General features: G+C 36.5%; 2 protein-coding genes and 2 long non-coding RNA genes across 4 annotated transcripts; all 4 read left to right on the top strand.

Annotated features, from left to right (window-relative positions):
• Positions 1-4,614: 4,614 nt before the first annotated feature.
• jagn1b (jagunal homolog 1b) lies at positions 4,615-8,918 on the top strand. Its single transcript, XM_051910935.1, has 3 exons — positions 4,615-4,750; positions 7,027-7,138; positions 8,000-8,918. Exons 2-3 carry the CDS (start codon positions 7,050-7,052, stop codon positions 8,460-8,462), a joined length of 552 nt encoding a protein of 183 aa, XP_051766895.1. The 5' UTR covers positions 4,615-4,750; positions 7,027-7,049; the 3' UTR covers positions 8,463-8,918.
• An 11,427-nt stretch (positions 8,919-20,345) lies between these two features.
• On the top strand, positions 20,346-20,997 carry LOC127520171 (uncharacterized). The gene is made up of 3 exons (XR_007932062.1): positions 20,346-20,476; positions 20,596-20,736; positions 20,843-20,997. It is a non-coding gene; the product is annotated as an uncharacterized LOC127520171 (long non-coding RNA).
• Positions 20,998-22,036: 1,039 nt separating this feature from the next.
• Positions 22,037-27,492, top strand: LOC127521290 (uncharacterized). Its single transcript, XR_007932319.1, has 6 exons — positions 22,037-22,169; positions 22,500-22,612; positions 24,513-24,841; positions 25,296-26,680; positions 26,888-27,047; positions 27,218-27,492. It is a non-coding gene; the product is annotated as an uncharacterized LOC127521290 (long non-coding RNA).
• A 2,345-nt stretch (positions 27,493-29,837) lies between these two features.
• adgrg7.1 (adhesion G protein-coupled receptor G7, tandem duplicate 1) lies at positions 29,838-39,554 on the top strand. Its single transcript, XM_051908215.1, has 9 exons — positions 29,838-29,850; positions 30,964-31,368; positions 31,665-31,729; positions 31,885-32,028; positions 34,816-34,980; positions 35,241-35,353; positions 35,442-35,684; positions 39,078-39,237; positions 39,334-39,554. Exons 1-9 carry the CDS (start codon positions 29,838-29,840, stop codon positions 39,508-39,510), a joined length of 1,485 nt encoding a protein of 494 aa, XP_051764175.1. The 3' UTR covers positions 39,511-39,554.
• The last annotated feature ends 21,891 nt before the right edge of the window (positions 39,555-61,445 follow it).

Genomic DNA, 61,445 nt, shown 5'->3' with positions numbered 1-61,445 from the left:
ACAAGGTGGGCAAATCGTATAATCATATCGAGAAACTGTATGCCATAGAAAAAAACACAGCACAGTTTCAAAAAGTGATAAAACAGCAAATAAGAAATAATCTACATGAATTATTGAATTAATGTATGGTCAGACACTTGCACGTGTCACTATATTATTAACATTTTACCAAAATCAAGCTAAAATGGAGGTTTTTGACCAGCAAATTTCGGAGAATGTCAGAGTAATGCTTTGTTCATCATTAACAGCCACATGAGGCAGTAAGTGCGTTACGTTTTTATCAACTTACAGGTTATAAAGTTGACTGTAGCTTTGTGGGCACTCAGTCTTTTTCTGACATTTAACCAAACTCTCATGTTATTAAAAATGAAGCGCTACACACAGGCTATTTAACCCTCTAGGGTCTGAGAGTATTTTGGGGCCCTGGAGAAGTTTTGACATGCCCTGACATTTGTGCTTTTTTTTCAGTTGCTTATAAACATATTAAATCTCAAAAGTGTCATTATACTGCATTCAGCACGAACTAGGCTACCATAATATGTGAGCAACATGTACATGTTTGTATTAATGAGAGAATACTGTTTATGCATGGTTATTGAAAAAAAAAAAAGTGACTAAAATAAGGCCACAAATCACTAAGTGTCCACAAGACTTCTGGGTATTAAATGTTGAAGCCTAGAGTTTTTGCTTCAAAATTATGTGAAAATCATCCTGCCTACTCATTCACATAAAACAATATATTTATTTCAATTTTGTAAGACTTTTTGTTTAGAGAGACAGTATGCGTGGAGGCGTGAATAATCCTAAATAATGCTGTGATTCACACCTGCGAAGACAAAGACCCGCATAAAGAGCCTTTCGGTCAGGTATGTTTAGACAAAGTAGTTTATTTTGTAGTTTATTTAGAATATAGTTTTATTATTTAGAATATATTTAGTATAATATAGTTATATAAGTTATACCTAGAAATAAATCCTGTTCAAAGATATATGTGAACATCACTTACCTGGCATTCCAAGGTGTTTGGTGTGTTTTCTGCCCACCCGGGAGAATAATAGCTTTAAAATCTCTCCTTGTTATCTCCATCCCTTTCTCTTTCTTTTTTCCCCTCAGTCTCCTTATATTTGTCTCTTCCCCTCCTAAAGCTGAGCTTTGACCGGTGAAAGACCACTGACAGCTCAGATCAGCTTGGTGCTGTGCAATATCCTTGCAGCACTAGATTGAATACTATATTAGGCAATTATTTAACAACCTTTGTATGAAATGTCATATGACCTACGTAGGACTTGGGGTGGGGCAAGTGTGTTAAAAGCGTTACAATTTTAACGCGTCATTTTTTTCTGCAGTCTTGCATTTTTTTCAAGTGCCTTAAATGCGTTAAAATTTTAACGTGATATTTTTTTCCCCATAATTAATTGACAGCCCTAATTATATACACTACCGTTCAAAAGTTTGGGATCGGTAAGATTTTTAATGTTTTTAAAAGAAGTTTCATCTGCTTACCAAGGCTGCATTTATTTAATTAAAAATACAGTAAAAACAGTAATATTGTGAAATATTATTACAATTTAAAATAATTGTTTTCTATTTTGAGCATCATTAGTCCAGTCTTCAGTGTCACATGATCCTTCAGAAATCATTCTAATATGCCGATTTGCTGCTTAAGAAACATTTCTTATTATTATCAATGTTGAAAACAGTTATGTACTTTTCTTTTCAGGATTCCTTGATGAATAGAAAGTTCAAAAGAACAGCATTTATCTGAAATACAAAGTTTTTGTAATATTATACACTACCGTTCAAAAGTTTGTGGTCAGTAAGAATTTTTATTTTTTTTTATTTTTATTCACTTTTATTCAGCAAGGATGCTTTAAATCGATCAAAAGTGACAGTAAATACATTTATAATGTTACAAAAGATTATATTTCAAATAAACGCTGTTCTTTTGAACTTTCTATTCATCAAAGAATCCTGAAAAAAAATATTGTACACAAATATTTTGTATTATATATAATTGTACAAAATAAATGTTTCTTGAGCAGCAAATCAGCATATTAGAATGATTTCTGAAGGATCATGTGACACTGAAGACTGGAGTAATGATGCTGAAAATTCAGCTTTGCCAACACAAGAATAAATTACATTTTAAAATATTTTTAAATAGAAAACAGTTATTTTAAATTGTAATAATATTTCACAATATTATTGTTTTTACTGTATTTTTAATTAAATAAATGCAGCCTTGGTGAGCAGAAGAAACTTCTTTTAAAAACATAAAAAATCTTACCGATCCCAAACTTTTGAATGGTATACATACTACAAACATTTGTGAAAGAATGAGTCGCTCTCAGGAGCTCAATGAATTCAAGCGTGGTACCATGATAGGTTGCCACCTGTGCAATAAGTCCATTTGTGAAATTTCCTCACTACTAAATACTCCACGGTCAACTGTTAGTGGTATCAAAACAAAGTGGAAGCAATTGGGAACAACAGCAACTCAGCCACTAAGTGGTAGGCCACGTAAAATCACAGAGCAGGGTCAGCACATGCTGAGGCGCACAGTGCGCAGAAGTCGCCCTTCCTGTTCCAACATGACTGCGCACCAGTGCACAAAGCAAGGTCCATAAAGACATGGATGAGCGAGTTTGGTGTGGAGGAACTTGACTGGCCTGCACAGAGTCCTGACCTCAACCCGATAGAAAACCTATGGAATGAATGAGAGCGGAGACTGCAAGCCAGGCCTTCTCACCAACATCAGTGCCTGACCTCACAAATGCGCTTCTAGAAGAATGGTTAAAAATTCCCATAAACACACTCCTAAACCTTGTGGAAAGCCTTCCCAGAAGAGTTGAGGCTGTTATAGCTGCAAAGGGTGGGCCAACTCCATATTAAACCCTACAGATTAAGAATGGGATGTCATTAAAGTTCATGTGCATGTAAAGGCAGGCGTCCCATATATACATACAGGTGCTGGTCATATAATTAGAATATCATCAAAAAGTTTATTTATTTCACTAATTCAATTCAAAAAGTGAAACTTGTATATTATATTAATTCATTACACACAGACTGATATATTTCAAATGTTTATTTCTTTTAATTTTGATGATTATAACTGACAACTAAGGAAAATCCCAAATTCAGTATCTCAGAAAATTAGAATATTGTGAAAAGTTTCAATATTGAAGACACCTGGTGCCACACTCTAATCAGCTAATTAACTCAAAACACCTGCAAAGGCCTTTAAAGGGTCTCTCAGTCTAGTTCTGTAGGCTACACAATCATGGGGAAGACTGCTGACTTGACAGTTGTCCAAAAGACGACCATTGACACCTTGTACAAGGAGGGCAAGACACAAAAGGTCATTGCAAAAGAGGCTGGCTGTTCACAGAGCTCTGTGTCCAAGCACATTAATAGAGAGGCGAAGGGAAGGAAAAGATGTGGTAGAAAAAAGTGTACAAGCAATAGGGATAACCGCACCCTGGAGAGGATTGTGAAACAAAACCCATTCAAAAATGTGGGGGAGATTCACAAAGAGTGGACTGCAGCTGGAGTCAGTGCTTCAAGAACCACTACGCACAGACGTATGCAAGACATGGGTTTCAGCTGTCGCATTCCTTGTGTCAAGCCACTCTTGAACAACAGACAGCGTCAGAAGTGTCTCGCCTGGGCTAAAGACAAAAAGGACTGGACTGCTGCTGAGTGGTCCAAAGTTATGTTCTCTGATGAAAGTAAATTTTGCATTTCCTTTGGAAATCAGGGTCCCAGAGTCTGGAGGAAGAGAGGAGAGGCACACAATCCACATTGCTTGAGGTCCAGTGTAAAGTTTCCACAGTCAGTGATAGCTTTGGGATACCATGTCATCTACTGGTGTTGGTTCACTGTGTTTTCTGAGGTCCAAGGTCAACGCAGCCGTATACCAGGAAGTTTTAGAGCACTTCATGCTTCCTGCTGCTGACCAACTTTATGGAGATGCAGATTTCATTTTCCAACAGGACTTGGCACCTGCACACAGTGCCAAAGCTACCAGTACCTGGTTTAAGGACCATGGTATCCCTGTTCTTAATTGGCCAGCAAACTCGCCTGACCTTAACCCCATAGAAAATCTATGGGGTATTGTGAAGAGGAAGATGCGATATGCCAGACCCAACAATGCAGAAGAGCTGAAGGCCACTATCAGAGCAACCTGGGCTCTTATAACACCTGAGCAGTGCCACAGACTGATCGACTCCATGCCACGCCGCATTGCTGCAGTAATTCAGGCAAAAGGAGCCCCAACTAAGTATTGAGTGCTGTACATGCTCATACTTTTCATGTTCATACTTTTTAGTTGGCCAAGATTTCTAAAAATCCTTTCTTTGTATTGGTCTTAAGTAATATTCTAATTTTCTGAGATACTGAATTTGGGATTTTCCTTAGTTGTCAGTTATAATCATCAAAATTAAAAGAAATAAACATTTGAAATATATCAGTCTGTGTGTAATGAATGAATATAATATATAAGTTTCACTTTTTGAATAGAATTAGTGAAATAAATCAACTTTTTGATGATATTCTAATTATATGACCAGCACCTGTATGTGTATCCTTTGTATCAATCCTCTAAATGCAAATCTCGTTCCCACTCCGCACCAGTGAGGGCGATATTGAAGTATGTCCAAACGAACGCAAATGAAGAAGAAGAAGAAGAGCTGCATTGCTCACGTTTCTACTGTGTATGAAGTAGTTTGTTGGTTCATGTCAAAATAAGGTAGGTATATTATACTATGGGTCTTCATAAGTTTGATACATATTAATGTGCGTCTGCTTATTTGTAAAGCCTATTATGACTGTGAATTAATATGTATAGTGTCTCTTAGAAATCACTTGTACTGTATCTGTAGGAAGCGTCAGCAAAAGCTGTAGAAGTTGGCTTGAGTGACAGATAGTTGTGATCTAATAATTCATTGTTTTAGATTCAGAAATACCTTGACAATCAGTAAAATCCAATGATTAAATCATACTATGCGTGGATTAATCTAGTATCAACCAAGCTCTTTTACAGATCAGTACAAGGTCGTGAACTCATGAACAAACAAACTAAGTTTAAACTTTTAAAAAGCAGTTAGTACTTTATACTCAGTAAGCTATTTCGCTTTTGGAAATAGAAAGAGCCTTTATAGTTTTTGTTTAACAGGGCTAATTTGGTTAAAATTTAATGCACGAGACAAGTCGAGTATTTACGGAAGCTTATGTCTAACTTACATTATTTGTATGCATAGTGCCATTATTCGCTATTCATTTGTATTTCTTCGTGAAATAATTATTGGGTCAAAAGCAACAAAGTACACAGTATCGTGGTATAAGATTTGCAGTTTATTCCATGGTGATATTCTATTTTTTTTTTCATTTACGTGTCTTTATTAATTTCCTATAATCCTCTTTTATTTCTGTGGAACACAAAATATGTTAGGCAGAATGAGAGTCACGGTCACTATTTACTTTAACTGGAAAATATGGAAAAGTGAGTCTGTGAACCTCCAGCAATCTGCCTCTGTTAGTGTTCCTCGGAAGACTGTGAGGGAGTTTTAGGGTAACTTTACTGCGTGCTTTCCTGGTGTTTATAACCTACATGTTGGCAAATTTTGTATTTAGGCACACAGTAAAAATATTAGCCTAAATCTGTAGCATACTGATGTGTAACAAAGACTTTGAGTGTACTCACCATTAAAATAGTTGAAGGCGGCGGGTCTCCGAGTGATACTAGTCATTTATAAATATAGCCTAATTATGTTTCAAGTTCCGTAATTGTGCGTTAAATATGAATTTTCTGATCATAGGCGGATGGTGACCCAACTCCATGAAAAGTCTAAGGAGATGCGCTTCCCATTTAAAAACACATTTAAATAGATTTCCTTGAAATAGTTGGTAACACTTTACAATAAGGTTCATTAGTTAACATAAACTAATAATGAACTGCACTTATACAGAATTTATTAATCCTTGTTAATGGTAACTTCAACATTTACTAATACATTGTTAAAATCTTGTTAACATTAGTTAATGCACTGTGAACTAACATGAAAAAACAATGAACAACTGTATTTTCATTAACTAACGTTAACGAAGATTATTAAATACAGTAACAAATGTATTGCTCATGGTTAGTTCATGTTAGTTAATACATTAACTGTTTAACTAATGAACCTTATTGTAAAGTGTTACCAAATAGTTTCATGTTTCTTGCCACTGCACAACCTAAATATCCCAACATAAACACTGCTGATGAATTATTTGTTAATAAAGCATCTACGTTCACAAACCACTGTTAATTTGAACAGATTATGTAACGTTACTCGGGATTTGCATGACAGAAAGCGCGCAAAGGGCACTCCCATTATAATCACAAAAAATCTCACTCATTTTATTTAATCGCAATCTCAAGAAGTTCTGTAACAATAAATGAAACTGACTGCACAGTGAATCTCTTATTTACATAATTGTTTGTTATAACGAGGGGATATTTGCCAGCGTGCAGAACTCAGAATCCACTCGCCGCTTAAAACGCCAGAGTTTTTGTTCAGTGCTAACTTCTGATTGGTCATTGTGTTCAGGAAATCAAGATATGTTTGTGATTGGCTACATTGCTCAACACTGCAAAAACACCTTGTAAGCCTTGTTGTTCTTCAGAGCACAAACAGATACGCACTGGATCATTTGCCAAATATGTTTCGCTAATATTACGGTGTAAACTGATCCTAGAACAGTAGTTTATGTGCAGCTTTTCCCTTTAAAAGCAATCAAAATCAGTAGAGATTAGTGTTCCTGTGAGCTAAATGCTGCTGAAGACATTTGGTTATGGAATACGTGAATAGCCAAACCCACAGAAATACGGATTTTGCTCTCAATCTGTAAGTATGCTGAATGACCATATGATTAGGGGGCACTGCCCCCCAATCCCCCCCTTGGCGACGGGCCTGGTGTGCTGTTTTCTTCATGTAGACTTTTACACAGAAGTGAGGTAAATTTCGAATTTACTTTTGCCAGGTTGTCGACGGTGTTGGGTTGCCATGGCATCACGAGCAGGACCGCGAGCTACAGGAACAGACGGCAGCGACTTTCAGCACCGCGAGCGAGTGGCGTCACACTATCAGATGAGGTACGTATGTTGTGAATAGACCTTTTCTTAATCTTTGATTGTTTTTTTTTTTTTTTTTTTTTTTTTTTTTACGGGAAGGAAAGCAAGGCTGTGAGGGATAGAAATACGTCTTCAATGGGTTGTACTGTTATTTAATGTGTTTTTGAATTGTTCTGCTGATGAAACACTGCAAAAATGTTTTTCCAAGAAATGTCAGTAGACAAAAAAAAAAAAAAAAAACTTGAGCCGTGTGATTTAAAGTGATTTATCAGCTTTTATCACATTTTTTTTTTTTTTTTTTTTTTTTTTTTTACAGTGGAAGCCATTGAAAACATGGCAAGTCTATGCCTTACAGCCTCGCTTTCATACCTAGTCATGGCGCTGATCTGAATAAGGTCTATTGGTGTTAATGTAAACAATATGATTCGTAGTAATATTTTAATCTTGTATTTACAGTGTTGCGTGTGGTTATTCCTGATTTACTGTACTTTTTGAACTGTTGAAAACAAAAAGCGCCTAAGAAAATCCATTTGTAATATTTAATAATGTCTGTGTGTAGTACTGTATTTCAAAGTACATTGGCAGTTTTAGAAAGTGCTTATTAGTACCTTGGGATAATGCACTTGTAGTCCTAGCCCAAGTACTTAAATTATCTAAAATTCATCCCTATGTTCACATACTGTGATATTAATAAAATAAAAATAAAAAGGTAATAAACTTATGATTATTAACATGTTATCCAATATTTTAAGAAATGATGGGGACATATATGGGGAATGACCCCTTAAAACTATTTAAAATACTGATCTATTACTGGATTAATCTCTGAAGTTACAAAGTTCCTCTGATCCTGTTAACCTGACCCTTCTCAATCCCCCCCAGTGTGGCACTGAAGTCTGAGATCAAGAAGCTGAACATCGCTCATGCAGTGGTCTGGTTGCTTGTAGCAGCACAGGTGGTGGTCAGCCAGCTGAACCTGGTATCCCATAAAGTGGTGGCCTCTCCGTACCAATGGGAGTACCCATATCTTCTGAGCATCATACCTACTGTCTTCAGCTTCATGGCTTTGCCGAAAAACAACATCAGTTACCTGGTCATCTCAATGATCAGCGCCGGGCTTTTTTGTGTCGCTCCTATTCTTTATGGAGGGATGGAGATGTTTCCTGTGGCTCAGCAGCTTTATCGCCACGGCAAAGCTTATAGGTTCATCTTTGGCTTCTCTGCCGTGTCTATAATGTACTTACTCTTGATTATTTCAGTTCAAGTACATGGCTGGCAGATCTACTACAGCAAAAAGCTGCTGGATGCCTGGTTCACCAACACACAAGAGAAAAAGAAGAAATAAGAGACTGATGGAGAATAATAGTGTGTCAACTGCTTGTTTGTGTCTTTACTTCCTCTTTCTGAGAGCTCTTTGATCACATACGTTTTTATGCTTACCTGACTAACTAATTTGAGCCTAAGGAGAGATCAGATTTGTTAAACCAGGATGTTCAGCATCAATCTTCTCATCCACTGGATCTCAGCCCAGAGTCTGCTTAGGTTTGAACTGCTGCCATTGTAATCTGTTTCCACCACGTTTTCCACATGCCGTTTAACAGATACCTCAAGTCTTATCCACAGGGGAGTCAGTGGGATTCCAGACATCCCTGGGAAATATATCTTCAATTATGAGGAAGCACATGGTGTGTATGATGAAATTCCACCCACAGCATAGTAATCAATTTACTACAGTAATATATGTAAAATAGTCTGCTCTTTTTCCACCAATCATCTTACAATAAAATGATTAGAAAATGTACATTTGTTTTCACGGCTGTTTTAATTCTTGTATTATTTTTAGGCCCTCATTTTTCTCTTTATATAAATATGGAAAAAAACATGTCTAAGTATCAATTTTACAGTCCTCCCCTCCCTTCTTCTTTCCTCCCCTCCACTGATTGAAACAACCTAAGGTTACGGTTTTCTAGAAATGGTCAGCAGGTAATTAACTAAGGTTTGTGACTTAGAGTAAGAGTTGACATCGGGTTTATATATTTGCTTGAGATTTGTATCTTTATAAGGAGCCATAATTTGTGACTGCAATGATGTCAATACTGTAATCCTGTAAAAGTTCATTTGAATCAAAACTATAATAAATGAGTCAGTCCATCAGATTTCCACAACATCATCAACCTGAAGAAGGAAATAATGAAAATAACATGTAGATGACTTCAAGATATTTGAGCTGTATTGTATAGTTTCAAGTTGATGCATGAGACTGGCTTTTGCTGTACGTGACTGACTACTTCTTTAGGTCTCATCCTTTTATAACAATTTTGTAGCCAGGATGTGAGTGGATAACAGCTGAGTTGATGTGAAGGTTTCTAGGCAAGTGTATATATTCCCTCACTCTCATGGATGCATGGGTTCTAAGCTTTATTAGCTTACACAGATTAAAGTGTTTAACCTTTGCACCTCAGTCTTATTCCTTTCCTATGGAAGTTCTTAGAGAACACGTTTCTGTCATCATTCCAAATATACTGTCAGTAATAATCTAACAGTACGTTTTCAACATTAAACCATCAAATTAATGTACTATTTGGGTTCAATAATGTTTCCAAGCTGTAGGCCTACATTAATTTCGATAAAACTATAACGATTCACGATTAAAAAAAAATAAAAACAAGTTACAACCATTAATATAAATACCCTTGCACACTTTCATCTACAAATTTAGGCCTTTTTGTAAAGAGGAGTTGTTCGTTCCACTGACCTGTTGACAGGAAAATACGTCTCGCCTGAATGTTCTCGTAATCATCCAGGTGTCCAGCACGTGCATAGATGCATTTAGGATATTAATTATTTCTATACTATAAAGGCAGTAACGTTTCTATCATGATACGTTTCGTGCTTTTTGGGTTTTTGCTGGCGTTATCAGTATAGAGAGATGCTCCGTTAATTTGCCTGTTGTTCAGTGGCGTATCTGAAATGCGTGAACGATGACAATAATTTGCATGTAATACTAGGCTCGCTTTGAATAACAAAATGAAGTTAAGAAAAAAGTAGTTTATCTTTAAAGGTGTGACATACGTCAATCTTTTACACAATGCAGTGTTTATTTAGCCGTGAAATCAGTTTGTTTGTCAATGGCACAATGGTAGTGCGCACGCGCCGTATCGTGACTGATTTACATCGCGTGCTCATGCTTTGAATCTCTTCATGTTCTGCACAGATTTATATTTATATAAAGAAATATAATTACGTGTATACACATTTTAAGATATTAACATAATATTTTTCCCATCTAGGCACATTTGACATGTTGATTTAAAATCCTTAATGGGGATAATCATTTACTGACTCGATCTCATCCAGATTTATCTGACTTATTTTCTTCATATGAGGCTGGTCATCTGAAGAAAAATGTCATTTTTATCTGGGATGGCATGAGGGTGAGTAATGAGAGAATTTTTCATTTTGGTTAGTAATTACATGACTACACTGTTATCCAGAATAGTGACTAATGCCTATGTGTACTCATGTTCTCTAATTATTTTAGTTCAGCAGTACATTGCAGTCATGTCAAAGGTTATCACTGTCAGGTTTATTGGCATGTCAGCTTTTCTCATGATGATTTAAAGAATTATGTTATTCTGTATACTTACAGCCAAGTAATGATACAACCTGCCTTACTCATGTTTCTTGTCATCTTTGGTTTTGCAAAACATTGCCCATTACCATGTCCATAGGTTTTTTCCCCTTAGAAATGCAAATACATCATGTCAAACTCAACATCTGAGATCCTCCTACATAAGTCATAACCAGACATGCTCGAGAACCAGATCTGGATCATTAATGGGGAGATGATGGATCGCTCCATTCTGCTGCTCATGTTTCTTTCAGGTAAGTGATTATTGTAACATTACAGATTAACTTTCAGACAAATGTAGTGCAAGGATTTTTTGTTTTTTGTTTTTTTGTTTTACCTTTACAGATACAAGAATCCCTTTATTTGTATATCTCTCTGTCTGTGTGTATATATATATATATATATATATATATATATATATATATATATATAGATATATAGATATAGATAGATAGATACATTTTGCACACACACATCTTTAATTATAATACATGTTTTGTGTGATCTATATAAATATAATTATCATAACATATTTATTATGTTATAATATATATGATTCAAGATCATGGCAAATATTCCAGTGTTTAAAAAAATATTTGTATAACAGCAGAAGCCTGTTGATCTGACTAAATTACCTTGTTTGTTATTATTATTAGTAGTATTTTATATTTATATTCACATTTATTTGATTAAGCTTGAAGTGAGACTGTGCATATTTTTTTTTTTACGTTTTTTGAATGTCAATACTTTATTAGCCTAAAATAAGTTTATGAAATATCCAGTTGTACTTTGCAGTTTTTAATTTTATTGGCTTGCATTCTAAGTTGGATTCTCCAGGACAGGCTGATTTGCATGTGTCACGGTCATTTAAAGAATTGTGTGCAGGGATTTCACTTGCAAATGATCTCAAGGTGCAAAGCTGTCATGGGGTGGTCTATCTCTATAGTATACCATATTTATTAGGCCAGGGAAAAAGCGGCCCTACCCATAAAAATGTTGTCTTGGCCCTGTCTGGGTGTATTAAATAAACTGCAAATAAACTGTCAATAGGATAGAGCTTTCATTTTTTAAAAGGGTTTACAAAACAATATATGAAATCACATTGTACCAAAAATTAAGTGCTGATCTAAATCAAATTGTTTCTTCTTTTTGAACAGCATTTATAAACGAGGTGTCACTACAGCACGCCACACCAACTGGCAGTCCTTACTCAAATACTACACCATTCAATACCACTGCCATCACTTCTTCAAACACCACAACATCTGCCACTACAACCAACACAACTACATACATCACTACCATGTCCACCACCAGTCCCACCACATCTAATACTACTACCACTCCTGCCACGTTTACTACCATGCCAGCTACCACTCCTACCACATCTACTACCACTCCTGCCACGTTTACTACCACGCCAACTACCACTCCTACCATGTCTACTACCACATATACTACTACTACCACGCCAACTACCACCAGAGCTACTCCCACCATATCAACCACAACTGCCACTTCAACCACTTCGTCAACATCTAACCTGCTTTCAACCACTCGTCACCCGACAGGTACGCATTGCATAGGAGTTCTCCTCTTCTGGAGGGCCACTGTCCTGCAGAGTGTAGCACCAACCAGCTCCAAAATACCTGCCTAGAAGTTTCTAGTAATCCTGAAGTCCTTGATTAGCTGGTTCAGGTGTGTTAAGTTAGGGTTGGAGCTAAAATCTGCTAGACAGTGGCCCTCCAGGAACTGAGTTTGACTCCCCTGGACCAAACCAGTGAATGTGATTTCACCAAATACAACATGTTTCTAGAACAGCACCTTTGTTGATCTTGGAACAACATTCCAATCAACAATCAGATTTGAGGGACAAGCTTACAGTTTATGACAAGTCTAGGCTTACAATCAGGGTTAGGTGCTTCAACATCAGTGTTGTTTACCATTTCCCTCTGATTTTAGGGATATTTTATGGGTAGGTTTAGGTTTAGGGGTAAGAATAGGGTTAGGACTAAATTTTTGGACAGTAATGTTGTTCCAGATCAACAAAATGTTGATCCAGGAACATGTCTTACTTAGCAAAATCATGGTGACTGGCCTGTAAAACCATTTCAAGTTTTGGTCCAGGATGACGATGACTTGTTGACGTGACAGTACCCAAAATGACTTTGTTGCAGGTAATACCTGTCCAGAGGAAACACTCAAAGGTTTGACTTTTCCTCTCTCTGTGATCGGCCAGATTACTTATTCAACACAGCTATGCCCTCCAGGAACAGCCAATGGTGTGTAAAGTTATAAAAAGCATACATCTATTTTACACTACTGCTATTCTTATTGCATGGCTTGAGCTGTTGGTAGGGTTTCGAGGCACTGTTTTAAACTGGTTTAAGTCCTATTTAACTAAGAGAAGTTTTTCAGTTGCCTTTGGTGGATTTACATAATCTTCGGCTCCTCTTACATGTGGGATTCCCCAAGGATCCATTTTGGGTCCCATTTTGTTTTCATTATGTATGCTTCCAATTGGGTCTATTTTTTTTTTTAGTATCATTTCACTGTTACGCTGATGTTACCCAAATATATATGTTATATATATATATATATACACACACATATAGTTGTTAAAATTTGACAAACAGATCAATGCTGTTGTCAGATCAGGTTTTTTCAATTAAGAACACTGACAAAGGTCAAGCTATTTTTGTCGTTTTATGATTTTGAGAGAGTGATGCATGCTTTTGTGTCTTCTCGTCTGGACTATTGTAATTCCCTGTATGTAGGGATTAGTCAGTCCACTTTGTCTTGATTGCAAATTGTCCAGAATGTTGCTGCAAGATTGTTGACAGGCTCTTGGAAACAGGACCATATTACCCCTATTCTGTCTTCTCTACATTGGCTGCCAGTCCGTTAGAATTGATTTTAAGATTTTGTTGTTTATTTTTTAAATCTTTAAATGGCCTTGCACCACCCTATCTTTCAGATTTGTTACAACCATACTCACCGTCCAGATCACTTAGGCCCTCTGACCAGAAACTCTTGACTGTTCCTTAACAACATCAAGGTCAAAGCGTAAATTATGGGGCAATCATGCTTTTTCAGTGATGGCTCTGAGACTCTGGAACAGATTGCCTTTGAATATTAGAACAGCCTCCACACTGGGGTCTTTTAAATTTCTTTTAAAAACTCATATTTTTTCATTGGCTTTTTTGTAGGTCCTTATTTATTGATATTTTGCCATTTAATGTTGTGCGGTTAGATGTCTGTGTTGTAAATAAAATTGGTGTGTAATATATGTTTTTTTCTTTTTGTACATGTTTAAAAAGTGTACAGAACATTGGTCAACTAACTGTTGTTTTTAATTGTGCATTATAAATATATTGCCTTGCCTTGCCTTCAAAAGTGTGGGATCAGTGTTTTTTTTTTAAGAATTTTATTTAGCAAGGTTATTGTATGTATTAAATTGCAAAACTTAAAGGGTTAGTTCACCCAAAAATGAAAATAATGTCATTAATTACTCACCCTCATGCCGTTCCACACCCGTAAGACCTTCGTTCATCTTCGGAACATAAATTAAGATATTTTTGTTGAAATCTGATGGCTCAGTGAGGCCTGCATAGCCAGCTATTTCCTCTCTCAAGATCCATTAATGTACTAAAAACATATTTAAATCAGTTCATGTGAGTACAGTGGTTCAATATTAATATTATAAAGCAACGAGAATATTTTTGGTGCACCAAAAAAACAAAATATCAAGTTATATAGTGATGGCCGATTTCAAAACATCAAAGCATGAATCAGCGTGTCAAATCATGATTCGGATCGCGTGTCAAACCGCCAAACTGCTAAAATCACGTGACTTTGGCGCTTTGAACCGCTGATTCGACACAAAAGATTCATAACGCTCCGAAGCTTAATGAAGCAGTGTTTTGAAATCGGCTATCAATATATAAGTCGGTATTTTGTTTTTCTGGCGCACCAAAAATATTCTTGTCACTTTGTAATATTAATTATAAATGTCATGTTTTTAGTACATTAATGGATCTTGAGAGAGGAAATGTCATTGCTGGCAATGGAGGCCTCACTGAGCCATCGGATTTCAACAAAAATATCTTAATTTGCGTTCTGAAGATTAACGAAGGTATTATGGGTGTGGAACGGCATAAGGGTGAGTAATAAATTACATTATTTTCATTTTGGGGTGAACTAACCCTTTAAAAGTAGAAGTAAAGACATAATGTTACAAAAGATTTCTATTTAAAGTAAATGCTGTTCTTCTAACTTTCTATCTATCAAAGAATCCTGCAAAAAAGTATGATTTCCACAAAAGAATTCAACAGCACAGTTGTTTTTAACATTGATAAAAAATGTTTCTTGAGCAGCAAATCAGCATATTAGAATGATTTCTGAAGGATCATGTGACACTGAAGACTGGAGTAATGATGCTTTGCCATATATATTAAATAGAAAACACTTATTTTAAATGATAATGAAATTTCACAATATTACTGTATTTTTGATCAAATAAATGCAGCCTTTGTGAGCACAAGACTTCTTTCAAAAACACTAAAAATCTTACCCCAGACTTATAAATGGTTTTATATACATAGGCAAAGCAAAATTTACAAAGCTTTTTTAATATTTGTGTCCTATATCACCAATATAATTGTAATGTTGACAAACTGCACATTACATTAGAAATGTCCAAGACTCAAGCTGCATATACGTCTTTTTTTACAATAGAAATCTTATAACATCTATACAGTGATTTAATTTAATTTGTGTCAGAAGTACATATCAAAATATGCTAAACTGCAACTATTTTAGTTTAGGTATGTCATTTTTTGTTTGTTCTTAAGTTAACATGTTTAACCTGTCTCGTATGTATTTTATGTGTTCTTTAGCTGGTATTCCTATGGCCTCAGCACAGTGTTTGAACTTAACAATCTTCCACGCATTTGGTGCACTTAAACTTCTGGATTGTGACTTAAACCTGGAGCTGTTCGAGAGCAAAGTCAACGTCTGTATTTACATCTTTACTCGGGGACACTGGGGGACTGTTTAAACAAATTCACATTTTGAATGACAAAAGTTGATACTGCCATTTTTGTTTTATTTTAGATGTGGTGGTGATGTTGGGACAAATTGTTGCACTATGTTAATTATTATATTATATTATATTATATTATATTATATTATATTATATTATATTATATAAAAATACAATTATTATATAATTAATATATTAATATTTAATGGCAGTTTAATTAAGAGTTTCATTATTGCTGGCACACATACATTTCCTAGACCAAAATACATGTTGAGTATAATTGTTGTATAGTCTTTGAAGTGAAATATAAAAAAATATTCGGTTACACTTTATTTTAAGGTGTCCGTGTTACAGTGTAATTAGTATTAAGTAATAATAATTTTACATATACTTACTGTAGGATTAGGGGCAGGTTTAGGGATAGTTTTGTGCAATTATGCATAATTTATAGTTTTACTACAGTATTACTACAGTAACTACATGTAATGTGTAACAAGGACACTGTAAAATAAAGTGTTCACCAAATATTACAACTGTCTCTGGTTTACTGTAGTCATGACGTAGTCAATTGTTTGAACTCTGCCATTTTGAGAGCATTTTAAACTGCCTTTGATTAGACAACAGACTGACAGTGGTTTTGATTGTTTCATTTAGGGAACTCTGGAAACAAATATGTATGTTGCCTCCAGTGTCCAGATCCTTACATCCAAACCTGAGCAGCTGACGTCCCAGAACATCACCTCAGCTGCTACGATTGCCAATAGCCTGCTGTCCTCTGCAGTGTTAAATGAGGCAAGAATCCTAGATGAATTTTAGCACATGTACAGTAGAAACATTAATGGGGACCTATTATGCCCCTTATATTATAGATGTAAAATAAGTCTCTGGTGTCCCCAGTATGTGTCTGTGAAGTTCCAGCTGACAATAACCCACAGATCATTTTAGTATACCGTGTTGTAAATGCCCATTTTTGAGTTGAAGGAAAAATATGCTTGTGCCTTGGATACTCTGCCAAAAACTAACAAAACATCTGTTTGGTTTTGATTATCATCTCTATCGCAGCCACGCTCACATGACATTGCAGTTCTTCATAATCATGAAAGTTAATTATTTGCACGCGTTTTAAAGCCATAACAGTTTAAACTCCTTAATATATGGTTTTCTGAGCACACACATCCGAAGCACGAACACAGAAAGATTGCTATCAGATGGCGCATCCTGTGAGTATTAATCTGATTAATCTGATACAGTATCTCATAAAAGTGAGTACACCCCTCACATTTCAGCAACCATTTTAGTATATCTTCTCAAGGGACAATACTATAGAAATGAAACTTTGATATATTTCAGAGTAGTCGATGTGCTGCTTGTATAGCAGTACAGATTTACTGTCCTCTGAAAATAACTCAACATACAGCCATTATTGTCTAAATAAAAACAAAAGTGAGTACACCCTAAGTGATAACAGCTCTACATCTTTTAACCATGCAAAGCCACATGTCCTATTCATCATGTTCCTGTTTTTGTCTGCTTGACAGGACCATACAAATTTGTGTATCTTGTATTAGAGCAGTTTAAATTTGGTGCTTTAAGTACAGTTCTCTCATACTGATCACTGGATGTTCAACATGGCATCTCATGGCAAAGAACTCTCTGAGGATTTGAGAATTAGAATTGTTGCTCTCCACAAAGTTGGCCTAGGCTATAAGAAGATCAGTAACACCCTGAAACTGAGTTACAGTACAGTGTCCAGGGTCATACAGAGGTTTTCCAAGATGGGTTCCACTCGGAACAGGCCAAAGAAGTTGAATCAAAGAAGTTGAGACCTTGTGCTGTGCATCAGGTGTAGAAGCTGGCTTCAAAAAAGAGATGCATGAGTGCTGCCAGTATTGCTATAGAGGTTGCAGAAGCGGAAGGTCAGCTTGTCAGTGCTCAGACCATACGCCGCACACTGCAACAAGTCGGTTTGCACGGCCGTCGTCCGTCCACAAGGAAGCCCACAAACAGTTTGCTGAAGGCAATCTGTCCAAGAGCATGAATTACTGGAATCATGTCCTGTGGTCTGATGAGACTAAGATAAACTTGTTTGGCTCAGATGGTGTCCAGCATGTGTGGCGACACTCTGGTGAGAAGTACCAAGAAGATTGTGTCTTGCCTACAGTCAAGCATGATGGTGGTAGCATCATAGTCTGGGGCTGCATGAGTGCTGTTGGTTCTGGGGAGCTGCGCTTCATTGAGGGAAACATTCCAACATGTACTGTGACATTCTGAAGCAGAACATGATGCCCTCCCTTCAGAAACTGGGCCAAACAGCAGATTTCCAACATGATAACAACCCCAAACACACCACCAAGATGACAACTGCCTTCCTGAGGAAGCTGAAGGTAATGGAGTGTATGTCTCCAGACCTGAACCCTATTGAGCCCCTGTAGGGCATCCTCAAGTGGAAGGTGGAGAAGCGCCATGTGTCTAACATCCAGCAGCTCCGTGATGTCATTATGGAGAAGTGGAAGAGGATCCCAGGAACAACCTGTGCAGCTCTGGTGAATTCCATGCTCACACAAAATATTGACACTTTGGACATAGTTTTGACATATTCACTTAGGGTGTACTCACTTTTGTTTCCAGGTATTTAGACAATAATGGCTGTATGTTGAGTTATTTTTAGAGGACAGTAAATCTGTAATGCTATACAAGCAGCACATTGACTACTCTAAAGCATATCCAATTTTCATTTCTATAGTATTGTCCCTTGAGAACATATAATAAAATGGTTGCTGAAATGTGAGGGGTGTACTCACTTTTGTGAGATACTGTATGTCTTATTGCATTTAAACTGTCAAATACACACAAGGTTATGTCAAAAACACACAAAGTTCACAAACACAGTCTGTTATGTCTGTGAACATAAAGAGCAGGGAAAGAAGCCGCATGTGTATATTAGATCTGTGTATTAAAATGAAAGCAGTGTAATATACATTACCTACTGCTGTATATGCTGTTAATGTGAACCAAACAACAAAAGAAAAACAGAAAATCACTCCCTGCTCTTGATTCAATAACTTTAGTAGCTTTATTAAGAATACAAGTTTTACTTGAATGCTGCAGTTAAATGCTCTGGCTAGAAGATAAACATGGCGGACTGTGTACAGCTCACTCAGTGGAGGAGCTAAGCTAATAGGACAGTTTCCATTAATTCATGGGCGGGGCTTACCCCTCTTCTCTTACGTAAGAGTAGGGGGAAATCTGGAACCACTCGTTTGGAGAGACTTTTTTTATGATATATGGGGATTATAAAAAAAGGAGTGGGTAGATTTTACCATTATAGGCTGGTTGTTTACACGCATTGTGGACACACATCTATGTTCAAACACCTTCATTATGTAGAAATCATTATGTAGAAATGTAATATTATAAAATGTTTTTATTATTATTATTATTATTGTACAGACAGTTGCAGTGTCAGCAATGGCCACCATCAGTCAGCTCATGCAAACTGTTAAAAACCAATACTCTGAAGATACTTATGATGCCCTTGAGAGGTATTTACACTACTCTATATCCAATACATTTTGATATTACAAAAAATAAATAAATAAATGTTTTACCTGGTGAGTTTGTCGACTATGTTACAGAAAAACTGTATGCCACTACATACACAAAGTGCTACACTTTGTGTATGTGACTTAAATATTCAATGTTTCTTTGGTCTATTCTGCCATATGTACAGTGATTATTTTAAAAGACTTCTAATAGTTTTATTTTTTGACCATATTTGTGTAAAATTCTCAGTAAATTGACCAAAATATTGACCAAAATATTCTCACCGCACGGTCATATTATAATTATTAAATTATATAATTGTTAAATTATACGTTGGAGTTTTTCCCTCTTTTCCACCTCGCTTCTAAAATTTTGAATTGGCGTTAATTCGGGGCCAGCAATTGCTTGAGTGGTGAGTTCATTATTATTCTTAATGAAAAACACAACGACAAAACTACAATGGCTACAACCAGGATACAAATGCTCAGAAGTGCAGTACCAATATATGCAAGACTTAGCAATGAGTGACAGAATTGACCTGGCTTTTATAGGGTGAGCTAACAAGGTTAATGAGACACAGGTGGATGTAATCAGGGATGATGAGTCCGGGCAGTGAGTTATGGGAAATGTAGTCCGTGCTAGAATAACAATAGTCTGGGGTGGAGTGCCCTCTGGTAGCTATTAACTCCCTCGGGTCGGCGGTCACGCCGGCGATACCACCTCGGCACTCCAGCTGATGATCGTGACAGACAGTAACATAGTTGATGCAAGTAACATAGTTGACAGGTAACAGTTGACAATTTCACCATTTTGCCTCAATTTCAATGGCAGGCCTTGTCTGTCTATTTAGATTGTAGAAATAAATTTAATAAAGATAATCTTGAGACCCACTCAATTCAAAAAGCAGACTTGGAAAAAAACTGTAATTTTATTTATTTATTATTTATTTATTTTTTGTTAGAATGGATGTGTGTTTAACTTTTTCATGTGTATTATATCTGTAGTCTCACAAAAACTTTGGAGGATTTTGCTTTGAACATTAGTAGCATGAACTCTAGCGCACTGGTGCAGCCAAACCTAGTGGTGCAATGCGTCAAGTTGTCAAACTGGACCCCACAAGTGCAATTCTTCGCTCAAACAGGTCAGTGCTGAAACCTCCCAGAGAAGACCATATAAAGCTCCATGTGTAATTATTATATCTTTGTTGATATCAGAAAGACATTTCTACTTCTTTAACTAAACTAAGCTGCATTTCACTAGGACTGTCAGGGAAATTTACCCCTGAAGGAATAAGTATGGGTACAGACGGTGCAGACGCTGCTAACATGACATCCTCTTCAAGACGTCCCGTTGATCTCCTGTTAGCTCTCAAACTGCAAAATGATTCCCAGAAAGATTGGGGTACCGTTTATGTCTCTGCTGTCTCTGTTGTTGTTGCTCTTGGTTTGCGGAACATAATGAAAAGTCAATGTTTTGAACAAATTTCTCTCCTTCTCCTTCCCTGTAGGGAACAGAAATCTAAGCATTGGAGTGGTGCTTTATGAAAATGACCTTTTTTTCAACTCAAAACACTTTAATAGCCAACTAGATACTGAAAGAAGAGTGGTCTCGGCCAGCCTCACAGACAAACGCTTGCTTGATAAAGTGGAGTTTACCATCAGGCCTGAGGTAAGTGATGGTAAACTCATAATGATTACATAACATATAGCAAGTTCTGAATCACTCATGTTATTAGTCAATAAAACACCTACACAGAGAATAACTGACAGTTAGCCGGTCGTTATCACAAAATAAACCCTGTCGGGATGATGAGGATCAGGAACGACTGGTTTGTACAATATCCTGCTCATTATGCAGAGACTTATGCCCAAACATTAATGAATTGGCATGAATTATTGATTATTACAATGGAAAAAGTAAGTAAAAATATTAATACACTACCAGTCATTGTTTTGGAAAGAAGTCTCTTTTATTCACCAAGGCTGAATTTATTTTATGAAAACAATTCTGAAAAAAAAAAAACATTGTAATTTTTAATAAAAAAAAATGAAATGTTTTCTATTGTAATATATTGGGAAATGTAATATATTATTATTATTATTATCACTGTTGAAAACAGTTGTGCTGCTTCATATATTTGTGGAAACTGTGATACACTGCCATTCAAAAGTTTGGGGTAAGAAAGATTTTTAAAAAAGAAGAAATAAATTTGTAACACTACAAACTACGCATATATTACATGCACATACTTATTATAGTAATAACAGTAAATTATGCATAATTACATTATCACAACTAACCTTAACCCTATAGTATGTTGTTAATTAATATTGCTCAGTAATAATTTGTTTAATTACACTATAACAAGGACACCTTAAAATAAAGTGTAACCAAGAAATTATTACCTTTATTCAACAAGGATAGATTTAAGTGATAAATTACATTTTAAAATATATTCAAATAGAAAACATTTAAAGGGATAGAAACTATATATATATATATATATATATATATATATATATATATAAAATATATATATAAAATTGTAATATTTCACAATATTACCGTATTTTTCATCAATTAAAGAGAAGAGACTTTTTTTCGAAAACATGAAAAACTCTTAGTTATTCCAAACTTTTGATGGTAGTACATACAGGCAACGTTTGTTTTGTTTATGTTTTCAGAATAAATCAGGATCGACACCTTACGACTTTGCATGTGTGTTTTGGGACTACGCTCAAAGAGATTGGAGAACAGAGGGCTGCATCAAGATACAAGATCCCTATGGTTTTCAGTGTAAATGCAACCACACCACCAACTTTGCAGTTCTGATGGTTAGTTTAACATACATGTGTTAAAGAGATTGTTGAAACTTTGCTCTAAAGACATATAGTGAGCTGCCTAGATAGGTAGCATAACTAAAATGCAACATCACTCTCTCTAGAAACTTTATACCTAGTAAATAATGATCCTCACGCAAAGGATGCAGATGACACAACTCATATTTGATGTCAAGAGAATCTGCCGTTAGCATGATGCTAAGCTAACATCATTTGTTATGTTAACTTGCCTAATGTGGTAGCAAAACTACATGGTACACTTGAATATTTGGTGAATCTAGGTGAACTATATTTACTATCAAGATTTCTCTCTCCTTTTTGTAGAGCTTTAGAGCAGACTATAATTATTCTGAGGCTTTAAACTGGATCAGTATTGTGGGATGCAGTCTGTCTATTGTTGGTTTGCTCCTCACCACAGTTTATCAAATTAAGACCAGGTATGTACTAAAGCACTGGATAGATTTAAAGAATATTAGTAATAGAGTAATATAGTAATATTGTACTTTGATACCAAGCTACTGTATAATCACCATATTCGTATACTGTAATATTCACACAGTAATCAAATGTATTATACTGTAATATTCACACAGTAATCAAATGTACTTCAATGAATTACATGTCCAAATGACCTTGGTATTTTGTCTTGTTTTCCAGTAGAGATATCTAAACATACTTAAAACAAGTTACCTTTATTTAGAAACAAATTGCTGTCTTGTTTTTGATCGAGTATATCTTGAATTAAATATTTCGCTTACCCCATTGGCAATTATGCATTTATTTTTTAAGCATAAATCTAACTAATTTTAGTTAAAATAACATTTTACCAATAAAATGAGATAAAATTCTACAAACAATAAAGAAAAATAAAATTAAAAATACATTCTAGTTATATTATGAAGAAAAACTCCGCAATAACTTATTTATTTATTTATTTATTGTAGATGCACAATATACTATTTACACATTATATATAAGGCCATATTAGATTACAGTAGGGCATTCACCACTCACTTAAAGCTACAGTCTGTAACTTTTTTGGGTTAAAAATGATCCAAAATCAATTTTTGTGCAAGTACAGCCAGTGTTCAAAACTATCTCCTTACCTTAGCCCGATACAACGGTAAGCTTGTAATAATGTTTCTAATAAATTCTAATAAAATTGGTACTGGTGGGTTTCCGCGAGAAATTCAAGCATGCAGCCGTTTGTCTTTGCGTCATCACGTCACGTCTTTTTACATAGAGAAGGAGTCCCAGCTAGGCTATATGGCATTTGTGGATGCTGCTGGTAGCTGATCATTTATAGCCTTTTCTCACAGCAGCTGAAATAGTTAAACTTATCATTTTGATGGCGGATTGTAATCCAGAAAGGTCCAAATGACAATCATCAGTGACAACTGGAGATTCACCCATAGTCTAAAGCAAAAGACTTCGGACTGCGGAGTGCTACAGAAATTGAAATCTACAGGTAACAGTAATACACACTAAATACACATAGTCACGCAATGCTGATGATGTTAACATTAACAATTTGAGAACAAAGTATAACAATAATAATCATTTGCACGGCTTGACGTGATCCGAGCTAAGCGATCGTTAGATTTAATCACCATTGGCAGCGCGATTTATTGTAATGCTTTTTTCTCATTTGGTCAGAACAAAAGTGGCAGACGTGTTACTTACTTGTTCAGATGACATTTTTCGGTAACATTTTTTTATTTTGGTCATACTTCCAAGATATAGAATCTGTGATTCCCAAGTACAGTATCCACACCGGTGTGGTGACTGACAGCAAACATTAGATTCATCTACGCTGAGGAGCCGTGCCGATGCACAACCCACGTAAAGATGATAATTCTGCAAATAACTGCAATTACAAGTTGCAAACAGAGATGGCGACAAAGAGGCAAAACTTACGAACTGCAGCTTTAAAGTTAATTTTTAAAAAACACTTTTAATAACACTGTTAAATGTAATAACTCACAGTTATTACACAATTCATTTTAGTTTCTTAGGCATTTATTTTTAATCTATACTATTTTGAACAGATATTAATATCAGTCATATATTAGTTATCAACCACAATCATAACAATAATTATCAGCTCACCAGTATCAGACAGAATTTAATATTGGTGTATAGGCAATATTTGTACTGGAAAAAAGACTAAAGTACTGATAAGAAAATCTTTTTTGTCAGTGTATTTCCATTCATATCTAGCCAACAAATGGTAATTCCATGGTTCTGGTTTGTGAAACAGGCAAAATATAAAGAGTGTCCTCTTAATTTTTTTTTTTTTTCCATATCAAATAAACTTCATTCTTTACAACTCTGCAGGAAACTGAGAGGAGCCAACTCCACTATGCTCTTAGTGAACATCTGTTTGTGCATGACAACCTACTACCTGCTGTTTATTTTTGGAATCAACAACCCGGTCCAGAGCTCAAAGGCCTCTGTTTCAGAGAAGAATGTTATTCCTTCTTCAGATTTGGAACAGAAGGTCGATCAGGGCCCTTGTACGGCAATCACAGCCCTGCTGCAGTACTTCCTGCTGGCCACGTTTGCCTGGAACATCATGTATGCGGCTCACGTGTTTTTCCTCATTAGAAATGCCCTCAGTGGTCCACCGCGAGGTTTCCGCACCATCGCCATGACAGCTGGCTGGGGTACATTTAATATAAAACACTGATATTAAAAGTCATGACACTTTGATTCTGTATGCATAACTGTAAACAAAGATATGGTAGCCTATTAAATGTTATATATTTAGTCTAATATTAAATTTCTGGCTGATGATTTCATGTTATTGCCAATAACCGAAAAATGGGCGATTTTAAAACTATATTGTATTTTGTCATTGTACTACTATAATAGTAAGAAAAATAATCATTTTAAATACTACAGTAGCATATAAGTGAATTTAGGCATCACATTTTAATGTACAGGATAAAAATGAATATTAATTTTGAGATTTGCTAAACCACTGTTATTAAATTATTACTTTTATTTAAGATTCACTTTAAGTGAGCAAAGGTAACCTAATCTAAATGTAGAAAAAAAGCATGATGATAATCATATAGGCATTTTACATAATCATTTTGATTAATTATAATGTCTTAGGTCTGCCTGCTGTTATTGTCGGCATTTCGCTGGCCACCACCTACAGCTTTAAGGACCCTTTAGGTTATCGACAAGAAGAGTTGTAAGTAAAAAATCATTTCGCTTTATTTCCTGTCAATGTGCGAGACTTCAGATTCATTAGCCGCTATATATTGAATAACATGAAGTAGCTAGGCTTTAGGCTAACAAAGTGCAGTAAAACTAGCTAAATGGATAAACTATTTTTGCTACAAACCAGTGTGTTTATGATTATGATGATAAATTAAAATAATATGAAAAAATACCAGTTTGCAACATAAAGCAGAATAACGAAATGTTTTTGTAGGCCTACAAGTAAAATAACCGGAAGCCTCGCACATTCAGGTTAAAAAAGCCCATGCCCGGTATTACATTAACTCTTTCCCCGCCATTGATGGAATTTTTTTCTTCATTTATGAGACAACGCTTCCCTGCCATTGACTGAATTTTCCAGCTTTAAATGTTTTCATTGTTATGTGGTAGGGGGGCTACCAACTTCTGAAAGAGTACAGAATCAAAAAAAAAAAAAAAAAAAAAAAGGAAAGAAAAGAAAGAATAAAGAGCAGAAATATGCTTATGCACGTTGCAGTCTTTGGAAGGAAAAAACAAAACAAGTTTCTCAGCTTTTTGTTCAGAATTTTGCTTTTTAAATGAAACTACCCACATTCAACTGTTGATGAAAATAAGAATAAGGCTCTGTTCTTTCTTTTGATATATTGCATGTTCAGATATTCATACAACATAATATTCTTGGGGCCAATATTTTTTGTGAAAATTATCAAAAATGCTTGTAGTGTCTGGCAACTTTTTTTCTTTCTTTTTCTTTCTTTCTTAAAAAAAAAAAAAAAAAAAAAAAAAAACGCTGGCGGGGAAAGAGTTAAATTTCTGGCTGATGATTTCATGTTATTGTCAATAACCGAAAAATGGGCGATTTTAAAACTATATTGTATTTTGTCATTGTACTACTATAATAGTAAGAAAAATAATCATTTTAAATACTACAGTAGCCTATAAGTGAATTTAGGCATCACATTTTAATGTACAGGATAAAAATGAATATTAATTTTGAGATTTTAAATATGAAATGTTGCATTTTATTATAGTATTGGGGGCAAACTAAACATTTTTGAATGAAGAACATTACTTACGCATACTCAATAAGCATATCCCAGTATTTCTCGTTCTGTCTTTGTTTTGTACTGTTTTAGCTGTTGGTTGGCATCTCTGGACAAGGCGGGAAGGTTTGATCCAAAGCGGCCGATGTTGTGGGGTTTCTTGCTCCCTCTAGCGGTCATGTTGTGTTTTAACACATCTCTGCTTGTGTTCTTCTCTCAAACCATCTGCTGTGCAAATCCCAACCTGAAGAGGTACGTAACTGAACCGTAAATGAATGTACCGGGTTTAAAACAAGTCCAAGTCCAAACTTTAATCAATATAAATTGATTTGAAATTAGTAGGAATTCTTTCTTGTAACTAGTATCTGAGGTGTAAATTTCATAGCTCTGATTCATGGCAACATAATATTTGCAGATCAATAAGTTAATATTTGCTTTATTATTTTTTTGGTTCTTTAGCTCAGGTACCACTCCTTTAAAGAAGAAGATTCTGAGTAGTTTCTCTCTGGCTGTGGTGCTCGGTTTGTCCTGGGTCATTGGTTACTTTGTGCTCATCACCCATGACAAAACACTCTACATCATTCTCAGTGTGGTCTTCTGTCTCTGCAATACAACACAGGTGCATTATTACACTCTATTAATAATATTTTTGACATTAACACTAAGGACAGTAATAGAGATTCAGGAAATTTTTTATTGGATTTATCCAAGCTGATATTTTAAGATATAATGTATATGTATGTCTTGCATTGTTTGGTGACTGGTGACCTCATGTTCTGTCCTTCAAAGGGTGTTCAGATTTTCTTTTTATTCACACTGAAGTCTTTTCTAAAGACGAGAGCTCGATATAATCTGGATTCTAAGACTGAATCAAGGGGAGAGCCTTAAAACATGGAAAATGGACACAAAAAGCCAAGGACAAGACAAGATCGTAGATGATTCCAATGGTCTGCTGACATTTATTTTAATTCAGTTTAATAATATTAATAAATACATTGTCACATATACATATTGTCTTATTAGATACTGTACAAGTAACATCTATAGTAAATTTTAGATATAATACAAACACTCTTTTAAAAAAACATTACTTTAGTCTTTGAGTTATATTAGACTTGCTTTAGGACAAATTATGTATTTAAATTTTCGTACTGTTCATAAAAATAAAAAAAGGTTATTATCTGAAAATATGTGGTTTTATTTATCTACTGCTCTTAAGGTTCGGCGATGGTGAAATGAAACTAACTACAGTATATAGTAATATCTGTGAAACGTTAATGCATAGCATAATGATTCGGTAAAGTAAATATTTAGTGCTGTCAAATCGATTAATTGCATCTAACATAATAGTTTGTATATATACAGTACACACACACACACACACCTACACACACACATACAGTATATATATATATATATTAACTGATTTGACAGGACAAAGGAAGCTTTTCAGTATTGGCTTCTCACTTCGTAAAGTCATGATAGTGCCTCATTTTAACTATTTAATCTGTCAGTAATGTTAGTTTGATTGAAAATGGATATCTGTACATATATAATATATTTTTATTATAAATATGGTCCCACTACTGTGTGCTTGCATAAAAAAATTTGGTATAATATTCTTATTGTGTTCATGTTTTATCACGAAACACTTCTGCTGTTATTGAGGTGGGCAGGTAAGGTAAACTAATCATTACCTTAAAATTCATTCATACTTGTAGAAAGCAGAACCTGTTTCATTTTTAATTCCTATACAAGACCTATTATTGTTATATTAAATAAGTGGTAAGAAGAGTGGGTACGTGCACAAATAATAAATTACATGAAATCCATATGGAAATCTCAAAGAGACTTTTAATCCCCCTTAAAACCAGATGTCGTATAGGTCATACAAGACAGACTCGTGCATTTTTGCTTAACCCTCAGGTCCTCTTCATTTAGGGGTCACACTTGGCTCCTTCACGGTCAAAAATGGCCGAAGCCTTGAATGTAATATATTTTTGTTCAAGAATATTTTTTGATTATTGTTTCAAATTTTGAGGGTATTTTATGATACAATGCAATATTTATAACATTTTTATTAGCTATTTTTCCCCATTGAAAAAATACACATTTTTTTTCTAATATATTTTTAAACTATTTATCAATTCAAACAGGTTACTTAGACTTTCTCAAAGAATACTTTTTTGTCAAAGTTTAGATTTTTTTTTTTTGTTTGAAATGTTGATTTGAAGTATCATTGCATTATTTTTTCTAAAGTGAAACCTGAACACAGGGGAGGACATTTCATTACACATAACATCAAAATTCAATAAAAATGTAACAAAAATGAATAGGCATGCTTTATCACAGCTTAATAAATATGGGTCTGCCTCTGCCTCTGCCTCTGCCTCTTTCAGCCTCTTATTTGAGTCTTTTGGCTCAATTTTACCATATTGTTACAGCCACACCAGTTCATTTGTGTGTATAATAGTGTGTTGTGTGTGTGTGTGTCTGTGAGTGTGTGTAAGTGAGTGTGTGTTTGAGTGGGTGTGTCTGTTTTGTACTCTCTAGAGTGTAACCTCTTCCTTGCTGTTTGTTTTTTTACTGCTTTGTGGCTGAATTATTGTTTTTATTTCATGCATTTGCAAAAACTTGCTCTGTGTTATAGTTGCGCTAGTTCATATATGTGTGTGGGGGTGGATGTTTCTGTTTTGCCCCTTCATTGCTGTGCACTTTTTTTTTCTGCACAGTGGCTAATTTGTACTACCAAAAGATTCTCTGAGTTTTCGTATTTTTTTCGTAGTTCCAATTCATTTCCTATGTCGGTCATTTTTTGACCGTGAAGGAGCCAAGTGTGCCAATAGTTGGTGAAGGAGCCAACTATTTTTTTTACGACCCGTTAACATATCCGAATCATGTCCATGATTTTTTGTGTGTTCACATAGCTAATGCGACAAAAGTCACCAAATGTCATCCCATTCCAATGAAGCAAAAAATAAATAAATAAATAAATAAAATTTCAAAACGTATAATTTTTCGGTCATTTTTGACCAAAGAGAACCAGAGGGTTTAAGGTGAAGACACAACTCTATGCATGTTCTGCAAGACTCCCCTTTCTATTAAACATATTCTATTGGACTGTCCCAGTTTTAATGCAAGTTGAAAGCTCTTTTATGAAGTAAGTTCATATAAGGACTTATTTAGTAAGATTTTGCCTGAAAAAGTTTTAGAATTTTTATCATATGTTAATTTAAAAAATCTTGTATAATATTACCTGCTGTGTTTATTTGTTTGCTTGGCTTTTATTGTATTTATGTGATATTTGTATTTTTGTAATTGAGTTTTTGCCATGAAATGCCTCAGATGCTGACAGGGCATTAAATAAAATGATACCGATTTCTATCATGCATAAGTGTAAGCATCAAACATGTTGACAAAAGGTATGTAGGATGAATTCATGTATTCTTGAACTTTCAGTTTCAAGACAATATCCCTCTACAACTCTGCATGCGTGTTTTGGAGTTACTCTGAAAAAGATTGGTAAGATATGTGATGGTGTGAAGAACACAGAATAATATGTAATACTGTTATTGTTTAGTTCTGTTTTCCTGTTAGTGCCACGTTTGTCTGTGGTGTAAGTTTAATTGCAAATGGATGGTCATTTCCATGACTGATGGACTTCCCACTCCAGCAATGATCCAACCCTGACTCTGCTTTATAATCCAGACAGAAACAAGAGTTCATATTAGTAGTTAGTTTTATATTTGTCGTGTGTAATGGACCACTTTCTGCTCTTAATCTTAACCTCAGGTAAGGTTAACTTTTGAAATGGTTTGAATTATTGCTTTAGTTAATTATATATATATATATATATATATATATATATATATAATCATATTATTATGTTATTATTAGTGCTGTCAAATTGATTAATTGCATCCAACATAAAAGTTTGTTTACATGATATATGTGTGTATTATTATAATTATCTATTATCTTTCTGTGTGTATATACTGTACATATATCTATATCTATCTATCTATCTATCTATCTATCTATATGTGTATATATATATATATATATATATATATATATATAATGTAAAATTATTCTCTTTCATAATGTAGACTTTTGGTGCTTTATCTGAGTATGCATTTCCATATTGGTGTTTTGCATATCACAATTCTGTGTAACCACTGCATGTCTCATCCTAAGGCACCATCCTTAAGGCACAATACAAATTGCTATAAACAAATTAAAAACAAATTGCATGACAGTGTCTGTGTGATATGTTTGTGTATCCCATGCGAAAATTGAATATGCACAGTTGTTACTTTGAGCTATTTCTGATCTGACCCATGTCACACACAGGTCTGCTAATTATTTGGTGTCATTTGAGTGAGAACTGCCATTGTTTGCTTGTTGTCTAAATGGTTGGCTCTTGGAATAAGTTGCAAGCTGAACCAGATTTATACAGAAAGTCTGGCTATGTGACTAAAGGCAAGTGATCACAGATTGATGCCTTTTGTCTAATGTTTTGTCTCTGTAAATAGCTGTTTTTGAACAGACTTGGTGTCAAACCAATACAAGCACTTCTATAAACTTCAATGCAACACTAAGCACCACAACACTCAGCACCACAACGCTCAGCACCACAACGCTCAGCACCACAACGCTCAGCACCGCAACGCTCAGCACCACAACGCTCAGCACCACAACACTCAGCACCGCAACACTCAGCACCGCAACGCTCAGCACCACAACGCTCAGCACCGCAACACTCAGCACCGCAACACTCAGCACCTCAACACTACAGTCTACAAGCCAGAAACCCACCACTACAGCACGCCAGAGCACAACAGTGTCCAAACCCAATCTGGTGTGTGAAAACAAGGGTACCTTACAAAACGGGATCTGCCTCTGCCCAGATGATTGGACTGGAACCACATGCAGCATCTGTAAAATCCAATGAAAATATTGCATGAAATGTGATAGACTGAATAATGTTGCTTAAGTTCTCAAGGTTACTGACAGTCTTGCCATTTTTTTACAGCAAATTTCTGCCCTGAACAAAACCCCACACAAACCAATAAATTCACCTTTCCAAAAACGGTCTTAGGCCAGTTTGCTTCCTCAGTAGAGCAATGTCCATCACAAACACCAAATGGTACTTCAATCTCTCACTATAGCTTTCTGTATTTACAATATATTCTCTACTTTAAATATCTCTTCATTTAACATTTATGTTTTTCAGCTGGAATCCCCGAGGCTTCGGCCCTCTGCAATATTTCTACTCACTTATTTGGTCCTCCAAACATTGTAAAGTGTGATTTGACCCTGGATACCATTAAGGCAGATGTAAGTAATCTAATGATTAAAATATAGTCATATAAAACATAAATAATTTTTCCCCAGATGAAAACAGAAAAGGTCTCATTGCATAGTTTTTTTTTATTTTGTTTTTTTAAATGAAGATTTCGGGAGCTACTGCTGACCAAGTTTTCGAGTTAGCCTCCAGTACCCAGATCCTCACATCCATACCAGAACGGTTGACAGCCAACAACATCACAAATGCTGCTAAAATAACCAGCATACTGCTCTCTCATCCACAAAGCGTGGTACTTATTAAAATTTAAAGTCTCCTGTCATGAGGGACATTTCCCGATTTTCTCCATTCAGCTGTGAATATGAATTTAAATGTGTCACACCTATATTTGGTCATAAATGAAGCCATTGTGTTTATGGTGTAAATAAAAGTATTAGGTAAGATATTATATATTAATAGTATTATTGTTATTGTTAATAATAATACATTTTATAATGGCGAAGGTGTAATTAAAGGTATTATATAAGATATTTTATATTAATTGTAATATTGTTATTATTATTAATACAATTAATACCAGACAGTAACATATTATTCATATTAGTAGTAAGTTTTATATTTGTCATGTGTAATGTTACCAAATTACTCAAAATTAAATCATTAAATAAATGTTTACAATTAACAATTTAATTATGTATTTAAGAATTTATTTAAATATTTCAACATTTATTTAATGATTTAATTTTGGGTAATTTGGCCCTCCATAGTTCTTGTTCAAATATTAATGTTTATAATGTTATATTATTAAATAATAATGATAATAATAATTATACATTTTATAATGTTATGTACGTAATTGTATAATAATAATAATAATTATTATTATTATAAGATTAATGGTCCCACTTTATATTAGGTGGCCTTAACTACTATGTACTTGCATCAAAAAATAAGTACATTGTACTTATTGTGTTCATATTGTATTGCAAAACACTTTCGCTGCTATTGAGGTGTGATACGGGTAAGGTTAGGGACAGGTTTGGTGGTATGGGTAGGTTAAGGGTGGGTTAAGGTGTAAGGGATGGGTCAACAGTGGAATTATAAATGTAATTACAGAAATTAATTACAGATGTAATTACATGCAGGTATTTTTTTAAAATATAGGTACAATGTAAAAACAAGTATGTATACAATAAGTGCATTGTATCAAATGATTAATTTAAATGTAAGTACATCATAGTTAAGGCCACCTAATATAAAGTGGGACCAGATTAATTTCTAGGGTAACAATATAGCAAGACCATTTTTATTTGTCCTTGTTCTGAACAAGTTCTTAATGTCTTTTTTCTTTCTCACTTTACTCTGCACAACTTGTTTTTCAGAATTTGCAAGTTATTTCCATATGCAGTGTAAACATTGCATGTCAGTGGCTAATTTCTTTAAACTTCATCTGAAATAATAGACAGATAAACTAATTTGACTACTCCAGGTATGTCAGAACATTGTATTAGTAGCCTACATAATCCTCTTCACAGGTCCAATTTTAGATTCTGCCTATGCAACTGAACCGTGCAAGCACTATGTTTTGTGCTTGTTTGCTTACAGAGCAGTTTTTACACAGCACATATCACACTCCTCTCCCACACAGAACCAGAAGTATGTGCACAACATTTTTATAATACTACAGTCCAGAGTTGTCTTGAGAAACTTTTTTTCTTTGTTGTGTAGGAAATTACAGTGTCAGCAGTCGCGACAGTCAGTCAGCTCCTGAGCGCAAGTCATGAGATGTACTCTGTTGTCGACCGTGCTGCAATTAATGAGTAATACAACATTTCACACTGACATACAGAACCGTCTCAACCAAATTTATAATCACTTTCCTTTTTGACCTGCTGTCTGACTTTGGATTGTGTGTTTGTTTAGACTAACAAAGACTCTACAGAATCTCTCTCTGCGTGGGAATTCAAATCCATCGTTGGTTCAATCGAACATAGCAGTGCAGTCACTAAAGGGCCAAACTCCAATCCGACAAGTGGAATTAACCTCTTTTAAAGGCAAGTGTGTGCCCTTTTCGAAGTTCGAATAGCTATATAACGAGAACTCTCAAGAAAAAAAGAAAGGTGTATTCACGCAATGTCGAAATTACGAAATTACGTCCTTGCAGAACTGGTAAAGAGCTTTCCGTAGAGCTCCGACTTGTACCACCTGACCGCTGCAGATTAATTTTGGCATTGTGTTACCAGAAATGCATGATTCTGAGCCCAAGGATGTGAACAGCAGAAAATATTTCACAATATTACTGTTTTTACTGTACTTTTGATCAAATACATGCAAACTTTGAGAGCATAAGAGGCGTAAAAAAACATTTAAAAATCGTATTCCAAACTTGACACATAATGTATAAGGGGTAAAGCTACTATAAATATAATTTCGGACAGTTAGCATGCTCCTAATAGTCATATCTTCATTTCTACAGGGCAGAGTGATACCTTTTTACCTGACAGAATAAAGCTGCTTACGACACAGTCTGAGATTTTCGAAGATAACATTGACCTTCGAATGAATGTCAGATTCAGTAAAGGTCTACTTTTCCCCTTGTATTTTGTGATTATTCCTCATGAAATGATTTGTTAAAAGTGATATTTTAGCAATAGTAACTTTCTCTCTCTTTCTGTAGATTCTGACAAAGATGTAGGGTTTGTCCTCTATGATAACGATCAGTTCTTTCAGTCAAAAAGCTTTCAGCCTTCTCTGGATACCAAGAGAAGAGTGATATCCGCTAGCCTGCAAGATCTTGAATTTGACAACATTGAGTTTACAGTCACACCTTCGGTAAGCAGCCAGTTTGACATCACATTCAACATTTTAATATTCTAAAAAAAACTTTTTCCACTATAAAGAACCTTTTGTGCAATGGAAAGCTTCCATTGATCCATAGATGCCAATAAAGAATCTTATTTTTAAAAGTGTACCAAAGAAGGAAGCATTTTGCTAAAGAACTATACTGTGATGTTCCTTGTTATCAAACACATTGACAGAGGTCAGGTTTTCATGAATGAATACATTGTTGAACTTTCAGGTCGATTCCACACTATCCCTCAACAACTTTGCATGTGTGTTTTGGAATTACGATACAAATGACTGGAACACAGAAGGCTGCACCAAAACAAATAACCCCTCGGGTCGTGCAGTATGCAACTGTAAACCGAACACACTTAAAAATACAAATTTTGCCATTCTGATGGTGAGTTATATGTGCAACAGGATGTAAATATCATTGATATTTGACTTAAATGGGTCAGTTCACTTAAAATAACCATTTTTTTAGTGTAAAGAACATTTTTCCACTTTATAGAACCTTTTGTGCAATGGAAAGGTTCCATGGAATGCCAATGAACCACAGATGCCAATAAAGAACCTTTATTTTTAAGATTGTAAAGTCTATGATGCTGTGAATTAAAGTCTATTGCAACTAGAATTTTATGCAGGTACCATTTTCTGCAGGCATTTGATATCAACTACCAGTATTCTGAAGCCTTGCATTGGATCAGCATCACTGGCTGTGCTCTTTCTATAGTGGGTCTGTTTGTCACAGCTGTGTACCAAATCATAACCAGGTAAAGGCTTATAGTTTACATTGTTAAGCATATATATATATATATATATATATATATATAGAGCTTATATTCATACACTTTGCTGCAGGAAGTCAAGAGGAGGCAGTCCTACTCTGCTAATCGTGAACATCTGCATAAGCATGACGGTTTTCTACCTTTTCTTCATCTTCGGCATAAACAACCCTGTCCAACATCTGAATGTGGCAAAGTTGTCCGATCAGAACACGGTTCCTGATTCAGACCAGCACAAGTACCCAGATGAGGGTCCCTGTACGGCATTTACAGCTCTGCTTCACTACTTCCTGTTGGCCACGTTCACTTGGAACACACTGTACGGCATTAATGTGTTCCTCCTGTTCATAAACAGAGTGTCTGGAACACCTCCATGGTTTCCAAAGGTCTCCTTGGCTATTGGATGGGGTACATTGAATTTATTTACAGTATGGTTTAAAACGATACATGTATAAATGTATCAACTGGCGTAAATATTCACGTTTTTATTGGTTATGTTAGTGTTACTTGTACCACTTTTCTGCTGCTAAATCGTCATCGGCACAGCAAAAGAAATCCTTTTTTTTTTTTTTTTAAATGTCAAGAATGCATGGATTTCTGTTAAGTTGTCCTTATGAAATGCATGCAAAACATATATAGCACAAGTGTGGGACGAACACTCTTATGAGCCGATTCTTATAATGAATCATCAAAAAAGACAATGGATCAATTGGTTGAGCGGTTACTGATTCAACACCTGAATCGCTTACAAAACGGCAAGATATTAAAGGGATAGTTCACCCTAAAATCAAAATAAATTCACAATTTACTCACCCTGGTGTTGTTCTAATGCTGTATGCCCATTCTTTTTCGGGACCACAAAAGGAGAATTATTAAAAAATTTCCCGCTCGAACTTGTCCATATAATGGCAGTGAATAGTGAAAGTTCCCATGCGACACGTGTCATTTATTCCAAGTGTTCTGCGGGTATACGATAGAGCTTGGTATAAAACAAACCAAAATTTAATCTATTATTTAAAGAAAATCCTGACTTTGGCCATTGGTCTTCTGTGCACGGCTGCATGACATACATGTTCTTGAGATTCTATTAGCGGCACAGATCACAAAATCCGTGACATGAAATACAACTCATGTTCTTTCTTCTCTGATGTGAATATATCCATTGTGTTCGTCACAACAAGAAGTTATCACATTCAGATTTATCAACTGTCATTCTGACAGTCATCTGACAACCCGGACATATTTACCTCAGTGAAAAAAATCACATGGATACTTTTTTTGGGATTTCTAGCCATTGTATTTCATGTTGCGTTTTTATTAATCTTGATTTCTCACAACTTGTGTGCTTTTTCTGGGCGAGATGGAGTGAACTGCAAAGCTGATAGAATCTTAAGAACTTACACGTTGCGCAACCGTGCAGAGAAGCCCAACGTCCAAGGTCAGGATTTTCTTTAAAAAATTACACTAAATTTGTTTTATGAATTAAATACTTTTTTTTTATTTTTTTTTTTAAACCAAACCCTAACGTATACCCCCAGAACACTTAGAATATGACACGTGTATCAGGGAATCATTGTGTGATACTTTTGGATGTTTTTTTAAAAGCTTGATGCTTGGTCGCTATTCACAGCCATTATATGGGCGAGGGCGAGCGTGACATTTAAAAAAAAAATAAAAAAATCTCCCTTCATGATCCGAGGAAGAAAGAAGAGCATGTGGCATTAGAACAACTTGAGGGTGAGTAAATGATGACTTCATTTTAGTATGAACTATCCCTTTAAGGTTTGTGAAATGTTAAATCATCGAAAGTACTGATTGTGTGGAATTGACCTTCTCGCTGTGACATTTTCCTATCAGCGTGAAGAAGCAATAACACTAAGGGAAGTACCTCAGTTATTATTGAGCATTTCGAGATTAACCATGCGTTTCAAGCATGTTGAGTAAATTTAGGCCTATTTATAATCAGTAAAAGGTTTTCAGTATGTTTTCGAAGGTAAAGTTGAAGAGGCTTCAGAAATCTTGCTTAAACTAAATAAGAATAAGAAGTCTTGCCTGTATTGGGAAAAAACCCCCACAAACGACTAGGCGAGAAGATATAATAAAACTGCATTTCAAATCATTTTTTTAAAATACATTGATCAAGTTGTTTATTGCAGTTTATACATGACAGAATTTTAATTGAAACATTTTTCAGTATTTTTAATCATTGTATCCAATAAACAATGTCATTAAGTGTCGATAATTTTTTTCCTGATTAGGTCTACCTGCTGTTATTGTTGGTATCTCATTGGGTTCCACCTACAGTGTGAAGGAGCCTTTAGGTTATCGACAAGAAGAGTTGTAAGTAACACATTTTTTATTTTCAAAACTTTATTACTTTTATGCTGGGTTTCACAGACAAAGCTTAAACCTATAGTCCCAGACTAAAATGCATGTTTGAGCTGTCTTAACTTAAAAGAAACTTGCACTGACATTTCTTAAAATATGTTTTGTCTCAAGATGCACACCAGTAATGTTTTGTTTTTCTGTAAGGCACTTTTAAAAAAGCTACTTAAATGTCCTAATTTAAGGCCTAGCCCTGGCTTAATCTAGGACTGACTGTGAAACCAGGCCGGCCTTAAAGGCTTAGTTCACCCAAAAATTTAAATTCAGTCATTAATTACTCACCCTCACATCGTTCCAAACTCGTAAGACTTTCGTTCATCTTCAGAACACAAATGAAGATCTTTATGATGAAATCTGAGATATTTCTGTTCCTCCATTGACAGTCCACGCACCTACCACTGTGATGCTTCAGAAAGATCGACTAATCCAAATTAATTGTTTAGTCCATATTTTCTGAAGAGAGATGATAAACAGACTGAATTTAGGCTTTTATTCACATATATTCACGTTGATCAAACAAGCTTAAATGTAACAAACCTTTTGCAGAAGCTCAAACGTGCTGTGTAACACACGAGAATGAACCTCATTGGTTCTTGGAGAAGCTCAAACGTGCTGCGTAACACACGAGAATAAACCTCATTGGTTCTCGCACGTCAAGCAAGCATGATTGATCTTCCGTTTGATGAATGTTTATATGTGAATAAAAGCCCAAATTCAGTCTGTTCATCATATAAAGTGATCATGTCTCTTCAGAAAATTTGGACTAAACCACTCAATTCATATGGATTAGTTTTATGATCTCTTTAAGAATTTTTTGAAGCATCAAAGTGGTAGGTGTGTAGCTGTCAATGGAGGAACAGAAATCTCAGATTTCATTAAAATATCTTTATTTGGGTTTCGAAGATGAGCAAAGAAAACTTACAGGTTTGGAATGACATTAGGGTGAGTAATGACAGAATTTTCATTTTTGGGTGAACTAACCCTTTAAATGTTTTAAATAGTATTTACTTTATTTAGTATTGTTACATTATTCTCCAGGATTTTGGTAGTTCAGTTGTCACTCTTCTTTGCTGCAGTTGCTGGCTGGCTTCACTGGACCACAAAAAGAAGTTCAGTCTGGGGAAACCCATGTTTTGGGGATTCTTGCTCCCATTAATGCTCATGCTGATCTCAAACGCAGCAATACTGCTGCACTTCTCTCACAACATCTGCAGGACAAACCCTAATTTAAACAGGTATGTTTACTTTGGGACCAGAATAGCACTATCAGTTATCAAAAAAGGGATTTATGCGAATATATTTGACCAATAAAACCTTTGCTGTTTAGATCACGGAAAACTCCTCTAAAGAAGAAGATTTTGAGTAGTTTCTCTCTGGCAGTGATGCTCGGCCTGTCCTGGGTCATTGGCTACATTTTGCTCATCACCCATGAAACAACTCTCAAATTTATTCTGAGTGTGGTTTTCTGTCTCTTCAACACAACACAGGTGTGTTAATTGTACATTGCACAAAAATGCACAAAATCTTATAATGGATTATAAATGAAATCAGCAATGCTTCTGTTTTTCTTTCCATTTTCAAAGGGTGTTCAAATATTCATTTTATTCTCTCTGAGGCCAATAATAAACGCAAACCCAGCTTTTATGGACAGTCTGCGTATATCAAACGTGGGCTTTCACAGGAAAACTTTTGCTTTATGGAAAAATAAGATACCAGAAAGCAATGAAAGCTACAAATCCAATGATTCTGAATTGGCCTGACGAGCCATCAAAGGTAATAACTAAAAGATTATTATTTTGAGACTTCATTTCATTCATTCCATGCAGTTAATTATGACAAGGAGGAATATCAGCTTAATCAGATGTTTTGTCTTGGTGTTCATACTGTAGTATTCTGATTAAGTATTAAGATAGCAATTTTATGTATACATTTTTTGCAATGTCTTATTGTATGTACATGTCATTTGGAGCTTTTTGGGCTTTGTTCACACTGCACATAAATCTGATTTGATTTTGAATTTCAATATTTAGGACTGACTGTTGACACAATTTTCAGGTTATGAAATCTGACCTGCTTATTCCAAAAGTATTATACCATATGTGGATATACAAAAATGCGCTACATCCCAAATGCTTGAAATCTGATCTGCGAGTGACAGACATTGAAAACAACAACAACAACAATAGATAAAGCTTTGTTAACACCTGATTTTATTTGCTTTATTTGCTGTTCAGATCAAAGAAACAAAAAAATTATGAGATGGATATGCCAAAATTAGTGGTATTGCAAGCACAGTCAGCTGCCAGGCCTGTTTTTTTTTTTTTTTTTGCTATGTCTGATTTATTTGCTCTATTGTAAAATAATGTAAATGTACTGTAAACACACCTATCTTAAACGCACCAAGTTTGTCTCATTGCTTTCTTTTTACTAATTGACTGTTGACATGTATTAAATATTGATGAAATGATTCATAGACTGTTGGGTCTGAATTTACTTTATGAGTTTATCATAGTTTATGAATGTCTTTACTTTAGTAACCATAGCGATTTTAGTTTGGATCATGGTAGCATCAGATCAGATAAAGCCAAGTCAGGAGAACGTTTCCACCAGGGGGAGCCATTTAAAAGAAAATACATTTGTGATATCTAGTACATATATAAATTGTGGCTTAACCTACTTTGCATTGTTTAAGCACATACAGTGCCTATTTATTTCAGTGTTTTGTTCCTCTTTTATTCAAATCAGTGTCTAATGCAGATCAAATTTGCATTGAGGAAAGAGGAGCTAAAAATATGAGAAGTTGCTGTCATGAAATTCACTAGAAAATAACATCTTCAGCATTTTAAATGCTATATTTAACATTTGTTTTCCTAATTTTAACTGATTTTGTAAAGTGGTTGTTTACACACACGCACACAGACAGACAGATAGACAAATAGATAGATAGATAGATAGATAGATAGATAGATAGATAGATAGATAGATAGATAGAACATCTGACCACCGTAATTCAATGCAAAAGATAAAATCTTGCTCTTCTATGCTAGGGGGGAAAAAGCAAAGAAGAAATAAACGTGGTGAAGATAGTAGGCCTTGGTAGCAAGTGCCGAGGTTTTGGAGCAAGTGCCAGACCACTCTGGTTGTTTTTTGTTATTTTCTGTCCTCACAGAGACGTTGAATATTACCTTGTCCTTCAGTTTTGTATTTAAATAAAACTGTTCTGTATAACTCATAATTCACTATTTATAGTTGGTAGTCCACACAGACGAAGGCGTTTCTCTTCCTTTGTAGACGATGACCTCATGGCCGTTGTCAGAGCGGTTCTGACCTGTTCAGTCACGTGTGTGAATACTAAAATGTAAATTGACCCTGGTCAGAATGTCTCTCTCCCTATGAAACTAGTAATTCCCTCGTCTGCCGTAAGAGGGTGCACATATTCTGTTCCAGTTAGCATCCAAAGAAATATTGATTTCAATTTTAAATGAAAACACGTTTGTCCCCGATGTGCTGTTTTCGAACAAACAGGAAAACATGAAGGTATGTTGAATAAATTTCATAACAGGTCTTCCATCTTGAGTATAAATATCAAGTGTTTTCTGCCTCTCTAGATTTGAATCCTGTCGTTTTCAGGATTGATTTTGAAGAGCCAACTGGCTAAGAACGCAGATTATGTGAACTAACGTTAGTTGTTAACATTAAAAGGTGCTCAGGATGTCTGGATGAGAGTACCACTGCTGGGTATGTAGACTACTGGCCACAAGTTTTTAAAAACAGCTGACAACACACTTTTGGCCTGTTTTGTTCACACCTCACAATTTATGACAGAGATAATTAGATTTCCTTCTTTAAGCTACTAAGTTCCTGAACTTATGTGTTTTTCTGAGAGAGCACTGTGTTCTGGGAATTACTGGCTATCATGTGTCTCTGTGATCTCAATTCATGACGGTAAGTACCGTCACACTCAACAGTCAAACGTGGGCTCGCAAAAAAAAAAAAAAAAAAAAAAAAAAAAAGCTGGCCTCTGTCAGCCTAAGGGATTTGTATTGGCACACATTTTGATGGCTTATGAGAGGGCAAAGGATTTCCTGTCAGTATGGTGGTTCTTCTGATGGCCTTTTTAATGACTATAACTTGGTTCAAGAGATTTTTTATTTTTTTTTTCTCTGTACAAGGGTCATACGATTGTTTTTTGACTGGGCATATGATATGACTGTTATATATGATATGACATACATATATATATATATATATATATATATGGGGTGTTCCTGGTCTGCAGTGGTCCAAGGAAGAAACAGTGGTGAACCAGCGACAGGGTCATGGGCGGCCAAAGCTCATTGATGCACGTGGGGAGCGAAGGCTGGCCCGTGTGGTCCGATCCGGTGTTCTTCTGCTCATAAGCTTGCCTTTTTTGCACAAGACGTACCGCTGATCCATGGGTCCAAAAAGTTCCAGTTTGGTCACATTGCTCCATAAAGCATTCTTCCACAACTCTACAGATATATCCAAATGAATTTAAGCATATTCAAGTCAGCCTTTTATGTTCTTTTTTGGTCAAGAGTGGCATTCAGCAAAGCTGCAAAGCTTATAAGCAGAAGAATACCATTTCCATGGTCAAACATGGAAGTGGTCCAGTCTTGTTATGTGGGTTCTTTGCTGTTGCAGGAAGTAGAAATCTTTACTGTATGAAGGACATCAAGAATTCTTTGAAGTGTCAAGCTATTTTGGCAAAGATGGTGATGCCTTCGGTGCAGAGACGGAAGCTTGATGATTAGTGGACTTTCCTACAGGACAGCCGTCCCAAAATATACATCCAAATCTACTTAAGCTTGGTTCAGGGATCAGTCATGAAAGTTCTTGAGTGGCTTGTACAGTCTTCAGATTGAAATCTCCTTGAAAATATTTGGTGGAATTTATAGAAAGCAGTGGTATCATGGAAACCAAAGACTATCAGTGATCTGGAAGCTTTTTCAAGCGAGGAATGGGCCAAGATAGCAGTAGAGAGGTGACAGAAGCTTCTAAGCACTTACAGGCAGTGTTTATTGGAGGTTTTAAATAATAAATGATTCTGCACAAAATTTGACTTTTGGGGGTTGAATAATTTTGTACACGTATGTGTAGAGCCAGTTTGATTTTTCATCAACTTTAAATTCTCTCAAAATTCACTCAAATGTGTATAAATAAATTTCGTATAATAGTTTGCTAATGGCTTTGATGAAAATTTTGATTGCAACTGTATGTATATATATATATATATATATATATATATATATATATATATATATATATATATATATATACAGTAGGGTGAATTCAGAGTGATTGGGACACTTTTTGCCATTGAGATGACTTGGATAATAATATATATATATATATATACATACATAGGCGCCGATCCCGTGGGTGCTCGAGGGCTCGCGCATTAAAAATGCCAAGTAATTTCAATTCAATTCAATTCAATTTATTTCCACTGCATCTGTACATGTTTACACATACACATATACACACATGCACATATAGCACAACTATATATAGTATTCAACATTTACATGCGCATAAGTGCAGATATTATTTCAGACACTGGAAAATGGACACCCTAAGAAGCTATACAGCTTATGGCCGGGGTCCATCATGCGCGAGCACAAATCTTTCAGCTCGCAGGTGGATTTCCTTCACTCTCGCACCAACTGGAAGCGCGCAAACTCTCTTCTTGCTCTTTCTCTAGAATGGTCTTCTTATTGTAAGTGCTTATTGTAAATAGATATTTATTGAATTATTTTATTTAGTGAGCCGCTACTGATCATCAGATATCAGTGAGAGCGTGACTCGCGACAACACTCATGTAAAGTGCTTTTGTTTGGTTGGTAACATAGGCGTAATTTGCGGGTGGGATATGTCCCCACCACCTTTTTGAAACATTTTTCTGCACGGATAGCCAAATGAAACACCCAGTTGATGTTAAATTTGTGTTAAATAAGAAGCGATCCGGCGCTGGAATGTGTTGTTTTTAAATCATGCCACTAATCCGCCCTCGATTAGTGATTAGAACCACTGATGATTAGAACCCGGAATGTCTGACTCGCATAGCAAAAGTTTTACCACTATACCCATGTGGTATAGTGGTAAAACTTTTGCGGATATATATCCTCAAAAAAACTGGATAAAAAAAAAAAAAAAAAAAAAAAAAAAAAAAAAAAATTCTTTTCAATTCAATTCTATTCAATTCTTTTTTCATCCATTTTTTTTTTTTTTTTTGAGGAGACACTGCCTCCCTTGCCTGGGGAAATGCCCCAGATATCTGGGGCATTTCCCCAGGCAAGGGAGGCAGTGTCTCCTCAAAAAAAAAAAACTGGATAAAAAAAAATTAATTTAATTACAAAAATAAAACAATGCAAATATTACAAAATGTGACACTCGTTTTATTAAGTAACAGTGTCCAACAGTGACACCCGCAGGTGAAGTTACAAGCAGGAGGCTCTGTTTTGTTGCCTTGCTGCCCTATCAGGCAATGCCTTTGCAGGCAGCGTTTGCGCACGAAGGCACCTCATGAAACTGATTTTCTTCTGAGGCAGCATAATGATCTACAGCAAAATAGCGCAAGCTTTGGTGATAACTAAGTGAATATGTTTAATTACTACAATAGAAATTTCTCACTAGAAATGACATGAACAATATCGAAATGACAAAAGTGGAAAACAGTGTTCAAAAACACATTTACACACAAACTGACCACCAACTGCAACTTTTTAGCTCAACTGTCACAGAATGGAAAGCACAGGATTGTGGGATATCAAAGGCAGTGAAGGATACATCTATGCTGCCAAAAATAGATCAGATGAAGGCATCTCATAAGAAAGGAAGTGAAGCTAACTTTGGATTTGAACGTGCCTTGATGCCTTCCTACCTTGGAATGCGTCCTCCGAAGGCAGCATTTTTAAGTTTTTTGGATGCAGCCAGCCTAAAGCGTGTGGTGGGTTTAGTGGGGTGTAATTGAGAATGAATGGGGGAAAGTCACGTGAGAGGAGGCAATGCCTCCATCGTGCTTTGATTGGATATGATCAGTTATGATTGGATATGATTGGTTCACACAATAAATCCCGCCTCTTGTTTTTGTGCATGTTCTCATCGGAAAGAAGACAATGGCGTTAATGGGAAGACTAATTAAAAAGTAAGTAAACAACTTATGTCAACTTATGTCATGTCAAAATCAAATTTAAAATGGCCTGAAAACATGATGACTGTGTTTTTTGTTTTATCATATTAATTCGAGGGAACATATTTTTAACTCATGGAAACATGATAATAAGTCGTGGCCACAAGATCATTTTGTGTTAATGAATGAGTGGATTTAATAAAAGTCCCACCTACACCAAAAGCCTAAAGGCCTGTTCACACCAAGAACAATAACTATAATGATAATTATAATCAGGGCTTAACATTAACTTTTTTTTGCTCACCAGCCACTGTGGCTAGTGGTTTTTAACACTCCTACTTCTTCTACTCCGCACCCAGAACGCATTCTTCCAAGCTGTCGTTCACTCCGGCCCTGACACACAGCAGACCATGGGTGCTTCAGTAGCGGAAGGCGCGAGCCAGGCCTCGGGCTAGGATCTCTCCCCCTCCGCCGCCTCTGGTCCTCGAGATCTCCACGCGAAACCACTTCTCCCCTCTTCGCGAGACGGAACGCGACGCTGTGGTCATCGGAGACTCTGTTGTCCATCACGTCCACACTACCTCAGCTAAAGGTAAGGTGCGCAATCACTGCTTTCCTGGGGCTTGTGTTCTTGATGTCGCTGTGCAGGTACCCGCGATCCTGAATGGTCACGAGAGCATCGGAGCTGTAGTGCTGCACACGGGGGTGAACAACATCAGGTTGCGGCAGACGGAGGTTCTGAAGCAGGACTTCAGAAGCCTGATCGAGTTGGAATGCAGCACGAGGATCATCATGTCCAGACCACTTCTGACGTACCGACGAGGGCATGAAAGGTTTAGTAGATTATTTACTTTAAATGAATGGTTAATGTCTTGTTGTAATGAACAGAAGCTGCTCTTTGTAAATAATTGGAATCTTTTCTGTGAGCGACCTAGGCTCTTCCGTGCTGATGGCCTGCACCCCAGCAGAATCGGTGTGGATCTTCTTTCGGACAACATCTCCAAAATGTTATGCACCAAATGAATAGTAAGTCAAACTTCAAATAACTGTCTTTGTTCTACCCACTTAATTGATAGAAATGTAAGTGTAGTACAGTCTATAGAAACTGTGTCTATTGCAGTCAGGGAGGAGCTGAAAACGGAGACGTGAAGTCGGACACTTTCTGATTCCCATAGTGACGCTTGCACTGTGTTTGCATACTTTATCACATCTGAAGTGAAATAAATGCAATATTTGTCAAATACACAGATGTTTCAGAGTCATTTTCATTCAATACTTTATGTACTGCTTAATACAGCATCTGTTTGTATAAGGGTGCGTTCACACTTGGCATGTTTGGTTCGATTAAATATGTCATAAAATCCGACCAATCAGGTTGTGAATGTATCCCTATGCCTTTAGGTTCGGTATCTTTTGGTTCGGTGATAAAATTGGCAATCTGAATGCTAATCGGACCAGGTACAAATTTGTGAGCATTAGTGGAACTGAAGGTTTCAAAATAAACCCGAAACACACGTGAACAATAACACACGATATTGTTCTTTTGTGTTGTTATCGTTACAGTTGTGGTGTGGAATTCCCTATTCCCATTGAATTAGAATGTTTATTCAAACTTTTTTAGTTATAGTTAACAACCTTGGTGTGAATGGGCCTTAAGTGCAGTATGTAAGTATTCATCCACAACTTGAGGTGCTACTTGAGAGCAGTTTAGTGCCAGAGATGGTGTAAGGTGTCTCTGTTGTTTTGGCCTGTACATGACTGGATAGGTAATGTCAAGGTTTTGTCAAGTCAAGTTAATGTGAAGTTTATTTTTTCTGCCGTTCAGGTTCAGACATAAAGAAGGTTTGATAATACAGGGCCGCTTCATAACTGAGTCATTTGATCATCTTCGCCAAATATCCCAGTATTTGTTTTGGTTGCTCGGCAGGGTGCCCCAGTTCTGGGCTCAGAACCAGATACCCAAGAATTAGGGTTTACAGGAATGTCTGGATCTATAAGTTTGTGTGCATGTATTTGTTTTTGGCTATAGTTCAGAATGTTGTTCCAGTACTTCGTTGCTGAGATTTGTGGGCCCCTGAGCTTGTGAATCAGTGGGAAGGTATGGGAAGGACCTCTCCTGCTGTGTTTTTACGCTGGCATATATTCAGGTTCTCCACCTTTGTTGTCTTTCTCTTCCTAGCTGTTCTTCTCCTTTCCAATCTGATAAATTATCCAATATGCAATGTATGTTAACCACAAGTTTGACAATCTATAATCCAGTGCATTTTTTCCCATGCCACAATTCATAACAGGCCAGCAAAGGCCAAATGCTGTTTGACATCAGCCTATATAGACTTATATGAAGCAGACCACATCTCCTCAATGTTCTTCATTGTTTTAGAGAGACTATTGAAATGATCCTACTCGACTGCAGTATCAGGACAAAATAAGGGCATTCAAGATAAAGAAAAGGGAAAAAATCTTTTAGAAATCTTGTATGTGACTCTTTGTATTCATATTTGTTTGTATGCTTTTACACTATTTTCAACATAAGTTGACCAGCATTGTCCTATTATCCTTCACACACAGTCATCATGGGGGTCCTCTCTATAACATAATTTCCTGTTTTTTTTTTTTTTTTTTTTTTTTTTAACTGCATGTTTGTGCATGTTGATTACACCACATGACTGTGATTTGGCCAAAGTTCTTTGAAAAATTAAAATTAAAAATGAAAACCGCTTCATTGCTTCTTTTTCATAATAAATACATTTAAAAAAAAAAAACTTTAAAAAATAACGCCAGACTACTTAATGTCGGGTTCAGACTACACATTATTTTTGTCTGTTATGATAGTCAGATTATTCGATTTTGAGTCTTAAATTCTTGTTGTGTCGTGGACAAGAAACATGTCAGACCAATCATCGCTAGCCGTCTTTAACTACGTGCGTGCTGTAATCAAGAAGGCGGAACTAGCGACTGACTTCACAAGCGTAAACAAACAATGGTTTACTAGCCTAATGCTAATTCCAGTACTCACCGGGTTGCTGAAGAACCTCAGCTATAGTTTGCCAGCATTTATCTTTTTTTCACTCTGTCGTGGTAGTCCTTCGAGGAAACATCATAAAGGCAGGAGTATTGTTGCCACAAACCTTTCCTCTATTGCATTATTTCACCTAGCAGCACTAATACCATTGACTCTCTTTCGTTTCGCCATGTTTGAAAGCTGCGTCTTTCTACTGGTCAACGCCACAGATGTGATGGAACCCGTTGTGGAGGACCGGAAAAAAAATAAACATGCTAGTCTTTCTGTCATGAAGCATCGCAGATGTGGCGTTGGTTGTCATCTCCTATGACACACTATATGGGATGAAAATTGACTCTTGCGCCCAACGCCTATTGTCATTTACGAATCACAATGACACCCTACATCAAATGGGACTGATATTGTGTAGTCTGAACCCGACATATGGTTTCTTTATTGAGATTTTTTTTTTTTCATTGTTTCTCCTTTCTTTATTTATAAAGCACTTTCAATACAACTAAAAATGCTGTACAGTACAATAGAAAAACAATACAAAAGAACAAAAAACAACACAATACAAACATTATACCTGGTAGAAAGATATTGATAACAGGTGTTTTTTAAGCAGTTCTAACAGAAATTGGTAAGTTATTCCATAGACTAGGACCAACAATAGCGAAGGCTCAATAACCTCTGCAGTGGAGCCTAGATCTAAGAATGGAAAGGAGACCAAGATTACAGGATCTCAAGGACCTATTTGGTTTATGTATGGAAATTGCTTCTGCAAGATAAGTGCTTGATTATGTGGAGATTTAAAAAACAAAGATTGTTTTTACAAACAATTTTAAATTCAGTTACCAAAGGTTTATTGGGGCAACATAGATGAATATTAAAATCATCCAGCACTACGATGTTATCAAATCGTGGAATCAGTCTTCCTAGAAAATCAGCAAATTCATCTAGAAAGACATTATTAATATGAGGAGGGTGATAGATAGTAACACATAGAACTGGATGTACCAGATCTGTCTGAAAAAGCTGTACCTCAAAGGTAGAATAGACATCAACTTGAATGATGCGTGTAATGTACTTGCATTTGAAGACAGCAGTGAGTCCTTCTCCACATCTGGTTATTCGGGGGAATTGTGAAAGGTCCAATTCTGAGGAACAAGTTCAGAAAAGGGACTAGAGTTTCAGTCATAAATAGGAAATTCAAGTCCTTTGAAGTGAGGAAGTCTCATTGACCAAGGAACGAAAATTAATTAATCCCGTCCTAAGCGCCAAGGGCTTGCTAGACGAGTGGCGACCTCGATTCAGCAGACAAAGAACGCCATGGTTCACTCCTCCCCCGCGAATCCAGGGAGAAACAGGACGTGCAGGCTCGTCCAGAAAACCAGGGACAATCAGTCGTATCTACTGATGAGGCCGCTCCAATGAGGGCCCCGCCACATAGCAACCAGAAACAGGCCCGACTACCAGTGAAGGGAAGTCCGAAGGCCTGGTAAATCCAAAGAGTAGACCGGACTTTATCCTGATAGCAACACCAGCCTGCTTCCCTCGTCTCCTGGCACTCCACATGGCAACAAGCAAGTAATAGACTTGGTTTCCGATGTTAAGCAGTGTTTGATGGTCATAGGTTAAAAATGTAGAACTAACATTAGTTAAAAATAACATTAAAATAGCTGACAACAACATAGAGAATGGCGCCATCAGGACAGTTGTGTCATGCAATTTTTTGTCAAGAATATCAAAATGAATTTTAATTTAGAAATGTTCATCATAGAAGAGGTGTATTGTGTCTATGAATTTCCATTCTATGTATTTTTGCGTAAATTAATATACACAGACAAGTAGGTAAATGAGTGGCTTTGTTTCTGTCTGCACCCTGATTGGTTGTTATCTTAAAGTTGCAATGTACAAGTGAAATCTAAGTGAAGGTCAGCATTGGAGTAACAGCTGATATTAGAGTATTTTGGGCTAAGTGTGTTTAGCCGGCTGTAAAAGTGGCTTACTTCATTAATTTACCAAGGAATTTGGGTTGACCCAAAAGTTTAGCACTGTGTAGCACACCTCTTTGCTAAAGGTTGACGGCACGTGGAGGGAAGATGACCTCACGTGTGCTCATGGAGACAAAACGTGTGTGCCTGAAAGAGACCACCACACTTCTGTCAGGAGGCAGGGAGAGGGAGAGATTTGAACTGATAAGATAGTCAAGAAAGTTTTATTTGGACTGTGTTGACGGCCTGGAGTGAAACTCCAACTGACATTGAGAAGAATGGCATTGCTAATGTTAACTGATTTTTCCAGGTATTATGGATCTCCTTCCTTTGACTAGTATGACTTTCTCATTCTGGTTTATACTGGCTAGTGCTGGTTTGGTGCTAGTTACAACTTGCATGGTCTTTCTGGTAAAGCCAATTTACTGCGGGATCACTTGCTAGTTAAGCCAGACCAGTTGGATCAGCCAGAACATTAGCATCACATGCATCCAAAACACAACATACACAGGGTTTGCTGCTCTTTTTTTTGCATGCATTGAAATTAGACCACCCGGGCTTACTTCAGTTTTACCAGCTGTTCTGTACATAAACATAAAATGTTAAAAATAATAGAGATGATGAAGTGTTAGATTTGTTATTATTGGATACTGTTGCCGAGTACATACTGATTCTCAATTGGCCACGGTCTGATTGACACGTCCTCCTGCTTCGTCCCAGATAGTGATACATTTGGTTTGTTTGGAGCTTCTGTCCCAATGGACCTCCACTCGGAGCATGGGCTGACAAATGGCATGTCACGGATAGACGTTGGGGATTGGAGAAAGTGAAAGATAGAGACAGAAACTGCTCGGATCTCTCAGAGTGTTCCTAGCTTAGTGAGGAGTGATATTAACCATATGACTCTGGGGTCTTGGAGTCTGAATACTTATAACAATTCCCTGAAAGCCATGATAATTGGGTCTTCTTAGTTGTTGAGTTCCACGAAACATGACAATGAGAGCTTCCTCTGAAAGTTGGTACTGAAAATTCTGACCTCCCAGGAGCGTTTTGTCGCATTACCCTTATGTGTTGCATGTGAACAGTGTAACGTTACATTAAATTATTTACTAATTCCAAATAATTCCAAATTACTGACAGTGCTTTTTTTTTTTTTTTTTTTTGGTTTAAAAACTTCTTTTGAGACTTGTGATGTATCTTCAGCACTCATTTCTGAATGCAACCGTTGCCAAATGTGCATCTGTTAATATTGCTTAAACCTTACTCTGACCGATTTTTGTTACTGATTGGGTTATAGACTCATTTTAAAGGCTACAATTCGGCACTGCATTCGTGCACAGAAACAGACATCTGTTATGGGTTACAATTCTCAACTGTGTTATCAACACTACGTGAGAAGTTATAAAACTTGCCAGACCTTCAGCACTACATGATCTCCAGCCTGATCTTATGACAATACATATATATTTGCATCTAACAGTAGAGCCACAATCAGTGATTATTTAACATTCAAATCGGACTAAATGTCGTAGTGGTTTTAGCATCACATGGTGACATTGAATGGGACCAGGTATTAATCTTGATAATGTATGGTACTATTTACTTTTTATTTATTTATTTTTAAATGCAATTATTTGTTTAACGCTAGTTAATATTACGCAAAAATAGTCATGACAATTGAGTCGTCATTGTTTTGAAGCTAGGCAAGTAGAAAACATAGCCATGTTTCCATGCACCTATTTTTATGTGCATTTTGGGTTATCGCATAAAAATAAAAAAAAAGAACCCTAACCCTTGTTTTTTTATTTGGGCACACTGGTTAGGTTCTTTCTCGAAGCGAGATGGCTGACTGGTCAACTGATTTGCATTAACAGGGCAATTAAAGCAGAAATGTTCTTTCTCAGGATCCAGAGATGCAGATTCTCCATGTTTAGCCTTCGATTCAGATCTGCACACAGAGAAATCTCCCTCTCTGACTGTAGAAGGAGCGACTCCCCTCCAATCTTGCTTTGAGGATCAGTGAACTTCAACAGGGTCGATTTAAGAAAAGGATTATCTCATGGTTTACAGTTCCTAATAAGGCCAAAGAAGTGGATATGTGTGACAGTTGTATTTCTGAGGAGGACTTCTGCCCATTTTCATATATTAGCCTTCTCTAAGCCCTTTCATAGTGTACCGTTGAGATGATAGATCATCCCTCGCTTTATTTTTATCCCTTGATTTGACATTAAAGCCTCTGGGACTCAGTACGCCATGTGCAGCACAGTGAAAGACAAGCTCTGGCTCACTAAAAATGCTATGTCTCTTAAAATATATTCCATTATTCAATGCCTCATAGACATTCGAGAAGCTAGTTTATTCAAAGGGATATATGTGTTGCCACAGATACTCTGTTGCACCTGCTTGAGCTCATCTTTAGTGGTTAAAGCTTAGGTTTATTTTTAATGTTTGGTTAAGCTATTTTAGACATGAATGTATTATATGGTATGAGGTGAACAAATGCATGGCTGGTCACTGTGTTGGGTGCTTAACAAAGGAAGAGTTGGATGGTGGGAGTTTCGTTACTGTGATGTGGATTAATGGTCTCTTGTTCTTGGTGTTGTGTTGGATGCTAGAGCCGTGAAGAAATGTGATTGATAGTTATAGTGTGTATTTATGGTTGGTGGTGAAGTGTGCAGTATAATGTGTTTAACACTTTTCCTGCCATTGAATTGAAAATTATCCCACAATTTACTCACCCTCAAGACATCCTAGGCGTATATGACTTTCTTCTTTCAGCCAAACACAATCGGAGTTATATTAAAAAATATCCTGGCTCCTCCAAGCTTTATAATGGGAGTGAATGGTGTCATTTTTTTGAAGCCCAAAAAAGCACATCCATCCATCATAAAAGTAATCCATACTGCTCCAGGGGGTTAATAAAGGCCTTTTGAAGTGAAGCGATGCATTTTTGTAAGACATACATAAGATAAAATCTGACCCGCGCTCAGATTGACATGGTAAAATCGACGCCGTTGTTACTGTCTTTACAGTGTGTATAATCACTGATCTTTAGGAAGCCTCCGGAGCTGTAGTTCAGCTATGGTAATGGCCGTTTCGTTTCTGACTGGTGCTGTAAGCAGTAGACCAATCACAACTGACCGGGCCATCTGGCCAATCAGAGCAGAGTAGGCTCTTGGAAAGGAGGGGTTTAGAGAGACTGAATCATCGAATGAGTTGTTTGAGAATCATTAAAAAATGTGGTGATGTGCAATGTATATTATGAGAAAATGAAAGCGTTTTTTGACCTTTGATGCATGTAAACTTGTTATATGAGACATCCAAAACAAAATTAGGAAACTGGCATAATACATGCACTTTAAAAATAAAATGGTGACAATTCTTATATTGATAGTATGACAGATTTTTATGTATCATGTCGCCTTGATATTATGTAAAAGAAAAAAATTCTCAATACCGTTTTACAGTGTAATTTTATTGCTGTGAAGTAATTAAAACATTTAAATGAAACCGATTTCAGTTGTGATTTTTTTTTCTTTCCAATGAAAAACATCTTTAGTGACCCTCAATTGCAGTATTGACCTCAGTGTAAAAGGAATTGCTGAGAAAAATGTACAAAGTCAGCATGATCGATTAAAATTTTTGAGTTATTTCAAAAACAATCCTAACCAACATCTTGGTTACTGATGAAACCCTCATTGCCAGATGCAGGCAACAGAGACATTATGTCGACTGACAAATGGGGTCTCACTTGGGAGCTCCAATCACCTTTGAGATTTAGAAAAGCGGCCAATGGAATTGGTGAGTGAAATTTGCATGCCAAGCCACTCCCCCATACATATGGGTATATAAGATGGCGGCACGCATACACCTATTCAGGTTTATGCTGAGGAGCCGAGACGGGGTCCTGGCCATTCAGCGGGGTGGTTCAGGATTGTGGCAGGAGGGACATAATGTCTCTGTTCCCTCCATCAGGGAACGAGGGTTACATCAGTAACCAAGACGTTCCCTATCTGTCAGTCACTACAACGTTACGTAGACTGACAAATAGGGTCCCTATGGAAAGTGCCACAACTAATGAACTACAATACCAGTGTTGAAGACGCAGATTCTGGCAAGCTGTAACCTACCCCACGTAAAAGCCTGAAAAATAATAGAACTCCATGCCAACGGGATGGAAGGGACAACGCTTACCATGGAGATTGTCATAGCTGCTGTTCCGTTGTATGTTTACTTTACGGGAAGAGAGGTTCGGTTCTCTATTCCCATTTTTTTTTTTTTTTTTTTTTAGCTATGACCAGTGTTAAGTCTGGGGAAGAGTACCTAGTCCAATGGAAAGGGACACTACGGAGGCCACATCTTACCCGTAGGGGGAAGCATGTGGAACACACATATGGACTGACCCGTGGGGCAGTGCTACATGTGGAAGATCTCTACGGTTGGTCCTGCCTAAACAGGGATAGAACTACAACAGATGCAGAGACAGGGCAGAATAGAATCTGCCCAAGGAAAAACACGGGTTTATCAACAGGGTAAACGTACCTTGGAAGAGTACACATATGGGAGTATGTCAGATGTGGGTCAGCCCAGTACAAGGGCTGACCAATTGGGCATGCATCTTGAGTACGCCACCACCGCGAAGGATGCTTGGAGGAAACTCAGTTCAGGGTTTGCCAAGTGGGGGAACTCACCTGGAGAGCAAGAAGGTGCTTGTTCTCCCCCCCCACCCCCCACCTCCCGATAGGAGAATGGTGCTGCAAGCAAGACACCGAGCCAGCCTTCCTGCACATTACCTGTTTGTACCTAACACATGGGAAGAAACTGGCTCCACCCTGAGATTGTAGAATCTTGCTGAGGTATTATGTGTCACCTAGCTTGCAACTTTGCAGATGTTTGCAGAAGAGGAGACTCCTCTGTCCAGGAGGAGACATGTACGGTTCCGCCAGGTGGCAGCACTCTGTAGACACAAGTGCACCACAATTGCACGCTTCATCTGGGGAATCTCCACATAGCCCCTGGCGGCCCCACCATCGAGGGTAGTGAGAGTGGAGGAGGCTGCAAAGCGGCTTCAGACAGTAAAAGGTGCCTTCCACAACTTCTGAACCTCCTCCTGCACTTCCGAGAAGAAAAACAGTGGGACAGGACGCGGCTGTGAGCTGCGCGCCGCACACAGGAACCAATCATCCAACTGCGAGTGCTAAGGACAAGGTGGAGAGTTCCACTCGAGTCTGATACCCGCGGAGGCCCGGGCAAGCATGGCCATCAACTCTGAATCTGACCACCCTAGAGGGGAGAAGCTCAGCTTCATCTTCCTCTCCAGAGGATAATAGCCCTCTCTCTGATGCAGGTATTGACATCTGGTCCTCACCCGGAGCACCAAATGACACGCTGGGTCACCCGTGAAAAGGACCTGCGTCATCATGCGGCAGCTCAACTGCATATGGCACGCTAGAGGAGTGGGAGGTCCATGGGAACTGGAGGCACTCCCACTGTATCCCTCAGGTCTCCCTGAGTGTTAACCAGATCTGCGGATTTGCCTTGTGCAGAGGCAGCTGGCTGGGCAACAGCAGAGGAGACCCTTGCCTTCATGAAGAAGAAGAGTCGTGACCGCAATGCCGACATGGTCATGATCTCGCAGTGAGAACATGAACCCATCCACGAATGCCATCTCAGCATGTTTAATGCCCAGACATGTGAGACAGCAAACGTGGCCATCAGATGAGACAGGAAATGGCCGCATCCAGAAACACACAAACAGAAAGGCATCTTTAAAAATATGATTGCCTTTTAGGGAAATCTGCTCTTTTGCACAGAAGCGCCCAGGGGGTAATCGCTGCACTTAACTGTGCAAATGCTCTTTTGTGAATAGCGAAACATCACTGAATGCGCCCTTCCACCCTTCAAAAGAGATCTCCTCTATTGCACGCTCTTTTTGAGAACACTCTGTTAGGTGACTGCAAAGGAGTGATCACTGCACGCAACCACTCAGCTCTGAAGCAAAAATCTGAATGTGGGGAAATCTGAAAAATCGGGGGAGTGGCTTGGCATGCAAATTCCACTTGCCAAGTCCATTGGCCGTTTTTCTAAAACTCAGAATTGGGGCTCCCAAGTGACACCCCATTTGTCAGTCGTCATAACGTAGTGACTGACAAACAGGGAACAACTATCCCCAGCAATGCTATATTTTTAGCCAATCTGATTTTGGCTAAATTCATAGTTTTTCATCCAATAAATTTTTGTCAGGGCAACCAAAGATTTTTTGTCTAAAAGATAAATTATTAATTAACAACGCAAGAAATTACATCGTTATTATGAAATGAACTTGGCAATATTTGTCTCTGAAGAAAGCAAAGGCATTACATTCAGTAATTTTATGTAGATGCACATAAACTTCAAGACTTTACTCATAAACTGTATTAAATAAAAAGATGAGCTCTTAACATGACCACAAATAACTAACAGTGAGGACAAAAACATTAACTACATAGCTGAACATGAAGTCAGAAAACAACAAAACCACATAATTTAACTGCAGTGCATGTCGGGAAAACGTAAAACCTTAACAAATCAACAACATTTCTCAATATGAAACTGTTCAGACAACTTTGTTAGGCTTTGGACAACATTTGGGGAAATATTCCTTTGTGTTTTGATGTGTTTTCCCATGTGTTCTGATGTAGATTCAAAGCAAGTCACTTTAGTATCTGTGACTCATAAACCCCATATGCTGGATAAAATGTAATCTTTTTCTTTTTTCTTTTTCTTTTTCTTTTTCTTACAGTGCTGCTGTGGTAAGAGCTAAGCACAGTTCCACAGGAAATATAGATCTTTCCTGCCTTTGTAATCTCAAGACTACAAGGGAGAAATGAACTGAAAGCTGAAGGGAAGCAGAACTGGTGGATCTGATGGAACAAAATTCTCCATAAACTTTGCTTTCCTCCACACGGTGGTCTCCTCCTGAGGCTGGAGGGGCACTGGGGGTGTATATTCAAAGTCTGAGTTGTGTCAAAGTGGCAGAGGTGCAATAACATCTGTATCCGGTCAAAATATTGCCGCCCAGGACCTATAACTTACATTACTGTCCTGATATAAATGAAAATGCTGTGCAGATGATGGATTTCTTAAAGGAATTTTCTGGGTTTATTCTGGGTCTAAGTTAAACTCAGTTGACATCATTGTACCATTTTTTGCTTACCACAAAAAATTATTTAAACTCGCCCCTTGAAGCGAAAATCAAAGTTACGGTGAGGCCCTGGAAGTGAATTTTTGAGGATTTAAAAACAGAAATGTGAAGCGTATAATTTTTATAAAAGCACTTACAAAACACAAAAAGGTGATTAAATAATTTTTACAGTTGTTTTAGGGCATTCTCATGGTAACAAAGTTACGAAGTAAAAATTGAATATTACTTTATACAGAAAAGGTGATTTTTCTAAGCTAAAATAAAGTTAACACACGTTGTTTACATCTTGTGGCTACACTTATGAGGTCAACATCCGTGATAGTCCAGGTGTGTAGTGAAGGGAAATATATTCGGGTTCTCTGTGACGTCTACAGAGCAACAAGGAAGATGGGGGGATAAATAATGATGTACTGTGCTCTTGGCAATGAGAAGAAAAGGTGTGCTTGTTAATTTTAGGTCATAAATAAAGCCCATTAATCTGTCTCTCCACTCTCTGTGGTTAAAGGAGAAGATTCCTAAGAGTTAAAGTATTCTTGGCAGGTATTGTTTATCTCTCTCGTTTTCTCATACACATGGCCTTCCTTCCCCTCATTCTCATTTTCTAATTTTCTTGACTGCTAAAAGCTTTAATGAATTGGCACGGAGTCTCATTGTGTTCTCTAGACACATCAGGAACCCCTCATTTCACTGTCTTTTTTTGGCATCTGGAGATCCAAGGCAGATGGTTTCACAGATGATGGATGGCTGATGGTCTCATCCAAGACTTACAGGACAGGTATACATCATCTACACCTAATAACCACCCTCATACCACTATTGTTACCAGAAGTCTTAATAATTGTAATAAATGGGGGAAAAAAAAAAAATGTAGCAAATAAGCTGCAGCGCATAACAAACTACACAAGAAGAGGTGTAACATGGAAGCTTATATCAACAAATAAAAAATAAAACAAAAAGATAACTGCGACTTTTTATCTCACGATTCTGACAATTTTTGAGTCAAGTCCCTACCTACAAAAGACCTCAACTAGAACAATGTGTATCTTTATGATGTAACATTGGCACACTACTCAAAGTGAGGCTGAGGTTTCTAAAAAATTAATATGCTGCACACCTAGTGAGTGGTAATGTTAAATAGCCATTATAATACAATATATAATACAGGTCCAGGAAGTGCTCTCTCAGTTGCAGGAAGACATCAATACCTGAAATGACACCTTGTACAATAAAGCCAGAGAAAAAGTATTTTTATATGTATCGTCATCTAGCAGTGTCAGAAATTAACTTTCTCATTACAATCAGCGGAAAGGGGCGTTTCATGCCCACTCACATGTGGAAATTGAATATTCAAGCTGTTTATCCATTTTCTACCCCTGAACATAAAAACATAAAATCAAGCTGATTTCTTGTTTGGAAAATGAATAAATGCGCCATTTTCAAATTTTTCTACTTTCAATATTAAATTGAATAACAACTGAATGCAACATACACAGACCGTAAATTCACAATTGTGAGATATATGCTAAAGTCTGAATTGCAAGATATAAAGTTGCAGTTCTGAGGGGGGAAAAAATCTGAATTGTGAGATAAAAAGTCGCAATTACCTTTTTATTTATTTTTTTACCTTAGTCAAATGGTGATGGTCATGTTTTCAAATCGGTTATATGAATTGTAAATTGTCATTTTTTTTCTCATGTCGTGATGGAAAGTCTGATTCTCTGTCACAAATCGATTCATTCAAACGATTAAAATTTTTTTTTACACATTTGATTCAGTGCACGGTGTTGTAGGTCTTCTGTTGTAATTTTTTATTAATATTTAGTTAAATGCTGCTGTTTATTGTTATATTGCTATAAGTTTATCTGTTAACATTTAAGACTGACAAACTTCTCAATCTGAGTGAGTCTACAGATGTTCGTTCCAATTGTCGACAATATTGCTTATAACCTTATCTTTAAACGAACAGATTTATATATTTATTTATTTTGCATCAGTTGAACAGAAATAGGTTTTCCATTCAATTTTGCTCTAGTTAAATGATATAGGGCAGGATTATACTACTAACCTTGATATAACACAGACATCTTTCCCTGTCAACCTAAGGACTACACAGATTTTCCAGCATTAGCTAGTTATATTGAAGTCAGAAACAGAAAAGCAGATGTTTGTGCAATATTTATGTGTTCATATCATTCATCAAGGGAGAGCCACAGATTACACTGGAAATATAGATGGATGAGCAAGTAGAAAAAGACATTTGGGACCTTTAGCATATGTCTTGTATAGCTGCTTCCATCTGGATTTTGTCCTTGTCGCTCGCCAGCAATTTTGAGGTGAGCACAGCATCTCCAAGGTTTATTTTATGCTGAGCATCCCGTAATGCAGAAGTATTCAATCATGAGCTCCAAGAGCTGAAGTTTGTATTTCCTTTCCAGCAAAGCTAATATGACTTGCATGAATGTGCATTTTGGGAATAATTATTTTAAATTTTCAAGTTGGCAGCAAAATTAGCTACTATTCTAAAAATCATAATACATCCTAAATAGTCCACTGGCATTAACATTTCCTTAGCATGGACTATTTTCGAATACTAAAACAATTATATTATTGTCAGTATTGATACAACGGAAAATAGTATCGCGTTCACACCATGTCATAATTACGGGATGACAATCTGCAGTGGTCACATGGTACAAGTCAGAACTCTCAGAAAATTCAGAGTTTAAAAGTTGTAATCACCAGTTTTTCGAGGACATGGATGAGGCCTACATTTCATATCATCTTATCAGTTATCATATTTCTGTCAGAAGGGGGAAAAAAGTTCAAATGAATAGTGCAGTGTGTCAAAAATAAAAACGGACGTCTATTATAAAGTTCTCATCGTCTTATCATTGTCATGACATTTTTTTCTTCAGCTCAAGAGTTATTAGTCACATGGCATTTACAGCTCAGTTGATTGGCTCAAAAAATTGTCCTATGAGCAAAAATGGCTGATTAATAGCCGTTCAAATGCCATAGAGATGAATGGGAATGTTAACGGATAGCTTTATTCAGGTATTAAAGACCTTTTTGGTAGAACAAATGCTCTTTTATTCAGCTGAATTACCTTAGAGTTTCTGTTTTTGCAGCTAATACTGTGGTTGTACTCCTCATGTTCTGTATATGACTCAAGACGGCCGGCCTATATGTCATTTAATGTTTCAGAAGACTCCAGCTATTTGCCTTTAAAGTAAACACTAGCATCAAGCTACCTAATTTCTATTTCTTCTGTTTCTTAGGACTTTATTACTTCAGTTGTATGTATTTCAACGCCAATGCGAGAGGAAAAACAAAAACACGAAAGTCACGTTGTCGTTACATGTGAGGTAAACTGCTTTCGGAGTGTGCATTTGATAAGACCTCTGGTTGTGTTTTCTGCTCTTCACTTCGGAAAGCCTCTAAAGACTAGTTTGGCGGGCTGTAAGGATGAGTCAGATGAGTTTTCGAAGTAAAATTTGTGACACATTAGCAGACACTCTGCAAACATACTGTGTAACCTGTTAAGCATTTGAAATCAATATGGACATGCTAGCATTGCAAGTATGCTTCATGTTGTTTTTCGTAGAAATTTGGCATCATTCTTGGTGGTTGTCAGTGCACAAAGACCCAACAGCAGATTAAAAATTTCTATCCAACATCTTTTCATGAAAAACAACTATAATAAACTATAATAACCCTAAAGCAATCATATTTTGGAAGCCATGCAGTTCTATATACAATTTAGACAGAACCAAAATGGCCTTGTGTAATTTTTTAGCTCTTTTCTACCAGATGGACAACAGGTGGGATTGTTCTGTCCATTCATTCATGTTGTAAAATGAAATTACCATGTTTTATTAGCCACCTGTTTTTGTTCACGTGATAAATGTAGCATTGTTTTCAGGCTATCCCCTGTTTATCTGTTGGCAGGGCTACATTTTGTCCACTCTTTCACATGGTTTCTCCTGACAGAATCAGACAAAGCCATCTGTGCCCTAAGCAAAATGTTATACTTCATCACGGAAAAAGAGTAAAATTTATTTGGTGGTAATTACTATTTTTTTGTCTGCATTCCACGTGACGAAATGTGATCACAAAACCTGTGTTTGCAAAACACGTGTTTTCTCAAAGCGCCTTGCTTTGAAATCAGAAAAAAAAAATGTCTGTATTTTTGCCTCTTTTTTTTTTTTTTTTTTTTAGTAAAAAAATGTAAAAAAGCAAATGTCAAAAAGGTGAATGGGATAAAAAAAAAAAAAAAAAAAAAAAAACCTAATAGATCTCATTATACTTCCAAATACTTGATTACATTAAGAATTGTAAACATTTTGTTTTACAAGTTTTCT

This window comes from Ctenopharyngodon idella, chromosome 10 (assembly GCF_019924925.1).
Source record: "Ctenopharyngodon idella isolate HZGC_01 chromosome 10, HZGC01, whole genome shotgun sequence".
Taxonomy (NCBI): Eukaryota; Metazoa; Chordata; class Actinopteri; order Cypriniformes; family Xenocyprididae; genus Ctenopharyngodon; species Ctenopharyngodon idella.
This window is presented reverse-complemented; position numbering and strand designations above follow the sequence as displayed.

Coding starts and splice junctions, on each gene's coding strand:
- jagn1b (XM_051910935.1), top strand. CDS start 7,050: ATGGCATCACGAGCAGGACCGCGAGCTACAGGAACAGACGGCAGCGAC. Junction 7,139..7,999: donor GCGTCACACTATCAGATGAG/GTACGTATGTTG, acceptor AATCCCCCCCAG/TGTGGCACTGAAGTCTGAGA.
- adgrg7.1 (XM_051908215.1), top strand. Junction 31,369..31,664: donor TGGAACCACATGCAGCATCT/GTAAAATCCAAT, acceptor TATGTTTTTCAG/CTGGAATCCCCGAGGCTTCG. Junction 34,981..35,240: donor CAAATTTTGCCATTCTGATG/GTGAGTTATATG, acceptor CATTTTCTGCAG/GCATTTGATATCAACTACCA.